General features: G+C 41.4%; 3 protein-coding genes across 4 annotated transcripts; 2 read left to right on the top strand and 1 right to left on the bottom strand.

The window, feature by feature from the left end:
* Positions 1 to 10,580: 10,580 nt before the first annotated feature.
* On the bottom strand, positions 10,581 to 12,332 carry LOC5573330 (odorant receptor 9a). Its single transcript, XM_001654500.3, has 5 exons — positions 11,816 to 12,332; positions 11,408 to 11,759; positions 11,246 to 11,347; positions 10,969 to 11,124; positions 10,581 to 10,903 (listed from the first exon to the last, which is right to left on the bottom strand). Exons 1-5 carry the CDS (start codon positions 12,325 to 12,327, stop codon positions 10,847 to 10,849), a joined length of 1,179 nt encoding a protein of 392 aa, XP_001654550.3. The 5' UTR covers positions 12,328 to 12,332; the 3' UTR covers positions 10,581 to 10,846.
* Positions 12,333 to 20,981: 8,649 nt separating this feature from the next.
* On the top strand, positions 20,982 to 22,865 carry LOC5566960 (odorant receptor 49b). The gene is made up of 5 exons (XM_001651323.2): positions 20,982 to 21,505; positions 21,563 to 21,914; positions 21,972 to 22,073; positions 22,337 to 22,492; positions 22,554 to 22,865. Exons 1-5 carry the CDS (start codon positions 20,988 to 20,990, stop codon positions 22,611 to 22,613), a joined length of 1,188 nt encoding a protein of 395 aa, XP_001651373.2. The 5' UTR covers positions 20,982 to 20,987; the 3' UTR covers positions 22,614 to 22,865.
* A 10,257-nt stretch (positions 22,866 to 33,122) lies between these two features.
* Positions 33,123 to 34,814, top strand: LOC5573329 (odorant receptor Or2). Of its 2 annotated transcripts, XM_021838728.1 has the most exons (4): positions 33,123 to 33,653; positions 33,711 to 33,990; positions 34,245 to 34,400; positions 34,463 to 34,814. In XM_021838728.1, the coding sequence occupies exons 2-4, from the start codon at positions 33,898 to 33,900 to the stop codon at positions 34,520 to 34,522; spliced, it is 309 nt and encodes a 102-aa protein (XP_021694420.1). In that variant the 5' UTR covers positions 33,123 to 33,653; positions 33,711 to 33,897; the 3' UTR covers positions 34,523 to 34,814. The 2 variants fall into 2 exon arrangements, with proteins under 2 accessions (XP_021694420.1, XP_021694419.1); XM_021838727.1 differs by lacking the exons at positions 34,245 to 34,400; positions 34,463 to 34,814 and having other exon boundaries at positions 33,711 to 33,898.
* The last annotated feature ends 33,949 nt before the right edge of the window (positions 34,815 to 68,763 follow it).

Here is a 68,763-nt window from a genome sequence, read left to right as displayed (position 1 = left end):
GAGTTTTGTGTGTGGGCCCAGCGAAGGGCAACTGAAATAAAACGGTCGTTTCTTGTTGCAATTTACGCCGCGATTTTTAGTGCAATTCCGAAAATAAATCTTTCGCCAACGGTCCCGGTAAAGTGTATACACATTTTGGTCCTTCGAACCGGATGACCGTTGGTCGATCGATAGTGGACTGTACACTTTTAATGGACTGTGGACTATCCGCCCGTCGGCGAGTGAAAGTGTGAACAGTTGTGGCCATTGTTGGCGGTAAGGCGCAAATCGCCTATGTGAAGTTGCTCAATAGAGCGAAAAAAGTGAATTTGGCGCTACTTTTGCACACGGCTGAGCCCACTGAAGATCATCTAGCCAGCCACCCCACTGGGCGGTAATCGATCGACTCTGAGCAACGGATTGGGAGTATTGGGAGATTGGCCATCAAGGAGACTTCTGCAGGAACCAGGATCGACAGTGTCAAGGGAAGTACAATTGCTTGTGATTTGTGGTGGCGCCATGCATGAGGCACACCAAATGATTCTATGTCGGAGATCATATGAATAAAATGGTGGTTGAAAATTAGATTTTTCGTATGCGAATTTGTATCCCTGATCAGTTGACGGTTGGTCCTTGGTTCTGCTGGCTTTTCCGAGGCTCGTTATTTCACCTGGTTGTTGTTATTTCACCTCGTTGTTGTCAAGTTGGTCGGTCTGTTCTTTGTCAATTGGCCGTCGAGTCGAGTCGCGAATCGCGGTTGTCGAGTGATAGTGATTGCAAGTGAACTTGAACATTGTGCAGTTTGCTTGACAGACTACAGTTCGGTGCAAATAATAGTGAACAGTTGAACTTTTTTTGAAATATTTTAATAAGTGGTTCGAGAGTAAATTTTCAAAATGAGTGAACTGAAGAAGTTAAAGTCGCAACAACGACAGATTCGTAGCACGTTTGAGGGAGTAAAGCAGTTTATCGCGAAATTCAAGCGCGACAAGCATGAAGCTCAAATCGACACCCGAGTGGAAATCCTGGTGGAAGCAATGAAGAAGTTTTACGGTCTGCGTCGGAAGATCGAAGCGCTCACGGAGGAAGCTGATGAGAAGGAATTGCTGGCTACCAAGGGTGATCCAGTAGAGATGAAGGCAAACCTGGAAGAACTCGTTGAAAAGCGGCAGTTAGAACATAGCATCATCATCCAGCAAGCAGAAGACAGTTATTGTGAGCTGAAGTCGCTACAGCTTCTTCGTGGCAAACCGCCCTCAGAAGGTTCATCTGGTCCATCTGTTAGTTCCCAAGGAGGTTCAGCAGCTCTGTCGACAGTCAAGCTACCGGAGATTCGGTTACCCAGCTTCAATGGAAACATCCGTGACTGGGTGACATTTCGGGATATGTTTAGGAGTCTGATCCATCGCAATACCCAGCTGACTGACATCGATAAGTTCACCTATCTCCGATCTTCACTCGCAGGAGAAGCTCTTCAAGAAGTTGAACGGATAGAGATAACAGCGGCGAATTATCTCATCGCCTGGCAGCAACTGCAGAAGCGGTATGAAAATAATAAACTCATCGTCAAATCTCATATCGATGCACTTTTCGCAGTTGAGCCGTTGAAACGGGAGAGTTACGAGGCTTTGTGTCATCTCATTAGCGAGTACGACCGTGATCTTCAAATGCTGGACAAAATCGGAGAAGACACCTCCGGATGGAGTACAATTCTCGTCTACATGGTGTGCTCTAGACTGGATTCAGCAACCCTCCGAATCTGGGAAACGCATCATGCCTCAACGGAGGTGCCAGTGTACGAAGAGCTTATGGAGTTCTTGCGCAAGCATTGTGCTATCCTGCAGTCGATAGCACCAGCGAAGTCCGCTCAAACCGAGTCGAAGAAGCCCAAGTTCACCGTGAGCCACGCTCAGACATCCATTCCAGCCAATCGGTGTCCTTTTTGCTCAGAAGAGATGCATTCAGCGTTCAAGTGTCAGAAGTTCATGAAGATGAAGATTCCTGAGCGGTACGAGAAAGTGAAACGGCACGGGCTGTGCCTAAATTGTTTGTCTTCGTCACACATGGTTAGAGCGTGTACGGCCGGCGTCTGCCGACACTGCCAAAGGAAGCATCATTCTCTCCTCCACTCTGGAGGTGGTACCGGTGAAAAATCTGCCATTCCCGCCGCTCAAAACGATTCTTCCGTCCCACAGATTCAGAACCGATCACAGACGAACACACAGCAACCACAGACACAAGCCCAGAACCAACCAACACTGACTCAGACACCTAGCACGGGATCATTTCCCGTCGCAAACATAAGTTCGCACCCCCCCACCACCAGCCACCACAAATCGCACACTTCCAAGCAATTCCTTACCCGCCACCATACACACTTCTTCCCGCCAAGTTTTGTTGTCGACAGCGCTAGTTCGCGTGTAAGACAGATACGGGAACACTCAACTAGCTAGATCCGAATACCGTTTCGTCACAACAAGTCTTTCTCAAAAACTGAGATTACCTGTCAGTAGCCGGAATAGGAGGCTCTGTTGTGAAATCCACGAAGAAGGTGGACGCCACTATAGCTGCGCGGTCGTTCCACATTTTATCATACTCTGCGAACATCCAGCTTCACGTCCTGCCGAAGCTGACCTCTGAGTTGCCGATTCATCCCGTCAACATCGAGAAGCTAGCTATTCCTAGTGAAATTATCCTGGCAGATCCTAATTTCTGCGAACCAGGCCCAATCGACATTATCCTCGGCGCAGAGTACTACTACGACTTTCTCCTGGAAGATAGGAAGAAACTGTTCCAAGATGGACCAACGCTGCAAAGCACAGTCTTCGGATGGGTTGTATCTGGTCGAGTTTCCGGGAACGTCATCAAGATTCCCTCAACGATTACCCACTCCTATTCCACGGTTGAGCTGCGAGATCTCGTCGCTAAGTTCTGGGAGTTGGAGTCCTGCAACAGTTCCAGTACGATGTCGGTGGAAGAAACAGTGTGCGAGGAGTTGTTCGACAAGACGACAATACGTGCTGGAGATGGAAGATTTGTCGTCACCCTTCCCAAAAGAAAGCATATTATCGATCAATTGGGCGACTCCAAGCTCACCGCGCTGAAGAGACTTCACGGGATGGAGAGACGTTTTATCGGCAACGACTTGTTGCGGGCTCTTTACATCGATTTCGTCCAAGAATATTTGTCCATGAACCACATGCGCGAGGTTGACGTTAGTGAAGATGACAAGCTGTCCTACTATCTCCCACATCACGCCGTTCTCAAACCCGAAAGCACGACAACAAAGCTACGTGTTGTGTTCGACGCCTCCTGTCGAACGTCAACGGGAACATCCTTGAGCGACGGATTAATGGTAGGACCTGTGGCGCAAGATGACTTGCTCGCCATCATTCTGCGTTTTCGCTGTTGGAAGTTCGTGTTTGTCGCGGATATCGCTAAAATGTACCGGATGGTCAAGGTAGCAGAAGCCGATCATCCCCTCCAGCGGATTCTATGGCGAGATTCGCCTGACCAGTCTGTCAAGACGTACGAATTGACAACGGTCACGTACGGCACGGCCTCAGCACCATATCTTGCAACCAAGTGCCTCCAACGGCTAGCAACGGAAGGAGAAGCGTCGCACCCGGCAGCTGCGAAAGTCGTCCGCAAGGATTTTTACGTTGACGATTTGTTGACTGGTACCGACAGTCTCGACGATGGGAAAGCACTCGCTATAGATCTAATTTCGCTGACGAACTCAGCAGGCTTCATGTTGTGCAAGTGGAACTCGAACAGTTCCAAGCTGTTGGCCACGATTCCAGCAGAACTTCGAGACGAACGCTCCACCCTTGAACTCGATTCGTCAACGTCGATTGTTAAAACTCTTGGGCTCACTTGGGTACCTTTGGGGACGGACCTGGTGTAGTGGTTAGAACATACGCCTCTCACGCCGAGGACCTGGGATCGAATCCCATCCCCGAAATAGTCACAAAAAATTTCAGTGACGACTTCCTTCGGAAGGGAAGTAAAGCCGTTGGTCCCGAGATGAACTAGCCCAGGGCTAAAAATCTCGTTAATAAAGATAGAAAAAAAAAAAAAAAAACTTGGGTACCTGCTAAGGACATTTTCAAGTTCGCCGTACCAGGCTGGAGTTCTGAGCCAACCATCACCAAGCGGGTTGTTCTTCTCTAGAGGGGCCCAGATAGCCGTAGCGGTAAACGCGCAGCTATTCAGCATGACCATGCTGAGGGTCGTGGGTTCGAATCCCGCTGATCGAGGATCTTTTCGTAAAGGAAATTTTCTCGATTCCCAGGGCATAGAGTATCTTCGTACCTGCCACACGATATACACATGCAAAAATGGTCAATCGGCAAAGAAAGCTCTTAGTTAATAACTGTGGAAGTGCTCATAAGAACACTAATCTGAGAAGCAGGCTTTGTCCCAGTTGGGACGTAATGTCAGAAAGAAGAAGAAGTTGTTCTCTCCGACGCCGCCCGCATCTTCGATCCTCTGGGGCTCATCAGTCCGGTTACTGTCCAAGCGAACATATTTCTTCAGCAGCTGTGGAAGCAGAAATCAGATTGGGATGAGGCTTTACCTGAATACTTCCAGGCCGTCTGGAACGAGTTTCGTCGGAATGCTGGTGTGCTCGAGACTCTCTCGGTTCCAAGATGGACAGGCTTCAGTAGCAGCTTAGTATCGGTTAAGCTGCATGGATTCTGTGATGCATTAGAGGCAGCATATGGTGCTTGCCTGTATCTGCGGTGCGAATCATCGGATGGGTCAGTTACCGTCCGCCTCATCACGTCGAAATCGCGCGTGGCGCCGCTGGAGGACCTCTCCCGCAAAAAGAAGAAGCAGTCGATCCCGCGACTGGAGCTCTCATCGGCTTTACTTCTGAGTCATCTCTTCGAGAAATTCCGGAATAGCGTCCACATTTCAGCCAATGCCTACTCCTGGACGGACTCCATGATAGTCAAGTGTTGGCTATCGTCACTTCCGTCACGTTGGCAAATGTTCGTCGCCAACAGAGTATCAGAAATCCAGCACATCACTAAGTCTGGAGTCTGGAATCACGTCGCTGGTGCTGACATTCCGGCGGACATCGTATCCCGCGGGATGACACCTGCACAGTTGGCATATCAGTCGGTTTGGTTTGAAGGTCCATTGTGGCTACGCCAAGATCGAACCACTTGGCCCAAGTCAACTGCTGTTCAACCAGAGTTGAACAAGGCATTGCTGGAGGAAAAGCCAGCAACATCACTTCCCGCTCAAATCAAGCCACCTAGTTCGATATTTTTGCTGCGTTTCCGATACTAGTCCGACTCGTTGCGTGGATTCGTCGGTTCGAAAACAACGCAATCCCGAGAAACCGTGTCTGCAAGCACAGTGGTAACCTGTCATCATCGGAACTCAAAGAAGCCGAACTACAGTTAGTCCGGTTTTCCCAGTCGGAAAGCTTTCCGGTGGAAATAGCTGTGTTGTCTAAAAATCAGCCTATCAGTCCATCGTCAAAACTCCTTACAGCGAATCCTTTCTTGGCCGAAAGCGTACTTCGTGTCGGCGGCCGGCTGCATAATGCTCCCATAGCAGAAAGCCGCAAGCATCCGCTGATTCTTCATCATCAACATCCCCTGACGCAGCTGATAATGGATCACTACCACCGAAAACTGTTCCACGCTGGACAGCAACACTTGATCAGTTCCGTCAGAGAGAAGTTCTGGCCAACACGTTCCCGAGACGCACAGTGGGACGAAACTGAAAATTGACGGTCAAAACCTCTTAGAGGTGTTTTAGCCCATAGGTGTCTTCGGGACATTGTTTTGAATTAGCATCCCGAGTAATAATAAAAAATATTTTTTAAATTAGACTAAATAAGACTCCCGAGCAAAAATATTTTTTTGAAAATAATTTTTGGGCAATCATTACTTCAGCAAAGTTTTAATTCTTTTTATTTTCCACAGCTTTGCTGAACATACTTGATATTTTTGACTTCGTTTTCACGGAATTTAATCAATTTTACCATAAATATCAGTTTTTTGACCATTTCTATGCTCAATGTGCAATTTACGAACATGATATGTTCTACAACATTTTATGTATTACAAAAATACACAAATTTGACGAATATACCAAAGCTGTGAAATCATCACATCCAAAGATATAATGAAATTATTTTAATATTTATATCATTTTCGACCATTTTTCTAAGCAAGTTTCTTCTGAATCGGCCCTTTTTGGCAGCCATAATTAGTATACTTTGATGCCTTATTATATCAGTTAAAGCCCCATAGCAACAGAATGATCGGGTCTCACAGGGCTCATTGATTTCAACCAGTTTTTTGACGAGCTTGGAATTTTGATCTTAAATAGTTTTTTGACCTTTTGTATACTCACAGTGCAATACTCTGTATTAGTTATATCATAAAATAACATATTAGAAAACAGCTTTATCACACTAAAACTGCTCAATTTTAGCATCAAATCGTAGTTATCGACGGTAATTTGGCTTCGGTCACAATGCGTGAAAAATTTAAGAACAAATAATAATATGGTCGGTGTTCAAACAGACTGAACCAAGTTTTTTAATGATTGTAGGAAAACGCCAGGCAGAGTTCTGTTTGATCCTTCGACCTTGACGCTTGCTCCTGGGCAGTGCGTCAAGAAAGCCCGAACAGTTTTTTTTTTTATTCTTTTTGGGTCGCGCGCTTATTTTTTTTTTTTTCCTGAGTGCTTTTTTATAGCCGAGCAAACGAGTGAAGCCGAAAGTGGATTGTGGCTGCTCAGTCAAGGATAACGGATCAATTGGTGAGCTCGTTTCATGCTACTATTTCTAATCTATAAAATATGTATGACTGCACATTCAATCGTTACAATGGTGGGATGTAAATATGATTTTTCAACAAATTATGGATGGTTCGTCACTGTGAGTATCGACACAAACTCTGATTCATGATTTATTTATGTTTAACATTTCTTTTTCAGAACACCTCTTATATACCTTTATTTTTGTAATTAAAAAAACTTTGAATGGTTCGACACTGTAAGTGTCGGCATAAGAATAAGAGTGTTCTATGATGTCCCAACCAATCGAGTTTTTTGTTTCTTTTCAAATGAGTAAAATATAATAACACATGCTTTCGTCCTGACAGCTGTAGGAATGTTACATTAAGGTATTTGTTCAACAAACTTTGCATGGTTCGTCACCTCAAGTGTCGGCATAATTTTCCTCTACATAGAAATTGTTCATATCAAATGAAAATATTATATTTACGTATAAGCATATATATATATATATATCTCACAAATCATTGTTTATCATGGTCTAATCGCTTATCAAAGTGAATCCTATGACCCAACGATCCTCCCCATTAACAAACATCCCTCCCAGTAACCTTTGTGGAGATGCAGAAGCAAACACGGTCTCCAAAAAGCAAAGGTTACACACTAACATTCCTTCCCCCAATCCCACCTGACTGCAAGGACGTGGCCGGCGCCGTTATTGACCCTGTATAAATAGAGGCACTGAATTATGCACACTGAAGAAGATTATGGCCAATCCCAGCCGAACTTCTAGTTGATTCTTTGTGCATTTTCACTGACTTCGGTCAATCACGGAATAGCAACCATTGATATGTGTAGTCAGTCTAAGCTAAGCTAAGCTAAGCTAAGCTAAGCTAAGATGATTGTGGGAAAACGCCAGGCATTCAAAATATCAAAACATTTCCATTATTTGTTGTGATGATGGAACTTATCTTTTTGATGATACGTCTGTATCAAAATACCATCGTGTTACCAACATATCTCTATGACACCCAAATATCATTTGGTCCAGTCTGTCTGAACACCGATCATATGTATTTTATGATAAAAAGCAAAAAATATTGAGAGTAAAGCATAATTTCGCCTGTTAAACACAATTCCTTTCATTTTCCAACCATTACCATTTTCAACCATTTCGTTGTGCCGGCCGAAGTGAACTTGTATCCTAAATTGTTGATACATGAGAAACCTACCTAGTAAATTCACAAAAATAGTATTTATTTTAATAAAACATTGTTTTTTGATAGCTTGTCAGCTTATATAGATGTCTTCGACATAGTTGTTAAGATTTGTGATATAAGAAATCCCAAGTTTATTGATTGCACTATGAGCGTACAAAAGGTCAAAAACTATAGATATATCTTATGTCAAAATAAAATTCCATGCTTCTCAAAAAATTGTTGAAATCAATAAGCCCTGTGAGACCCGATCATTCTGTTGCCATGGGGCTTTAACTGATATAATAAGGCATCAAAGTATACTAAATATGGCTGCCAAAAAATGCCGATTCAGAAGAAACTTGCTTAGAAAAATGGTCGAAAATAATATAAATTTTAACATAATTTCATTATATCTTGGAATGTGAAGATTTCACAGTTTTGGTATATTCAGCAAATTTGTGTATTTTTGTAATACATAAAATGTTGTAGAACATGTCATGTTCGTACATTGCACATTGAGCATAGAAATGGTCAAAAAACTGATATTTATGGTAAAATAGGTTAAATTTAAAACTTTAACCGTGAAAACGAAGTCAAAAATATCATGTATGTTCAGCAAAGCTGTGGAAAATAAAAAGAACTAAAACTGTGCTGAAGTAATGACCGCCCAAAAAAAAAATTCAAAAAAATATATTTGCTCGGGTCTAATATGAATATTATTTTTTATTATTACTCGGGATGCTAATTCAAAACAATGTCCCGAAGACACCTATGGGCTAAAACGCCTCTAAGAGGTTTTGACCGTCAATTTTCAGTTTCGTCCCACTGTGAGACGTCGCCCATAGGACCATCCATCGTTGTGTTCCCTGCTTCAGGAGTAAACCAAAGGTCCACGAACAGTTGATGGTCGATTTACCGTCTGTCCGGGTTACACCCGAAGCTGTTTTCCTGAAAGTAGGTATCGACTTATGCGGACCGTTCTACATCCGATATCCAGGTCGACGAAGTGCACCGATAAAAACCTTTGTATGCATTTTCGTCCGTTTGGCAACCAAGGCCGTTCACATGGAGATCGTCGGGGACCTGTCAACTCAAGCTTTCTTGGCGGCCTTCAAACGATTCGTTGCAATCCGTGGTAAGCCACAACTGGTCATGTGTGACAACGCGACCAATTTCGTAGGAGCGAACAAGGAGCTCGAAATACTTCGTCGGCAGCTGAATCATCAGCAAGACGCACTGGTCAATGCAGCACTAGAAGATGGAATCGACTTCAAATTCATCCCGCCTCGCTCTTCAAATTTCGGCGGATTGTGGGAGGCGGCAATGAAATCCTTCAAAGGCCACTTCCGTAAGACTATCGGTGACAGAACATTGACGTACGACGAGCTACACACCGTAGTTCACCAAGTTGCAGCGATCCTAAACTCTAGACCATTGACACCGCTCAGCAACGACCCCGCCGACTTCACGGCCCTCACACCAGGCCACTTTCTAGTTGGCAGACCTTTCACTGCCGTGCCAGAGCCGGACCTACAAGAGGTTCCGGAAAATCGTCTGTCGCAATGGCAACGCACTCAGCATTTCGTCCAGCAGCTATGGAGGAAGTGGAAGTCGCAGTACCTCTCAGATCTCCACAATCGTAAGAGAAGTGCAGATGCACAGCCATTTATTCTGTTCTCTAGATTTGTGCTCTTGAATATTCAAGGCGTGACTTGGTTTAGTAGGCATTTTTATAGTTATAGTGTTTTTCAAGCAGGAAGTAGAGATATTCAAGAGCATCAATAGAGATTTTAGAAGTGTCCCGGATAACCTGTTAAGTCTTCGCGGAGAACCAAGTGCTCCGCAGAGCACGAAATGAAAACCACTGGACCACTTTCAGGGAAGCTGATGCCATTAATTTATTTTCATTTATCAGCAATAGCTGGAAGTCAGAATCTGAGAAATAATAGACGGGTTTGGTGGTATAATGGCTACCGCTTCCGCTTCATTCACAGAAGGTCATGGGTTCAATCCCAGGCTCGTCCCTTTCCTCGTACTTTGTAGTCTTATCTTTCACGTTCTTCTATCTTCCACTCGTAATCTATCACACATAAATTGTTAGAACTTGAGAGAGACAAAAAACCGTTTCCCTACGCTTGCATTCTGCCATAATTATAACACGCCTTGCCTTACGCCTGATACATAAGCAGTATGCTAACCAAAAAGCATTATTACGGCGTAAATGCAGGAGTATATCCGATCTACTGTGGGCCAGTTTAAAATGCAACATCAATTCCTCTACTTTCCTCCACATTGGTCTGCACCGCAGAGCAGCACTTTTACTTTGAGGATGTCTGTTAGTCCCATGCAGTCATCTGGTTGGTTCCCTGTGTAAGTGCAGCTGATCTGGCGATACTAGAGTAGCAACCACAGGTGGCCAATCAACTCAAGCTCAAGCATCAATATCTGGAATTTAAAATATTAGAAACAAGATGTGTTTCGGTTCTCGATTGTTTCAGATACGTCTTTCGGGACTTTCGGGGTTGTTTCAGACATGGTAGTTTAAATCTAGGAGGGCGTCGGTACCGTACATCGATGATGACGAAGGTTTACCATCATCGGCTAATTAGTAACTTTCAATAATAATTTATGCTAGTGTACATATTCTAATATTGGATTATTTTCTTGTGTACCTGACAATTCATCACTCGATTTTGGATAGCTACTCGTCCTTGATCGCTTTATTTCTAAAGTATTTAACTACCCGTCTTGGTGCTTCTACACATGTATACAGCATACGCCAAGATGTTTTTCTCTTCATATGCGTGATTCTTTGATAGCTGTCAGTAAGCCTTTGACTTACTAGTTGAGATGCAATCGTGACCAGTGAATCGCCGCATAATCCGTATAACTAAAGCCAACTTCTATTCTCCGTAGAACTGCTGCATTATCGTGAAAAATGAAAAAGCTGTTTTCATTGCCTGCGAAAACATAACGATGAAATTTCAAATTGTTTTTTCAACAATCTTCCAAGAAGTGCGCTTACCTCCGCAAAAGTGGATCGATTAACATAGAAGAATTTAGCGGCAGTGATACCCACCGGTCGGTCCGCTCTCATTTTCATGAACAACAGCAAACGTCTTTCGGCAGGCATTCGCATGTACCAGTTCGAATTATAGATTGCTTCGGACACCAGAGCGCTCTGTGTGTTATTGGATAGAAAGAACGATAAGTTATAGTAACTGTTACCACATAAGAATTTGTTTTTTATGTATCATATACACTGTATCATGAATTGAATACTATATTGAATAGTTGTCTACCTCTTCCGTGAGCTCAGCTCCCAACATCGAGAACGAGAAAATTAGAAATACGATATACTGCAGAACGAATATCATCGACGCAATGACGACTAAGTCATCGATCTACAACAGAAAAGAAGAATTCAGAGTCATTCTGCGTGCTGCACAATTGCTTCGTCCTACCATACTGATGACGAACAGCAAGTAGCATGTTTGAGTTATGCATGTACAGTACAATACAGCAAGCAGCGGACTTAGCACGATCTCCAAACTGCGAGCACATCTGTAGCATACCTCATGCGTGGACACAATACTTGCCAGTCGTTCTGTGTACTGCTTCGGATCGGTGTATTGATCAAGTCGGGCTATTTCCAAGCGAACTACTTTGAGCAGACTGGACACATGATGCAGTAGATTCCAGAAAAGACACTCTTGCGATGAAAAAGTTCCCAGCAACAGGTATTCAACAAGAAGTGATATGATTGTTACAAGCAACCATATCCAGTAATTGGTCGAATGGTCGAACAGTACATAGCTACGAGATTCAAAAGATTAGTGAATGTATCGGACGAAAAATGCATGTAGACTCACTCCGCCTCCATAACCGCTGAAGGTAATTGGATTGTCTCATTGGAGTTACAGTACCGGTATGTCGTTAAAATAGCGGGAACCAATCCGTAGATACTGGCTTGTATGAATACGATGGATACGTAGATCTTCACGAGGTAGTCGGCCGATTTAAGTAGATGCCGTAGCATTTGCCGGACGTCTTCATAGGGAGAGTTTTCAAATGTAGATATTGCATCTTGAAGTTCAACGAAGCAATTTTGGACAGTCTTGCGATTGATCATGTGAACAACGCATCGAAGCACAATAACGCACATGGAGAAAACTTCTAGAATTGATTTCAGAAGATATTGGAGCATTCTTTCCCCTCGTGTGATATACAGGCATCCTGGCAGTATGTACCAAAACAGCAGACAGAAACTGATAAACACGGTTTGCCAGCAAGGCTTGTCCAGATTGACGTCGTGCCAAAGTCCAAGCCATCTGCATAGCTTCAACGAAGCGGACATGAGCCGAAACGGAGGTTTTTGCTGCATCGTCACTGGCCTGCGTATGATCGTTACGTTAATACGGGATTTAAATAGTCAATCATTTGGCTTTGCATTTTAAAAAAGGAATTCCTTGTAATTCGTGTGACATGAAAAGTGGAAATCGATTAAAAGGAAAAGGAACTGTTTCCTTTGAAGGGATATTATTTACTCAAAATGTAATTTGCAACATAAATGAAAACATATTCGCCAATTGCTTGAACACTTGTTTCTGGTCAATCGGATGGTTGTATCCGAGCTGAAGAATACTAAACTAAGGTATTTCACACCAGATAATTCTCAACACAAACCACCCCAATAAGAGATAAAATAGCTTACAAGGGAAGTTCACAATGGTGTTACATGGGGTTCTCAACTGGGCTATTTTTGCTAGATTCTATAAGTCGAAATATGAAAAACCCCAAAGCCTTTCGAGCGATGGATCAGTGATGTAGCCAGGAGGGGCTCTGAAAGGGCAACGTTGTACTTATATAACATCATGTAGTTTATTGAAAATTTGTCAAGAAGACTTTTTCAGTATTTATTGTGATGATAACGAACACTTTTAACATATATTTATGGTTATACTGTTTTTTCATTATGCCATATGCATAACCAGGATAGACTCTTATTGGCATACTTAACAAATAAAACCATATTAATTATGCATCAATACTTCGTTCACTTTTTGATTTTCTCATATTTTTCATAGAACTCGAGATGAGCCAAATGTTTTTCCGGTAGTGCAGTCAAGCAGGCAACAGATCGGCTTGCGGAAATGCATCTAACGATTTATTATTTTTTCGATTAAAGCTTTTATTTACGAGATATTTCCAGTCAGATGCCATTCCCCATACAAAATTAAACGAGAAAACTTCTGCTGATCAACTGTGGGCATAAACAAAGCAGGTAGTTCATTGACAATAGAGTACCTGCTTTACTCTTGTCCACAGTTGATCAGCAGAAGTTTTCCCGTTTCATTTTGTATGGAGAAAGGCATCTAACTTCAAATATCTCGTAAATGAAAGCTTCAATCGAAAAAAATATTTGGTAGGGTTTTGTTCTTCTTCGTCGTAAGCGCTACTATTCGTCGTATCAAACTTTAAATGTTCCACTACGGCGGATATTCAAACCTACCTGCAACATAGATTCATTATCCAAGTGTAATTTTGTGAAAGCTGTTATGGTTTGTACACTTGTACACCAAAAATGCAATAAAACTACTGTATTTTGGTAAATAACTTCAGTTCAATTATCCACTTTTCACTTTTTCACCGAAATCGCATGGACGAACACGATTTGAGAGAAATGCTTAGCGATCGACTGAGCCACACCACTTTCCAACAAAAGTTTCTTCCCGCTCCCGTGGGTGACTTACTTCGCCGGGCACTTATTTTAACTATGGAAAATCTTCGTACTTCTTCACTGAAGGATTTCATTCCAATCACACGCCGTAAAACTTCAATAAATCACCAAATTTTACGAAATTTCCCCAACCGCCGCGTATAATTGAGAATGTAAACAATGTTCAATCCGTCGTACTGAGAAAAAAAAAGCTTGTGTGCATCAATGTGTGCGCGACGCTCGACGTAAAAATACGATTCCTTTGATTGTGTTGTTTTCGTTGTACTGTGAGCAAATGCCATAATTGTACAGTCAAAAGGAATTGTGTTCATTTATTCGGGCTGAATTTTGATGACGAACAATTAATTTTAAAGGAAATTAGTATATGCCATCATACTGAAGGAATGGAGGGAGATGCCCGTAGATCTATATATTCTAGTAAAACATTTTATTACAGCGTTGATATTTTGTGTTTTAACCACTCAATACACACAGTGAGCCGTAAGTTGTGAGACGAATCTGGAAACTGATTGCGACGGAGTTGAAAACGATACGACGGATTGAGAATACGGTAAGATGCATTTTCTTTGCATTATTTCCAAAAACAGATCAAGGTTTATCAAAATGTTATTGTACAATACTATAGTCGTTTTGAGAAAGAATTGTTTGGCATCGGTTTGTATCAGCATCATTAAGGGTTCATTCAAATATTACGTAACGCAAATTTGTCAATTTTAGACACCCACCCACCCCCACGTAACAGCTTTTGTATGGAAAATTTTAAATTTTTATATGGACCGTAACACTATGTAAGACCCCCTCCCTCCCCCTGTTGCGTTATGTAATATTTGAACGGTCCCTAACATTATCCATTTAACCCTTGAAAGAAAACGCACCTTCCGGAGAAGCGCCCATTTTCCATTTTTGCCACGTTCAGCGACAGATTTAGACCCACTTATCCTGAAGTACGTAGTGAATTTTGAGTTTCACCCTAACTGAGTTCTCACTGATCAATGCTTAATACGATAGATACTAGCACATCACCCTAGGTGTGATAGTCACCATCACTACGCATAACCGGTACTAAATATTTTTTCTAAAATAGCTTCAAATATTGAGAAATAATTCGTTAGATGCATTTCGCCATACAAAAATTTTCCGCGTTGCCTTTTAGCGATTTTTTGTGCATAGACACTAGCGCATGTGCGTTACGGTGTGGCGAGTGACTTATCTGACCAGCGTTGCCAACCTTCCAGATGTGTCTGGAATATTCCAGATTTTTGAGGTCCCATTTTACAAAAATCTGGAAGATCCAGATAAGATTTGAAGTGATTTTTTAAGATTTTGTAAATAATTTGTAAGGTTCTCTATAAACGACATAAGCGATCCAGACTTTTCCAGACAAATTTTCAAAATCTTCCAGATTTTGGAAAAATTGACTTGGCATCCCTGTCTCTGACCTTGACGTCTCATCGTACCTGTCACGATATACGAATGCGGAAATGGCAACTTTGGTAAAGAAAGCTCTCAGTTAATAACTGTGGAAGTGCTCGTTGAATACTAAGCTGAGAAGCAGACTCTGTCCCAGTGATGACGTTATGCCAAGAAGAAGAGAAAGAATCGACAATAGGGCAAATTGAAATTTACGATGGCGAAGACGATATCAATAACCGTGGCACTTCTCCGAACGGAGAGCTCCTCACTGTTCCTGAATTCACAAACCCTTTTTATTCTGAATTATAACTTAAGAAGGTTGCAATTATAACAATGGGTTACATACATGTCCTGATTAACTACTCTCCACATGCGCTAGTTTCTATGCACGAAAAACCGCTAAAAGGTAACGCGGAAAATATTTGTTTGGCGTATCTAATGTATTCTAATGAATCTATCCATCTAATGAATTATTTCTTAAAATTGAGAACTATTTTGGAAAAAAAATATTTGGTACCGGTTATGCATAATGACGATGGCAATGCAGCAAACCACATGGCGTAGTTAACGTCATGCGGTAGTGTCTTGAACACAACCCCCACTGATTTTTCAAAGTATTTTACTTTGAAATCCAAAATTCTGAAAAAGCTTCCGAACAAAATGATGTATGTGCGTTATTATGTGACGAGTAGCGAATCAGTCCACGCATGTAACCCATTGAATACTCACAATCACAGCACCTATCAACTATCATCAAACATCCTATCATCTGCAAAAGGCTACCGCACTGTTGTAAGAGTCTAACCCAGAATGAATCCTAAAGCCCTGTCCTAATTCTAGTACCAAACGATTAAGTTTAGGCCAGAATCACATGTTTACTCAATTTTTGAATGATTTTCGTTGGTTTACGTCCAAAACATATTTTTTTCAGATTTCTGAGATTTTGTCACACCCTTTGGTTTAAACTCAAATTTTGGGTGTATTTTGTTTTCCGTGTTCTTTCCGAAATGACAAATAGGAACAACCCCAATGTTAAAAAGATGAGCCCCTGTGGCATTTTTGCCAACTCAGTGAATGTCAAACATGATCTAAAGCAGTGGTTCTCAACCTTTTCGGTGCTGCGACCCCCTTTGAAGCTTTATAAACGTCTCGCGGACCCTTAAAGGTGAATTTTCTTGAAATCAAATGCAATCAACCAAATGCAAGAATCCTGCTATGGTCCTTTGGAGGAGTTTACTTATATTTGAGCCAGGAATGTAGATTTCTGACTACTAGCATCTTTTCAAAAGTATGATAAGGAACCTCCATAAACAATGTTGACTAAATCCAACAAAAATAATGCAGGGAAACCTTCATCTTTCACTTTAACATTGTGGATTTTTATCCATCCGAAGGTCTAAAACTCTGCAGTAAATCGCATTTATGTCCGGTTTAAGAATATAGTAAAGAAAAACTTGGGACAACAACGATTCACTTTAAGATGGTTATTTTTTTCTTGGCTGAAACTTTGCAATTAAAACGTTTCGTTCGTTTTCTCAACAAGTATATTCCCAGGAGCCAATAGAGTCCTAAAGCCCTGTCCCAATTTTAGTACCAAACGCTTATGTTTAGGCTAGAAACACATATTTACTCAATATTTAAATGCATTTCGTTGGTTTACGGTCAAAAAACCCTTTTTCCTGATTATTGAGATTTTGACACACCCCTTGGTTTATACTTAAATTTTGGGTGTACAGTGACCCCACGCAGTTGAATCACCCACAATTAATGAATCAGCAGACTCCAAGAGACAAAATTATTATCAAACTTGTCACAAAACATCACAGAATTATTTTAACTGATAAGAAATTAAGTGTAAAAGTAATTCTGTGATGTATTGTGACAAGTTTGACAATAATTTTGTCTTTTGAAATCAGCTGATTCATAAATTGTGGGTTATTCAACTGCGTGGGGTCACTGTATTTTGTTTTCCCTGTCCCTTCTGAAATGTCAGATAGGAACAACCCCAGTGTTAAAAACTTGAGCCCCTGTGGCGTGTTTGTTAACTAAGCGAACGTCAAACATGATTAAAATTGTCAAGGTTCAAATTTGAACCCATTTATTTGATTCAAGTTTAAATATGATAAAGCTGTTATTTGCGCGGGAAAATTTGTCAAAATAGTAACAAGAGCACACCCTACCGTGATTTAATTAAAATAAAATAATATAAATAAAGTCGAGTCTAGTACACGACACTGAAGACGGCCTTACAGTTGAGGTCGAAATACGCATATCTGTCAAAGGATACAAACTCTAGTGGAATTAAATGGTATAGTACTAAATTCGGTTTTTTCATCTACTTAAATAAAATAAGTTTTTTTTTTAAATTTTAGGACCCAATTGAAGATTTCATCGGCTTAAGAGCTTAAGAGTCTTGCAAATGGGCTTCTATGCTCTGCTTTATTCTGCTGTGGAGAGAATTTGTCAAAAGTTTCGCCAGAAAATCTTTGGAAGCTTTGTCAGATATCCGTTAGGAATCTTCACAGAAATCTACCAAAGATATTTACGTCAAAAATTGATCAAAAATTTTACTTGAAAATTTAATGAAAGATTCACAAGACTTCCGCGAATGGTATTTGTAAAAGCTGTTAAAAACTTGCTTTGTTCACTACTTCCAATAACCAACAAAGTTCTGAGAAATTTTTGGAGGATCTTGCCAGGAAGCTGGCAAAATCGGCCAAGAATACACTATTTTCAAGATCACATTGAATTGAACTGGATCCTATCAGCGTTAAGTAATCATCTCTGGCTTGCTATGTAAGCCGACAGAATGACATTGAAGGTAACTTTCCAGTATTATCACAATTGAAAGAAACATAAAAGGTTACGACTTAAAAATATTTGAAAGACGCAAAATTTGTAACTGGGTAATAAGACAGCGTTCATTTATCACGTAATGCTAAAATTCGAAATTTAATACCCTCGTCCGTAACGCTTTTTGTATGAAAAATTTCAAGTTTTTGTATGAGCCATAACGTTTGAGCCTCTCCCCCTAGAGAGTTACGTAATTTGTAGATGGCGCCTAATATATTAGGAATAGATTCCTCATATCAAGAGAAACGACACTTATTCTTAATGGCTTCACGGACCCCCTGAGAGCTAGTCACGGCCCCCTAGGGGTCCGCGGACCACCGGTTGAGAATCCCTGATCTAAAGTGTCAAGGTTCAAATTTGAACCTATTTTTGAAATTTTATTTTAAATGTGATATAACCGTTATTTGAACAGGAAAAATTGCTAAAGTGGTTGCAAGAACATACTATTTCGTCTGATTAAATAAAAACAAGATTTCATTAAAAATTTTAGGACCTCATTAATCGAACTTGTGTCCATAGTAGTCCTACGTCAACCCCGCGGTAATGTAACAGACATTACCCACCCCAATTTTTTGCACTCACCACCAGTCTGACTCTTGTTTCTTCGCATTTCAGGCGGGTTCCTTCCAATAATATTTATGTCGTCCGCGAAGCGAAAAAATTGTCTGGAAATAGTGAAAATCGTACTTCGAATTGAACAGCAGGCACGAAAGTCCATCGCCTTGTTGTAGTCCCCGGCGAGACTCGAACGAACTGGAGTGTTCGCCGAGATCCTTTATGTAGTTTTGCACACCGGGAAAGCTGTTCTCGTCCATGAGCTTTCATAGCTCTACACGGTCAATACTATCGTGAGGATCGGATTGTCATGGCATTTCTGAAGGATTCACCACACGGAAAAGATGTGGTTCGATGTCGAGCAGCCGTCGATGAACCCTTCTTGATAAGTTCCCACGAATTCATTTGCTATAGGCACAGACAAACAGACGTAACACTTAGAACAAATTTCTTCAAAATCCATCGCCCAGTTTACACCATCATCATCTGGTGAGCATGTTGCACGAAAAGGTGTTTCGTGCAACAAGACCGGCAGATGGCGGTAGTGTGAAACGTCAAATGTGAAGAAAAACGATGTGCGCGCCTCTGGTTGTGAGATATGTAACATAGCGAATTTGAAATGATCGTTAAATGAGTGGTCGATGGAAATTTCTTCAGTGTTACGTCTGTTTGTCTGTGCTATAGGTGTTAGACGACGGAAGATAATCTGGGATAGCACTTTGCAGGCAGCGTTTAGGATAGAGATCGCACGATTATTTTCACATTTCGGTTTGTCGCCCTTTTTGTACACACTTATAAGTGTAAGCTATAGCTCAAATCACCGAAGTCGGTAATCTATTTATCGAAATCTCAACAGCTGAACGGTCGGTAATCAGTTCGGTAAACGTGCCGATTACCGAATTTCGGTAATTTGATGTTTTGAGCGCAGCTGTCAAAACTACCGAATGCTCGGTAATTTTTACCGAAAAATTGTAATCCATGACCCCCGGTTGTTTTTCCTCCTGCATCTCATCAGCACCACACAAAAAGACAAAATATCACAATATTCTTATAGGTTTTATTTGATCGTCATGATTGTACGATATTTATTCGCGTTTAAGCTGCTTTACGAAGCCGATAGATCGAGAACCAACACACTTAAATTATTTTACGGATTCCTGTGAAGTTTCAACGGCTGAACAATTCGGTAAAATAAATTAACGGAGTACGGTAAATTTTTATAGTATTCGGTAAAAAATCACCGGAATCCGTTAAATTCCGACGAAGTTACGGTGATTTATTTCACCGAACTGTTCAGCTGTTGAGATTACGGTGAAATTCACCGTAAGAGCTTAGTGTGAAGCAAGATTGTATATCGGGCCGTCGTTGTTGTTGGTGATAGCTGCTTGCGTTGCTACTAATGCGGGTGGACAAAACGGAAAGCTGCTTGTACGTGGTGGTTCCTAGCAGCGTACTGCAAATAATTTTGTTTATTATTTTATAAAACATTCAAAAACTATTATGCTTACCTTCATCCTAATAGTTTTTCCACAAAATGTTTGCAGCTTCCAAAGGTCCACCAGAAAACATTAACACACATGAAATGGTGTTGCCAATTTGCAGATTTACCGATTTCGGTAAATTAACGGATTGATTAACAGATGAGGTTAAATGTTTCACCGTTGTCGGTAATGCTGGCGAATCACAGACGGCTCAGTAAAAATTTTGACAGATTCGCGACAATTTTCCAAAATTCGGTAGTTTTGCTGTCAAAAGCTACTTGATTACCGAAACATCTGTAATGTAGTAAATTACAGATCAAACTCGGTGATTTTATTTACCGAACTCTCACACTCTGTTTGAATGTGTAGACAGGGCATATAGCGCCTTGATTCCACTCCTCCTGTAGCTGTTCCGTTTCCCAGACTCTGACTATCAGCTGATGCAGACAAGCGGCCAATCTCTCCGGGGTCATCTCGATGAGTTCGGCTAAGATCCTATCCCTGCCAGCGGCCTTATCGTTCGTCAACTGTTGAATGGCGTCCTTAACTTCGTGGGAGCTGGTTGGTTTCCGCTATTCGATGTGCTGACGTAGCCATCACCTTCGCTGTCCTGGCCTTGTGTACCTGTGTTCTCCGTGCCACTCAGATGTTCATCGTAATGCTGTTTCCACCTTTCGATCACTTCGCGTCCGTTCGTCAAGATGCTCCCATCTTTATCCCTGTACATTTCAGCTCGCGGCACGAGCTTCATGAGTAAATTTAATATCTTTGAATTGAAATTGATCTGTCAAAAGTCTGTCTGAGTTTTCTGGAATCCGCAGATATCGTAGAATTCTCCGCGGAAAAAGCGCCATTTCAAGGAAACATTTTCCAATCCACATGATTGATTTCCACTTTTCATGTCACATCGATTACACGGAATCCCTAATTTACAGTCCTAAGTCAAATCATTAAATAGCCCATGCTCGTGTCATTGTGACTATTCTTCGCAATTCAGTGACGATGAATACTAATTCACAACCTCCGTTCCGGCTGATGTCCGCCTCGTTGAAGCTGTGCAAGTGGCTTGGACTTTGGCACGACGCCAACCTGGACAAGCCCTGTTGGCAAACTGTGTTCCTAATTCTCTGTCTGTTGTTCTGGTACATACTACCGGGGTACATGTACATCGTACGAGGGGAAAAAATGCTGCAGGATCTTCTCAAGCCGATACTCGAAGTGTTCTCCATGTCTGTAATTGTGCTTCGGTGCCTCATCCATATGATTAATCGCCAGAGTGTTCAAGAGTGTTTCGCTGATCTTCAAAACGCAATATCCAAATTCAAAAACAGCCCCTATGAAGACGTCCAGAAAATTTTGCGGCATCTACTCAAATCAGCCGACTACATCGTCAAGTTCTACGTATCCATCGTATTTGTTCAAGCTGGTTTGTACGGATTTCTTTCTGCTGCTTTAACCACTTTTAAGTATTGTACGTCCAATGAGATAATCCAATTACCATCCGCGGTAATGGATGCAGAGTGAGTCACCTCGATGTATTCATCTTATACTTTATCCAATCTCTTCATTTCTTTCAGTTATGTACTGTTCGGCCATACCGTGAACTATTGGATATGGCTGCCGGTAACAATCGTGTCACTAATTATTGAATACCTGATGCTGGGATCAATTTCAGCTCAAGAATGTCTCTTTTGGAATCTTCTGCATCACATATCCAGTCTTTTCAAAATAGTCCACCTGGAAATAGCCCGACTGGATCAATACAAAGATCCAAAGCAGTTCAAAGAACGGCTGGCATTCATTGTTTCCATACATGAGGTTTGCTTCCGATCTGCTCGTTGCATGGAAAAAGTTTTAAGTCCGCTGCTTGCTCTATGGTATTGCGCTTGCATAGCACAAACGTGTTATCTGCTGTTCTTCATCAGTATGGTAGGATATTCAAAGTGAAGTATCTGATATGATTTTGAACTTAGTTATTTTCTGCAGGTCAATGATGTGGTAGTAGTTGCGTCGATGATATTTGTACTGCAGTATGTTGTATTTTTAATCTTTTCATTTTCGATGCTGGGAGCTGAACTCATGGAAGAGGTAGACAACTTGGGCAGCGTCCATTTATTACGTAACGCTAAAATTTGAAATTTTTGACCCCCCCCCCCTCCGTAACGCTTTTTGTATGAAAATATTAATTTTTTTGTATGAGCCGTAACGCTTGAGCCTACTCCCCCCTCCCCCTAGAGCGTTACTTAATTTGTGGATGCCGCCTTGCTAACTCAGTAACCATTCAAATTGGCCGCACTAAATCCGATTTTGGTACGGTTCGGTTGAACAGTTCTTTCAAATTTACGTTGCAGAGCGCTCGGGTGTCCGTTGCTATCTATAAAACGCAATGGTACAACCGAATGGCTGCCGAAAGGCGTTTGCTACTGTTCATGAAAATGAGAGCGGACCGTCCGGTGGGTATCACTGCCGTCAAATTCTTCTATGTTAACAGATCCACTTTTGCGGAAGTATGTACTCTTTGTGAGATATGAATGAAAGTATATAATATTATTTATATTTATTTAACAGGCTATGAAATCCGCATTTTCATTTTTCACGATAATGCAGCAATTCTATGGAGATAAGTGAATTGTTTCAGTTCTACGATGACGATGAAGCAGTTATGTGAAAGTAAAGGAACAATAAACCCAGTTGATGAAATAGTGATGAATTACCTCTTTCAAGCGATGCAAACCACCGAAAGAAGTTTAGCTTTGTCCAGGCTAGAGATCCTGAGTAATTACTAGGTCTGTAGTTCAACCCCAGGTGAATTCTGCACAAAACAAGCAATGATTCTATGTAAACTTTAAACAAAGTGCGCAGAAATATAGCTTCACCGATACCTAAAGCTAAAATTTTGCACAGTTATATTTTGTTTTTGCATAGCGCCTCCAACTTAGACAGAGTCTACCTCTAAGCTCAGTGTTAGAGCATTCCTAATTAACATTTAAACATATAACATTGAACAACAATTTCACTCCCCAATGCTCGGCTCGTGGCCGCATCTCTCCATCCTCGGTTCTGCCCAACGCTCACCAAATCGATGTGCACTTGATAGGCTCACTTGCTCGCTGCACTCAACGCCTTCTTGTACCAACCGGATCTGAGGCAAACACCATCTTTGCAGGGTTGCTGGCCTCCATCTGAATACTGGGTTCGCCGTAAAGTTGGGCGAGCTCGTGATTCATGCTTCACCGCCATACACAGCAAAAAAATCTCAAATTTACATGGCACGTATTTTTTTATGATAATCATGTAAAAGGAGTTGCAACTGAACACTCAACGATAATTAATGTATACTGTCTCATTGCATTCGAAAATGCTTGCAATCTTGAGTGAAACTGAACCATTTCATGATCTTACATTCGCCAATATTGCATGCTTTCTTGCATCTTGAAAGTGAAATCGCAAACAAGAATGCTCGGTTTACATGATTCTACGCTGTCAAAAATAATGCACATGGATGGATCGACGGCTTGTCATGTCATGTACATTATTTATTATTGAATTTTCAGCGTGAAAATCATGTAAACCGAGCCGTTTTGCATGCAACATTCTCCTAGAGTAGACGTTTCGCGTTCAATATTAAGGATTTTGGTAACAATGTAGATGTGTTTATAGGTTTTATCATTAAATAGTACTTAAGAAATGGCTTTGCGTGATTGAGGCTAAAATTACGTTACGTGTAAACCTAAGATTTTTTTTGGTGTGTATGATGTGTTGAAAATAGGGGCCTCTACTTATTACCAATTCAGGTCTCATTCAGATATATATTGCTATGAGACATTTTCATCATGATTCCGGAGCCTGTAAGAATCTGCAACCCGGTGTGGACCGCACCCCTCTAGCTATGCTACTGCCTTCAAAAATGCAAATTGAGTCCTAAAATGTTTAATGAATTCTTGTATTTATTTAATAATACGAAAAATCACGTTCTTGCAATTACTTTAGCAATTTTTCTAGCTCAAATAACAGCTATAACATTTTTAAACTTCAATTTTAAAAATGGTTCCAGATATGAACCTTGACACTTGTGATCATGTTTGACATTCACTTTTTCGATAAAAATGCCGCAGGGCTTATAGTTTTAACACTGGGTGTTGCTGGCAGCACTGAGCGGGCTGCGACGCTCATGGGTGAAGGCGCAGAAGGGGCTCATGCAGCGCACGCTGACTGATGTCAAAGTTGTCGACCCTGCAATGCTTTCAAATGGACTAATGCACGAGTTCACTATTTGACGTTTGAGCGGTGCCGTGTTATTTACGTGGCCATGGCAACGAGTGAATTCGGCACCGCTCAAACGTCAAATTAGTGAACTCGTGCATTGGTCCATAGAGGAAAAAGTGACAAGATTCATTTCCGTCCATTCAGTTTTTCGAAGCAAAACCACGTTAGGCGGTGAAAAATAGAAAAGGCCCTAAAATTAGTTGTTACCTGCAGATTTGAAAAACTAAAAGTTTAAATTTGTTATATTCCTATCGATTTCATCAAATAGTCGATAATCGATTGCTAATTTATCACTGAACGGGAAAACCGAAACCGTAAGTTTCACTAAATGGGAAATGTAAGCCCGCAGAGTAAAACCTAACCTGAGAAATGTCTGCCTTTTTAGAAATAGGTGTAGGAGACGGAAGATTCTCGCAGAATCAATAAGAGCATTTCCAAACCGATTAATGTAAGATAAAACAGACAATTCAACTGTAAACAATACTAAAAAACAACTTCAATTACAGCTAAAAGCGTTACGTGATCACAACAATCTGTGTTTGTTCATGGCTAAAAGAAATCGGTTCTCCTCCCACGCCTCGGTTGTCGGAACAAACTTTTAGATTAATCGATCAAACATGAACGGCAGTTGTGGAGAAACACCGGCCCCAGAATCGAACTGTGTGAACTGCGATCGATTGGACAGTGCTGACAATCTCGTGCAATGTGACCAATTCGATGCCTGGTGGCATATGTCATGCGCCGGAGTTTCACAATCCGTAGAAAATCGACCATGGATTTGTCAGAAGTGTCTTCAGGAGCTTAGAAGCTTGCGGTCGCCATCACTCTCGGTCGCGTCCAGGTCCTCCCGTTTGGACTTGCAACTGCGCAAGTTGGAAGAACAATACGCTCTAAAGCGGAAATTCCTGGATGAGAAATACAAGCTACTCGAACACGAGCTGGATGATTCAATTAACAGTGCTGGATCCGGAATCAGCAGCATAATGGGTGAGCGAGAAAACTTTGACAAGGTGAGGCTGTGGATTAATACGTGTGCGGATTATCAAGCAGGAGGAGCTGTTGGTCGAGCCAACCAACCATTGATGAGGAAGTATACGTCACGCAACCTTGGTCAAGCGATCGCGAATAATCCGACAAGCAACATGGCATCGAACCAGCTCAAACCGAGTCAACTGGAAGGCCCCAATTCTTTGGATGACGACGCGACTACTAAGGGGCACAAACCGACTCCTAAACCGAGAAGGCTAGTTTTCGGCGGTAATGAGAGCGACAACCAGAACGTATGTACCCATCTTCCGGTATCCCCCTCACTGGCACCAGGTAAATCACTCAATGATCCAATTCACGATGAGCACACTCAACAGAGTGTCGATATGAACCTCCTTTGCAAACGATTGGGAGATGTTGGATTGTCATGTCCTAACCCAGTGGAAGCAATCCCATCATCGTTAGATTTCCTTCATAAGAAGTTCGTTCACTCGAACAAACCTCCTACCAGGCAAGCTTGGCAGCCTCAATTCGAGCCTCAAGGTAATAATATGACGCAACCAATTCGTAGCATTCCTACTACTCTGAATGCTCAAGATACGAATCTGTCTGAGTTCGTACTGACCCCCTCGCAGTTAGCCGCGAGGCAAGTAATGCCTCGTGGTCTGCCCTTGTTCTCTGGCAATCCGACAGAATGGCCTGTCTTCATAAGCAGCTTCAAAAATTCTACGCTAGCTTGTGGATATACGAATACCGAAAACTTGGCTCGACTGCAGCGGTCTATAAAAGGTCAAGCATACACTGCGGTACAGAGTCGATTGCTTCTTCCCGAGTCAGTACCGTATGTGATCGATACTTTGTATTTGCTTTACGGAAGGCCTGAAATATTAATCAACGCTCTTCTTGAAAAAGTTAGATTAGTGCCAGCTCCCCGAATCGAAAAGCTCGAAACCTTGATTGATTTCGGAATGGCCATACAGAGCCTGTGTGACCATTTGGAGGCGGCTGGTCAGCACGCGCACCTGTCCAACCCTTCACTTCTTTCGGAGCTTGTGGGCAAATTGCCCGGTCATGTCAAAATACAGTGGGGCACTTATCTCCGACAGTATCCAGAAGTTAATTTGAAAATTTTTGCGAACTTCATGTCTGATGTCGTCCTGTCGGTGAGTAAAGTGACCGTGTACGCAAGTTCAAGTGCCAAAGGTGATGTAACTGAAAAGTCCAATCCGAAGCAGCGCGGAATCCTAAACACACATGTTGGTGATGTAGAAAGCGAACAGGAACAACACAAATTGTGTAATGCGTGCCGGCAGCCTGATCATCGGATTGTTGAATGCAGTGACTTCAAACAGTGTTCCGTTGACGAGAGATGGAAGTTGATTCAGGAGAGAGGACTTTGACGAACGTGTCTTAACGATCATGGTAGGAGAAGCTGCAGAAGCACTAATCGCTGTGGACTTAACGGATGCCAATACCGTCATCATCCTCTTCTGCATTCGGTGCAACCCAACACAGTCACGCAAGCGGACAACCATTCTCATCGCCAATCCAAAAGCTCGGTGCTTTTCCGCATTGTCCCTGTCACGCTACACGGCCCTGAGACATCGGTTGATACCTACGCGTTCATGGACGATGGCTCGTCTATGACGCTGATCGAGGACAGTTTGGCAAAACAACTTGTTGTTGACGGAGATTTGCGACCACTTTGTCTGTTGTGGACAGGTAATGTTTCACGGCTGGAGGACGTCTCTCGGCAGGTCAAGTTCAGTATTTCTGCAAAGGATAATAAAAAGAAGTATGAGTTGATCGACGTACGCACGGTTGAGGAATTTGCTTTGCCTCAGCAATCGTTGTCTCTGGAGAAACTGGCTGCAAGATACGAGCATTTGAGAGGAATTCCGGCGTCAAGCTATTACGAAGCAACCCCACGATTGCTGATTGGAGTGAACAACCTGAGTGTTATGCTTCCACTACGAGTGAGAGAAGGGCTGCGCCAAGAACCCGTTGCCGCAAAAACAAAGTTAGGTTGGCGTATTTATGGAGGAGAAGGATCGGACTGCCAGCCACTTTCGTTCAACTGTCATTACTGCGGATGTAACGGAGAACTGGATTCAAATGTGCACAATACTGTGAAAAGTTATTTTGCTTTAGAAGACAGCGGAGCGAAAAGTGAAGTGATCAACTACTCGAAGGATGAAGAACGGGCTCTGTGTATCCTGGAGCAAACTACTGTGCGCATAGGAAATCGCTTCGAGACAGGACTCTTATGGAGAACAGAGCATGTAGAGTTCCCGGAGAGTTACAGTATGGCGCTCAAGCGTCTGGAATGCCTAGAAAACCGCATGAGCCGAAATCCATCATTACGTGATAATCTGCAGAAACAGCTGACAGAATATGAATCAAAAGGATATGCACATCGTGCTACGCCTGAAGAACTCGTCCAAGCAGATCCACGGCGGGTATGATACTTGCCACTTGGTGCAGTATCCAATCCAAGGAAAGCGAAAGTTAGACTGATCTGGGACGGTCGCGCGCAGGTGGATGGAACATCTTTCAATTCGTATCTGCTTAAGGGACCGGATCAGCTTACGATGTTACCTGCGGTGCTAATGCGTTTCCGGCAATTCAAAGTGGGAGTTTCGTCTGACATAAGAGAAATGTTCCACCAAATCTCGATTCGCCCTGCGGACAGGCATTCTCAAAGATTCCTGTGGCGTACGGATCCATCAAGAATGCCTGATGTATATATAATGAATGCAGCAACCTTTGGATCAGCGTGTTCGCCTTCATCAGCGCAATTCATTAAAAACAAAAACGCATATGAGTTTAAAGATCAATTTCCACGAGCCGTAGAAGGAATAGTAAAGAATCATTATGTCGATGATTCTTTGGAAAGCTACGAAAACATCGAAGAGGCGACAAGAATTTCAATGGAAATGCGTTCGATTCACGAAAAAGGAGGATTCGAGTTAAGGAACTGGTTGTCCAATAGCGAAGAAGTACTGCGGAACCTTGGAGAAACCGGACCATTGGAGGATAAGAGCTTCGTAGTCAACGACGAATGTGGATGCGAGCGTGTATTGGGGCTGCTGTGGAAGACCAAACAGGATGCACTCGGTTTCTCTACAGACCTGAAAGACGACGTAAAGCAGCTAATATGCAGTGATGAACGGCCGACAAAACGCCAAATGCTGAAGTGCTTAATGGCTTTTTTTGATCCTCTCGGTTTGTTGAGCGTTATTCTCGTGCACGGAAAGGTTTTGTTGCAAGAAGTGTGGCGCTCAGGAGTTCTTTGGGACGAAAAGGTGGGTGATGCGATTTATGAAGGCTGGAAAAGATGGACATCTTTATTGAAGCAAATCGATTCGATTCAAATACCACGCTGTTACTTCGAAGGTGCGACCAGCTTTCATTATCAAAATCTCGAATTACACATATTCGTTGACGCAAGCGAATCAGCCTACTGCGCGGTGGCGTATTTCCGTGTTATCAATGACGAAGGAATCGCAAATTGTTGCCTTGTGACTGCGAAGACAAAAGTGGCCCCACTAAAGCCTCTATCGATTCCTCGCCTTGAATTATTGGCTGCGGTGCTCGGTGCACGTTTGATGAGACTGGTTGAAGAAAGCCACACATTGGTAGTGAAACGACGGTTTATATGGAGCGATTCAGCAACTGTATTGGCATGGCTAAGATCAGATGCCCGACGATACAAGCAATACGTCTCATTTCGCATCGTAGAATTGCTAACTTTAACTAATGTCGAAGATTGGAGATGGATTCCTTCTAAGCTCAACCCAGCAGATGAGGCTACAAAGTGGGGAAGAGGCCCACTATTGACCACCGATAGTACGTGGTTCAAAGGACCTACGTTTTTGAGACTACCAGAAGCAGACTGGCCAAAGGCAAAGCACGTTGCACAGAGTTCCGATGAAGAATTACGTTCATGTTATGCACATCACGGGTTAAATGTGCCGGAACAAGTGTTCAATCTGGATAGGTTCTCAAAATTCGCAAAATTAGTCAGAGTAGCTGCGTACGTGCTCCGTTTCGTGCAAAACCTGAGAATGAAGAAAGAGGGCGTTCCTACAGTTCAAGGTCACCTAGAAACAGAGGAGTTGCGCAAAGGAGAGTGCACGTTGATTCGTCTAGTACAGCAGCAAAGTTTCATGGATGAGTTCTTGCGAATTACACGAAATCAGAATAAGCCTGATGAACAACAAGAACAATTACCCTGTTCTAGTGTATTATACCAACTATCTCCCTTCATGGATGAGAACGGAGTACTGCGAATTGATGGACGAGTTGGAGCTGCACAGAACGTTCAACAGGATGTGAAGTTTCCTATAATTTTGCCGCGAGACCATCGTTTCACTTATCTGGTATTAGACGACTACCATTGCAAGTTCCGCCATGCGAACGCAGAGACGGTCGTGAATGAAGTACGCCAGCGCTTCTATGTTCCTCGCCTGCGAGTGGCTGTCAAGAAAATCGAGAGAACTTGCCAATGGTGTAAAATTTATAGATCCAAGCCGAAAGTGCCACGAATTTCTCCATTACCATTGGCACGATTGGCCTCGTTCACCAGACCCTTTACCTACGTCGGACTAGACTTTTTTGGACCCCTGACCGTCAAGGTTGGACGTAGTGACGCAAAACGGTGGATTGCTCTGTTTGTCTGTATGCCAACACGAGCTGTCCATGTCGAGGTAGCCTACAGCCTCAGTACCGAATCCTGTGTGAAGTGTGTACGGAGATTTATTTGTCGACGTGGATCGCCCTCAGAAATATATTCCGATAACGGTACGAATTTCGTAGGGGCAAATAAACACCTGAAACAACAGATCGAGCAAATAGAAGATGACCTATGTTCTACTTTCACCAACACCAGCACCAAATGGTTGTTCAACCCACCAGGAACTCCACATATGGGTGGATCCTGGGAGAGGTTGGTTAGGTCGATAAAAACTGCCCTGAACGTAGCATACAATAACAACCGAAAGCTCAATGATGAAGGACTGGAAACATTAGTGGTAGAAGCCGAAGGAATCGTGAATAGCCGCCCTTTGACATACCTCCCACTGGACTCTCAAGAAAGCGAAGCATTAACTCCAAACCACTTCCTTCTTGGAAGCTCGGATGGAGTCCGACAACCAATGATGACGCCAACGGATCCTGTGACCGCTCTGAAGAGTTCTTTTGATCAAATACAGCTGCAGCTAGACATGTTTTAGAAACGATGGACTCGGGAATATCTGCCCACATTGACAAGGCGACCAAAATGGCATACAGACGTTAAGGCACTAACTGTTGGAGATTTGGTGGTCGTGGTAGACGAGTCCAGAAGGAATAGCTGGACTCGCGGCCGCATCGTACAGGTCATTCCCGGTAGCGATGGACGAATCCGTCAAGCTCTTGTAGAAACTGTAAGGGGGGTCTTGCGTCGATCAGCTGCCAGATTGGTAGTCTTAGAGGTGAACAATGGAGGTAAAACTGGATCAAGTGACGGTGACCAGTGTTAATGGGGGGATACTGTTGCTGGCAGCACTGAGCGGGCTGCGACGCTCATGGGTGAAGGCGCAGAAGGGGCTCATGCAGCGCACGCTGACTGATGTCAAAGTTGTCGACCCTGCAATGCTTTCAAATAGTGGAAAAAGTGACAAGATTCATTTCCGTCCATTCAGTTTTTCGAAGCAAAACCACGTTAGGCGGTGAAAAATAGAAAAAACCCTAAAATTAGTTGTTACCTGCAGATTTGAAAAACTAAAAGTTTAAATTTGTTATATTCCTATCGATTTCATCAAATAGTCGATAATCGATTGCTAATTTATCACTAAACGGGAAAACCGAAACCGTAAGTTTCACTAAATGGGAAATGTAAGCCCGCAGAGTAAAACCTAACCTGAGAAATGTCTGCCTTTTTAGAAATAGGTGTAGGAGACGGAAGATTCTCGCAGAATCAATAAGAGCATTTCCAAACCGATTAATGTAAGATAAAACAGACAATTCAACTGTAAACAATACTAAAAAACAACTTCAATTACAGCTAAAAGCGTTACGTGATCACAACAATCTGTGTTTGTTCATGGCTAAAAGAAATCGGTTCTCCTCCCACGCCTCGGTTGTCGGAACACTGGGGTTGTTCCTTTTTGACATTTCGGAAGGGACACGGAAAACAAAATATACCCAAAATTTGAGTTTAAACCAAGGGGTGTGACAAAATCTCAAAATACATAAAAAAATGTTTTTTTGGACTTAAACCAATGAAAATCATTTACAAATTGAGTAAACATGTGTTTCTGCCCTAAACTTAAGCGTTTGATGATGATGATGATTTGGTTCTACCATCTATTGTAGCAAGGCATCTGCCTATAGCACTGGAATAATCTGAAAAGCAATTTGATCAAGATTGTACTGATGTTTGAGAGCAGTCAGTCTCCTGTATGAAGGGCCAAAAATGGATGTGTGGACCCGCAAGCAGAGACGCTTGCACGAAACCCACGTCAGGGGAAGAGAATCTCCTTCCAGAAGAAAGTTTTCACCAACAACTGTAAAATCAAGCCCTCGATTGACTCCCAATAAGTAGATGGGGTCGAAGAGCCCGTTCTCAATCAACGAAATGTTAACAACAGGGAGGAGGCAGTCCCAAGCTCCCTGTCCAAATCGCTTCATTCGAGTGCCCTGTTGGTCCCAGCCCAACCCAAAATACATACAATAATAAAAATATAATCAGATATAATCCATCATGAAAAGATCTCACCGGTATATTATAGTTGGGTACTTTTTGGAGCACATCGTTTTGGACCACATTATTGGTTGCTTAACACAAATCACGCGTCGACCGAAAAAAGCACTCCGCTGAAATCGGTTCCTGCCCTAAACTTAAGCGTTTGATACTAAAATTGGGACAGGGCTTTAGGACCCTATTGTTGGACTTTTTGCATTTTCCAATAGGGTCCTAAAATGTTTAATGAAATCTTGTTTTTATTTTGTAACACGATAGAGCATGTTGCTGTAACTACTTTAGCATTTTTTCCCGCTCAAATAACGGCTGTATCATATTTAAACTTTAATTTCAAAATTGGGTCCATAAATGAACCTTGACACTTTTGATCATGCTTGACGTTCGCTTAGTCGACAAAAACATCACAGGGCTTTTAGTTTTAACACTGGGGTTGTTCCTATCTGACATTTCGGAAGGGACATGGAAAACAAAATACACCCAAAATATGAGTTTAAGGCAAGGGGTGTGACAAAATCTAAAGAAACATACAAAAATGTTTTACGGACCTAACCAAACGAAAAACAATAAAAAATTGAGTAAACATGTATTTTTGGCCTGAATTTAACCGTTTCAAACTAAAATTGGGACAAGGCTTAAGGACCCTATTACGAATTTTCATTTTTTTTTTTTTCATTACGAAGAGATCTTGGATTGACAGTGAATCGAACCCAGACGCCTTCAGCATGGCTTTGATTTGTAGCCGCGGGCTGTAACTACTCGGCTAAAGAAGGTCCAATTTCTTTATTCATTTTCACCGAATTAGGACGCAAGTGTTGCTCAACAAGAACCCCTGTATATGATGATTTAAAAAAAACTCATAAATTTAAATTTAAAATGCTTTTCTGTGCGTCCTAAAGGAAAGATTCGTTAAAATGACAACCCTTTCGCTTGAAACTATTACTGATACAAGCACCCTAAATTGTATAGTGGGAGATTACTTTTGACAGCACTCAACAGTCACAAAATTTACACAATTTATTTTCCACATGATTGATTGATTGATAATTTCCATGTCACACACGTTACTTGGAATTCTTAATTTATCAGACAGCCCCAAATGTTTAAATAGTGCCTACATGTTTCAAAGACACAATCCAGCGCAATCCAGTAACGATGACTACGCAAAGAACGCCACCGTTTCAGCTAATGTCCGCCTCGTTAAAACTGTGCAAGTGGTTTGGACTTTGGAACGAGTCCAATCTGAGCAGACCCTGTTGGCAAACCGTATTCGTCATTTTTTGTCTGCTCTTTTGGTACATACTACCAGGATATCTGTACATTGCACGTGGCGAGAAAACGCTTCAGACTCTTCTGAAGCCTATTATAGAGATTTTTGCGATGTCCGTAATTACGATTAGGTGCATCTATCACATATTCAACCGTAAGAATCTCCAAGAGTGTTTCGTTGATCTTCAAGAAGCAATATCCGCTTTCAAAAACTGTCCGTATGAAGACGTTCGACGAACTTTGAAACATTTGCATAAATCAGCCCACTATGTCGTCAAGATCTACGTATCCATCGTGTTCATCCAAGCCAGTGCCTACGGAGTAGTTCCCGCTGCTCTTATCACTTACCAGTATTGTACGTCCGATGAGATGATCCAATTACCATCAGCGGTGATGGACGCAGAGTGAGTTTCCATGCACAGTTTATACGTTACATGATCTAATCTCCTGATTCACGCTAGCTATGTACTGTTCGACCAAGTGCGCACGTTGCCTGGAAAATGTACTAAACCCTCTGCTGGCATTATGGTATTGTACCTGCATAGTTCAAACGTGTTATTTGCTGTTTGTCGTCAGCATGGTATGACGCATCCACAGTGCTGCGTCCAACGTGGTTCTTAATTATTCTAATTCCTGCAGATCGATGACATGGTCGTAATCGCATCGATGATATTCGTTCTGCAGTATACCATATTTCTCATATTTTCGTTCTCGATGTTGGGAGCTGAAGTCATGGAAGAGGTATGTTACTTTTAAACGCAGCAGACTATCATCTGCAAAGTTCTTCGTCTATCGTAGATAGATATTCATAGCATACAACTTTGCTCAACACGTAGAAATTGCACGTACTATCGTGATCAACTATGAAAATATCGATGGTAACTTGTGACTTTTTGAACTCCCGAAGTTGTAGGACAAGGTTCTACGCTTTTAATTTGCCCAATAGTTCATTGTGCCTCCATATTGCAATCAAAACTTCGCAATTCATATTGCAGAGCGCTCGGGTGTCCGATGCCGTCTACAATTCGAATTGGTACATGCGAATGCCTGCCGAAAGACGTCTGCTGTGGTTCATGAAGCTGAGATCGGATCGACCGGTGGGCATAACTGCTGTAAAATTCTTCTTCGTCAATAGGTCTACTTTTGCGGAGGTAAGTACAGGAAGGTCAATAACGAAAGACTTGGTTTTGATTGTTCATCGTATCTTTTGCAGGCCATGAAAACGGCTTTTTCATTTTTCACTATTATGCGGCGGTTCTACGGAGAAGAGTAGTTGCTGTAAGTTTCATCATGAGAGTTCGAATGATGTATTAGACAAAACTCTTGCTCTTAGTATTGTTTCACACTACTTTTGTTCAAATTCATACATATGAAACGCTAGGGTAAAGCTTATTAGTTTGATTTGATTGCACAAGGTGGAAATTGTGTAAGAACGATCGGACCGTAACACTTAGACGGAAGTATTATAATTTGAAATCAAATTTGACAAATTGATTTAGATTGACGTGCAAAGTCATCAATGACAAAAGAACAGGGGATAGACAAAATGGTTGAGATAGGCAAATTTTTGCCAAAAATCAAATGCTTATAACTTTAGGAAAAATTGATGAAATTGGATGCATGCGGAAGCAGTTAACGGCAAATTTGGTCTAGTTTCAGGAACTTGCTTGGCCATGCATATTGGCCACCGGACTCCGAAGATATTCCGGATTTTCCGAGGTCATGTCCAAATGTCATTTTTTGACGTAGAACTACGTCTTTCTTCTCTATACAGGAGTAAAATTGGAATTTCAAAACCAAGAGCGTTACGTTGGCATGAATTATTTTAAACGTTTATAACTTTTCGCAGGCTTAACGAAATTTCTTGATTAGCACCTCAATCGAAAGACAAGACATCAAAGGTTCATGTCGTTTACTTACTGAATTCCACATGCATGTCCAAATAGTTTAATAACTGTTTTAAAAGAGAACGTTGATTTCAAGCAAATCTATAAATAGGGATGCTAGATAAAATTTGACGTCATTTGCTTTTCACTCTTCGATTGGCTCGCACCTCAACAGGCAACAACTCGGCTTGCTCTGACCGGGCGTGCTTCTCAGGCACAGACATCGATAGCGAAGGACGCCCCCGTTTGTCTTGCTTCGCTCAAATCAAACTGTCGAGTGAACGAGAGAAGATGCCGTCCGAAGCTAAAGCCATCACCGCTGCCGCCGCCAAGAAGAAGAAGAGGAAGCAGTCCACAGGAGAATTTGCGGTCGAACAGTGAACACGGCCGGGCGAGTCATTCTCGCTTTGTGGCTCACCGCTTGTTTGCGTTCACCCAGCCATCGTCATCGCCGCCGCAAATTTAATCGGATGAGCTGTTGACCCGCACTTCAAGATTTCGACTCGTGATAAAATCAGCATTGGTGGTCAAGAAGCAATCCCGTTAGGAACAAATACCAGATGCCCCCTAAGTTGCTGGTCCGAGGAGCTGCTAATCGAGCGTCGGACTAGTGAAATCGCTCAAAATTTCAAGAGTGAGCAACGTTTTCAGCCACGAAACATTTAGCTGGTTCGTCGTATAAGCAAATAACTTGCTCAAATTTAGCTAACAAAGCCATCGGCCCTTTTCAGGGCCATCAAATTAGTAGAAAAGTGTCAAAAGAGAAATATTTCCGACTTTGTTTATGATTTCTTATATTCCTAAATAAATTTCACAGCTTCATACAAAATTTCGTTTGTCATGAATAATTTATGACTCAACATTTTGAGGTTGTACTCGCGGACGCTGCTGTAGTGCCGTCGGGGTGAGTGCTCAACATTTCACAACGATTGTAAAATAGAGTGGCATTTCCATTTTGGCGCCTTTGATGTTCCATATTTTATGGGAACACTTTGATTAGGAAAATTATCACATGTAACAAAATTGTGACATATTTAGAATGCTTTTGTAAAAACATTCTCATTGAACAATTGTAATAATTTAGGCACCCATTGATAAGAAATTTACCTTCATAATAAAGAAAACTATTGATTATCAATAGCTCTTATTAAATATTTAGGGAATGTCAACCATTCCAACAATTCATGTTCGACCAAATTCCCACGTATTAGCATTCTCCGCAATTTTCAAGTAATTCTAAGCCCAACACATAATTGGCACATACCCATTTCCCAGATTGGTCGATCAGAGAGCGAAGAGCGCAAAAGGGAGGAGCATCATCAACTATTCCAAGGTTATAAAACATGCTTCCTTCGTCGGATTCAGTTTCATTCCATTTCCGCTTTCGAGCTGGTAAGAGTTCCTCCGAACTTGCTTAGCTCGCTGCTAGAAACCTGCTGAGCTGGTAATCCAGAATCTGGTTTGAGAAATCGCTCAAGATTTCAAGATTGAGCTACGATTCCAGATTTCAACTAAATCCCTTTGACCCGCTACCCTGTGGCTGTTGTGCACCCATGATATATTCAGCTGGTTTGTCGAATAAACAGAGAACTTATTCACATCTTCTTCTTCTTCTTCTTGGCATTAACGTCCTCACTGGGACAGAGCCTGCTTCTCAGCTTAGTGTTCTTATGAGCACTTCCACAGTTATTAACTGAGAGCTTTCTTTGCCAATGTTTCCATTTTTGCATTCGTATATCGTGTGGTAGGTACGATGATACCACAGACTAACAGACGTAACACTTAGAACAAATCGCGATCAAAATCATAGTCGCGAGAACATGTACGCCCAATGCTAAAATCACTGTGTTTGGCCGATGGACCAACAGGTGGCGGTAGTGTGTAAACGTCAAACACGAACAAAAACGATGTGAGCGCTGCGGGTGGTGGATTGGCCACCTACCATATATTTGAATCAACCGTTAAAAAGGTGATCGATGGACATCGATGAGAGTGTGACGTCTGCTTGTCTGTGATGATACTCTATGCCCAGGGAAGTCAAGGATATTTCTATTACGAAAAGATCCTGGACCGACCGGGAATCGAAACCAGACACCTTCAGCATGGATTCGCTTTGTAGCAGCGGACTCTAACCACTCGGCTAAGAAAGGCCCAAACTTATTCACATATATGTAGAGAAATGCTCATGTTGAAGAAAAATAAATTAATAAATGAATTTTGAACACAATGTTAGTTCTTAAATAATATCACGCGTAGAATTGGCACAACCAAGTTTCAATGCTGTCTTCTCCCTATGATTTTCCGCCTCGTGACTCCACCTCGTATACATGGTTGACTTCCAAAAGAGATAAATAACACATAACGATGAACAGGTGAAGCTATTTCAACATATTGTCAAGTTTAAAACCGATGGCAATTCTGAACGTAGGCCATTCAGTAATCGAACACCACGAACGGACGAAACGTTCAGACAGCGACGAATCACACCATCAACGATAAAAGCGCGAAAGCAATAACGAATCGCGTGCGAGTAGCGAAAGGAACGAGAGAGCAACGAAGTGAGAGCCTACCATTCAACAACTGCAAATCATTCAGTGGACAGATTCCTTGTCAGCTCCAAAGATACGACCTGTTGGGAAGTAACACCTGCCTCTCCTTACCATTCATTTTCATTTACTTGATGATTCCAATGAAGTGGTTTGGTTTGGCCTGGGTAACATCCCAGGTAACAACTTGATGCTGCTCAAACGCTTTTCCAACTAATTTAAATCAGCCTTTGTTTGAACAAAAGCTGTTCATAATCTCCACACACTTTTTTCAGCTTTTATACATCTAATTCTGGCGATTTTATTCAGCCTTAGGCTTAATTGAAGCTTTATGGAAGGTTGAACAAAGGCTTAGCATGCGCTTATCCAAGCTCCCTTGAATGACTATAATTCTATTTTTGGAGCAGCTGTCAACCTTCGAAAGCTTAACGATCGCTTATTCATCGTTTATTCAACAATAAACCAAAATATGTAAAAACTCATGTCATGGTTTTGCAACTTATTAATGACACTACCAATTTTAAACACATAGTGGATATATGTGGTGTAATTTATAGACAAAGAATATAAATTATGAACAGTTGAGAATTGAACTGGGATCCACCGATTTATAACCACTTACCTTGACATCTGCTCCACATGAGACTGCATGAACATCACTCAAAGCAAGAGAATAACTTTTCGACTTGTCTGAATAAGCGTTACATTAAAGGTTGCTTTGAGGCTGGAGAAGTGATACTATGCGAAAACTCTTAAATTAGCTGTCAAAGGTGTGTTGTGATTTTTGCTTTCAAACAGAATCTCCGATAACTTTCGATTATCGTTTTTTAATGGTTGTCAACGCAAGTTGATAATAATTACGGTTAATGTGGAAAACAAGTTATTTGTACCATTTCGTTCAGTAAACTAAAAGTGTGACGAGCTAGTTATTTCATCTATTGTAAAAAAAAACTTCTGACTTCGGCATCGATGAGCTTGTATGATAAATTATCATACAAGCTCATCGATGCCGAAGTCAGAAGTTTTTTTTTACTAATGATAGTCCTGTTGGCGTTTAAAATATCTAAGTGACTGTGTGCTGTTCGAAATGCAAATTATTCATAAACCAATTGATGATATGGATTCTATCACAATAATTTTACGCTTCGCGATTTGCAGATTTGTTATTCGAAGAATTTGATGAAACCGTTTTTCAACAAAAATGAATTTCGTGTGTATTATGTATCCGGTAGAAATCAAGACCAACATTTATTTATAATTATTGTTTTCTCGGGCCCCGTGCGTCGCAGCTAATATGTGAATAGTGCGCTGTGTTCATAAAAATCGTAAGAATGCAGCGCCACTCTAAAAAACTGATTTCAAAATCGCGCGAGTTGAGGCGCGTCGCGAGTCTCACTGGCGCGATCCGGTTTGGTGGCGGTGCGACAATATATTATGGCTGAACAAAAGTGGAAAACTATAGATGAAAAATAGTTTATTCAACTTGATATTCAGCTTTGAGTGTATTGCTGAATAAGAACGCTTAAGAAGCTCTTCTTCATATTAGTGATCAGCTGTCAAACTGTTCAGCTTTGTACACCATTAATCAGCCAATGTTCAGCAAATACTCTTGCTGTTCAGCTTTCATTGTTACTTGGGATCGTCTGCTATTCAAATTGTGTAAAACATACTACTTTCGACTGATTCGGTTTATTTTAAATTAAAATTTAAACCTTCGAGTTAGTAATTTAAACCTTCGAGCTAGTAAGACTTTTCTCTAGCACCTCTATTTATAGATTTGATTGAAATTAACGTTCTCTTTTGAAACAGTTATTAAACTATTTGGACAGGTTTGTAGGATTCAGTTAGTAAACGACATAACCCTTTTATGCCTTGTCTTTTGATTGAGGTGCTAATCAAGGAATTTCGTTAAGCCAGCCAACGTTTCGCTCTTGGTTTTGAAATTCCAATTTCACTTCTGTATAGAGAATTATTATTTTAGTATCAAACTGAGCGGCATAATCAAATGCAAATGCATTCAGTTTCCGGTAGTTAGCACAGGCACTTTTACTATTAATAAATCGCAAGGTGGAACTTTTCCCGAAGTCGTGTACGACTATGACGAAAGTCAGGATCAGCTATTGGTATATGTTGGTTTGTCGCGGGTTACTTCACTGCAAGGACTATTTTTGACAAACTCTACCAATTCCTTCAAGTTCCATCACGCCAAAGGCAGCAATTCTTCCAAGAGCTGCAGCAATTATCCCAAGAGCTGCAGCGCTTGGGCAATCCTCGATTACGGATCCGCGGACGCTTGGAGACGAGCTGCGTGAAATAATGGATCATAGCTGCCCTGCCTGCACATTGATGAGTATCAATGTACAGAGCCTAAATGCTCATGCAATGGATATTGCTACAGAACTAATTCTGACCAGTGTAGGATTCCTTGCACTGAGTGACGATCACTCCTCCGTCGACATTGCTGTCTACAGCTGCATAACCAGTTCAAACACCCAGGCGTGAGAGCTGGAGGTGTGGCGATTTACCAGAAGGATACGGCCTTCAACGTAGCTGTTCCTCACACAATTCAAAACATAAGTGAAAAATATGATGCAATGCTTGGCGTAGCAGATCAGGTCGGAGACATTTGTGCGGCATCGATTATGGTTATAGACATTGAAGTACTGCTAATAACAGTGTACATTTCTCCAAACACTACTGTGCTTCACTGTCATTCAATCATCATAATCAAATCAAATCCTTTTTAAATTATTTTACTTTGAAATTCGAAACTCTGTAAAAGCTTCCAAACCAAATGAGAGATCTCCTTTAAAACCATAACGTAATTGAATACTCACAATCACAGCACCTTTCATCTATCATCAAACACCCTATCATCTGCAAAGAGCTACCGCACTGTCGCTGGAGTCTGACCCAAAATAGATTGAAGTTGTGTCCATAGTAGGGTCCATTCAAATATTACGTAACGCAAAATTTGTCAATTTTAGACTCCCTCCCTCCCCCACGTAACAGCCTTTGTATGGAAAATTTTAAATTTTTGTATGGACCGTAACACTATGTAAGACCCCCTCCCTCCCCCTGTTGCGTTACGTAATATTTGAACGATCCCGTAGTTCGTCGTCAACCCCGCGGTAATGTAACAGACATTACCCATCCCAATTTTTCGAAAATAGTTCCCAATTTTGAGAAATAAATCGTTAGATGCATTTCGCCATACAAATATTTTTCGCGTTACCTTTTAGCGATTTTTCGTGCATAGACACTAGCGCATACTTTGCGTCACTATGTGGCGTTTTGCATGCAATGCAAGTTTTAGGATTTTGAGCTTTCTCAAAAAAGTTCATCTTTCCAAGTGTGACAAAATTTTATTACGCTTCAATTTTCTAATTTGCTATTATAGAAAATTAAGAGGAATCGTTTACATATTTTCTAAACAAATTTTTCGCTCAAATTCGAGGCAATGTTCATGAAAATCTGCATTTAGAATGTCCTGAAATCAAAGACGAAATAAAATTCCTCATGTCCCTTGCAGTTGTCCAAAATGTTATGACACCTTAGGTAATAGGCCTTTTCACGAGACGTTTAAAATCAGCTGAATCAGAAGCTATTTGACAGTTCGACTATGGGAATGAAAGCCTCGTGTATGAGCCATTGCATGCCATAAAACGATTGATTTTTACTATGCGCTCTGTTTTCAAATGGCCCGTGAGATACACCAATACAGTCAAAGTCAAAAGAACAAACGAATGTACATGTCATGCGCAGAGGCGGAACTGTCACATGAAAAGGCCTATGGGCCAATGCACGAGTTCATTACTTGACTTTTGAGCAGTGTTTTGTGATTTTGTGTGTGTGATCATGACAACAAGTGCTAACGGCACCGCTGAAACCTCAAATTAGTGTGCTCGTCTAGGTACTCATGCATTGTACCATAGATCAAAATTTAGAATGCTGTGAAAAGTGTACTGGGAATTGTTAAACTTCGGTACCGAGTACAATCCCAAGGGACAAAATACAGTACTAGAAGTGGTATCCTGCACGGCGAAAATATTAACCTAAATTTTGAGTTTTTTGCCTTTGCCTTCCTTGGTTGGTGAAGAGTCTTCGATAGGCCACCTAACCAGAGTTGCGCTACCTACATCGTGTTAGAGGGGCTGCCTCCTCGGTGCTGACACGATACAGCATTGTTCGTTTGTTCTTTACATGATGACCATCACACATCTATCTTTATCAGGGCTTTGGACCTGCACGCAGAAGAATTTCTGTATGTTAAGATTACAATCCTGTCAATTACTTTTACTTACGCACAAATAGTTGTTTCGAAATAAAATTAACTTACGCCAACACTAAATTAACGTCAAATCAAATACACACACTTCTTTGATTGAGCTATCCATTTGTACTTATAACAATTATAATTTTGATAATTATCACTATTCGGAAACATTCACCTCCCTAGACTTGAAGGTCATGCTCACAAATCTACTTACTTCTAACATGCAAGGAATAGTGTAGGTGCTAAGATGAACACCTCTCACGCAGGAGACCACCTATCAAGTTTGTCGGCTCGCCCTTTGTTTTCATTTTTGCAATGTTTTTTTTTAGATCGATAAAGCAGCACCGAATCTTTTCAGATATGTTGATAAAGCAGAACAAAATGCTGAGTAAACATTACAAAATATTGTAAACTCAATAAAATTCACTTTGAGTCAACTAATATATAGTTAAATTTTGACGTTTGACGTTTGTAAATTCAATCAAAAATATAGTTGTCAAGAACTATATGGTATAGGGGGCGATCCATTAATTACACTAGTTTACAAATAAAAATGAAAGTCATGAACTTTAATAGCTGAGCTTCATTTTCAATGTAAAATCGTACGCTGAATCCAAAAAAAATGTCAAAAAAAATTCACAGTAGAACCGTTTTTTAGATACGCTCAATATTTGATTTTTTTGGTTTTTCAAAAAAGTACATTTGCTAAAATTGATGTATCTCCGGATTTAGAGCACCAAATCTAAACTTTTTTTAGCAAAATAAAGCTAATTAAATGTGCTTTCTACCGTCTGAACATCACTTTGTTGTGCAAATTACGGTTTTCTAGATATTTATGGCATAATCAAATTTTTTCGATATTTTTGAGTAAAATTTAACCAAATTTTCAACTTTTAGCTAAGTTTTAAGCACGATGCTGATGTTTTAAAATTCGTTTATCATGTTGAACTCAAGGTATGTAAAAAACCAAAAGAAAAAAGTACCTAATGACTGAAATCGGTTGAAAATTGAAGATGTTATGGCATTTTTTGTAGAACACTTGAATTTTGAAGTTTTGACCTTTTAAAACAACAAGACGAAATCCATATAAATTTCACTAAATCCTTTCACTTTGAATGACTCTTAGTACAGATTCCATGCTTTGTTAAGGCGACACGGGAGACCGTGTTATTTTCCCTATCTTTCGTCTCACTCTAGCAATAATCATCAAAACTTTGTGGAAGCAAATCTCGAGTTTTAGTGAACCGATGAAGCTGAAAATGTATTGGATTGTGCACTACATATATAGAATCATAGTGATACATTTTCGCATCGATATATGGAGTGGTTCTTGGGATTTGCTTTTTGAAATGGATAGGGTGATTATGATGATTTCCCGTGCGGCCTTAACCGTTTTATCAATTATTAATTTTGGATCACGACTAATTAATGAAAAGGGCGTATGTAAAAGCAGAATTTATGTGTTTGCGTATATATTAAAAAATGCCAGTTTTACTAACATGGAGTCTTGATATATTTCAAGCTAATAATGATGATGATGAACTTTTTATGATTCAATATTAAATCCAGCAAACAAACTACAATGAATACGTGTATAAAATAAGGCCATGGGCTCATTTGAGAACGTGAAAGATGTATCCGCCTTGGCTACATACTGTATGCAACTTAAAAGAAAAATTTCCGAAGCCATCCGTGTTCAATTATGGCATACGAAAGTTCAGGCTACTGCGATGTCAAGCTTTCTTCAGTGTTGCTGGTTCAACGGCTGAATGATCATGGCGATTAATGTGATACAAGAAATATAAATTCCTGACTGATTCCTGAAATGTTTGGTCCTTTAACTGTTTTGATGTGGTTATAACTATTTTTGATGTGGTTTCAAGTTTAATGATAAGTTTATGCTGCTTGTCTGTTTGGCGTTTGAACGTTAAAACTTTGTTATGACAAAATGATTTTGGCAGCACTTTCGTCGCAGGGAAAACATTGTTGACAGGTAGTACTGTTTGTTGAACATAGTGAAACAATGTGTGCGGCAAAGCGTGAATTTAAGTGCAAAAATGATCCGCAAAAATTTTGTTTCGTCTGCGGAAACTACATTTTTACGACACCGGTAAATTTTACTAGTACATTGCAAACTGCATATCGGCTTTGTTGCATCTTCGAAAAGACCAACACGAGATGGTTTATTTGAGGTGGAAAACACGAAGAATTTAGTGGACTGTAACACTAATAGCAAGGAATTTCGATTCCGGAAATAAAGCACTTGGAAAATGTTAATTTAACTTCAACAATTAACTATATTCATGAAAAGGTAACAAGGTAAGGGTTCGTGTTAATACCGCGCGGTCTACTTGAAGAATGAATTTTTCACACACCTTCACTTCGATATCCGCATTCCTAGTCTTGCACTCGCAACGTGAAGAGCTCTTGTTCGTTGCTCCGTGACAATTGGTTTTTGCTCCACAAAGTTGGTTTTTCCACCGTCGCGTGTGTCCCTAGAAGTGCACCACGGGAAGTAGTAACCGTCAGCATAGTCTGACGAGTTATCTATACAACAGTTTGGGACGAAAATCTTCTCGAATCAACCCGCCGGAGAAGATTTATCAACATCAAGTCGGACGGCTGTGTATTCACCACACGCCGATCGGCATCATCAACAACGCCGTCATCGTCATCATCTGCGGTGGCCTATTGTTGCTGTCGCACATCGCCTTCCTCATCACCGGTGTGTGATACCGTTCACCAGTACCTAAAGCAGGCAATTATTGTTCCTACAGTGAAGTGGTTGAAAAGCACGTGCTGTATCATCAACGAGCAAACATCAGTGCATCGTTTTGCCGTAGGTAACATTCCACTTTGATTACATCCACTCTCTCTCTCTCCGCCGCATTTCAAAGTCTCACTGTGACTCTCACATCAACCAGTGGTTCCCAAACATCAGTGGTTGACAATTTATTTTTTTTCCTGTAAATATTTTTTTTTTCTGCAAATATTTTTTTTTTTTTTCGTAATTATTATTTGTTTTGGTAAATATTTTTTTTTATTCCCGTTTTTTTATATCGTTAGTAATTTGAATACTAATATTAAGATAAGTTTGTAATTATCTGTAGTGTAGTTTTATTCTCAACATTATCCCATTTGCAATAGAATCTACACAATGGAACCGAATGATACCGGTGGGGGTTCGCCGGAATACTTAATTTCCTCTGATGATGAATCAGGCTCAGGACGCAACACTGATCTCCCAATACCAAGCCAACAAACCGAGAACATGGAAACTAACGAAAATGAAAATAACGTTAATTCCTCCTTTCCCATGAACTCAGGCAGACCCTCTCCAGAAGTTCTTTTGAAAAGCCCTTCGGCTCAAAATTCTGTGAATACCAATTGGGTTCTGCCTACTAGCTCACCTTCACCCCCCTCTACCTCTGCTTCTTCTTCGAACTCGGCGATCCCCCGCCCAAAGGTTTACCCACCCGGATCTAAGGGTCCCTTTCTGGTTTTCTTTCGGCCCAAAGCGAACGGAAAACCATTGAATAAACTTCAAATCGAAAAAGATCTGGCAAAATCGTTTCGAGGTATCCTTGAGATTGATTCACCCAGCCGTGATAAGTTGCGTGTCACAGTTAGTGATCGCGACCAGGCGAACAGAATTGCTGCCTTTGAGCTCTTTTCAATGGAGTACAAAGTCTACATTCCCAGTCGCGAGGTCGAATGTTATGGAGTGGTCACGGAGCACAATTTGACTCGCGCAGACATCATGTCGGGAGCTGGTGGGTTTAAAAATCGTGCCGTTCCGCTGGCTCCTGTTCTTGATGCCAATCAAATGAACAAAGTGTTGCCTGATGGCTCAAAACAGCCGTCAAATTCGTTCCGTGTAACCTTCTCCGGTTCGGCCTTACCAAGCGTCCTCGTGATTGGGCGTCTTCGGTTACCTGTTCGTCTTTATGTACCGACGGTTATGCACTGTGAAAAGTGCCGGCAGTTGGGCCACACTGCACCTTACTGCAGCAACAAACCACGTTGTAGTAAGTGTGGCGAACAACATGCCGAAGGTTCCTGCAATATGGAGCCAAAATGTACCTCTTGTGGCCAAGCTCCTCACAAACTCAGTGCATGCCCGAAGTACATAGAGCGGGAGAAACATACAATAAACTCCCTGAAACAGCGGTCCAGGCGTTCCTATGCAGACATGCTGAAAAAGATCGCTCCGACTGTTGCTCCATCGGCCCATACCTTTCAAGGCAACAATATCTTCGCATCCCTGCCGGATAACGATCAATGCTCTGACTCTGAGGATGGAGAAGAGTATACAATAATTGAGACAGGGACGAAAAGGAAGCGTGCTGTTACAAAACGGCGCTTGAAGCAGCAGGCTTCTCAGAACGTCCCTGTTGATCAAAACGTTTCTTCAAAGCCTTTGACAAAATCAAGAAATGGCGGAAACACCAAAAAGGTGTCACCTCCAGGCTTCAAGTTTTCAGCTGGAGAATTTCCGTCACTTCCGGGAACATCTAAAACCCCAGTTGTCCCAGTTTTTTGCCCAGAAGAACAACCAATTCGTCAGCAGGAGCAAAATAATGCTTCCGGAAAACTGACTCTTTCTGGGATAGTGGATTTCATTTTCGAAATGTTTCAATTCTCACCCGAAACGAGGAACCTGCTCAACATGGCGCTTTCCTTGGTGAAACCTTTTCTGAAGCAAATAGCTTCAAAGTGGCCGATTCTTGACTCGTTCATATCTTTCGATGGCTAATATGGTCAATGAGGTCGGAGATATGATCGAAGTACTACAGTGGAATTGTAGAAGTCTTATGAAAAATATGGAGGCATTCAAATTTTTAGTACACAGCTCTCGCTGCGACATATTTGCTCTCTGTGAAACATGGCTCACTTCTGATAAAAATATCTCTTTCCACGATTTTAATATTATTCGTCTGGATCGAGGGGATGGATATGGAGGGGTGCTCTTAGGGATTAGCAAGCTTCACTCCTTTTATAGAATCGATTTCCCCTTGATGACAGGCATTGAAGTAGTTGCATGTCATATTACAGCCCGAGGTAAAAGCCTCAGCATAGCCAGTGTGTACATACCGCCAAACGCTAGAATGTCTCGCAGAGACTTAGCGGCAATATGCGAAGCTATGCCTGCGCCATGGTTGATCCTAGGAGATTTTAATTCTCACGGTACAGCCTGGGGGTCACCGAGGGACGACAATCGCGCAACCTTAATATATGATCTTTGCGACTACTTCAATCTGACAATTTTGAACACTGGGGAAGCAACACGAATAAAACCTCCAGATCCCCCTAGTATGTTAGACCTCTCAATCTGTTCGAATTCATTATCATTGGATTGCATGTGGAAAGTAATTCAGGATCCCCATGGTAGTGATCACCTGCCTATCAAAATTTCAGTTACCAATAATTCGTGTCGAACACACCAGATCGACGTAGCGTATGACCTCACGAAGCATATCGACTGGGGAAAATACGCTGAAGCGATCTCCGTAGGTGAGCAATCGGTAGATATACTTCCACCGCTGGAAGAATATCAATTCTTATCCGCGTTGATTATAAACAGTGCTCTTCAAGCTCAGCGTAAACCGGTTCCAGGATCTTCAGTACGACGTCGGCCGCCCACCCCGTGGTGGGATGGCGAATGCACCGGAGTCTATCGCGAAAGATCAGATGCGTTTAAAGAATATCGGAAACGTGGTACGCGCGATAACTACGATCGGTATTGTTCTCTTGACCGCAAGTTCAAGAGCCTCGTGAAAGCGAAGAAACGCGGTTACTGGAGAAACTTCGTCAACGGATTAACACGGGAAACGTCGATGCGAACCTTGTGGACGGTCGGTAGAAGAATGCGGAACGTACAATCGGTAAACGAGGATCGTGAAAGCTCTTCTCGATGGATATTTGATTTCGCGAAAAAAGTTTGTCCGGACTCTGTCCAAGTTCAAATGACTATTCGTGATTATCCAGAAGAAAGGAATGCAATGGACTCAACTTTTTCGATGGTAGAGTTCTCACTTGCTCTCTTTTCATGTAATAATTCTGCCCCGGGTATGGATAGAATTAAGTTCAACTTGCTGAAAAACCTCCCAGACGTCGCAAAGAGGCGCTTGTTGAACTTATTCAATATATTCTTGGAGAGCAACATTGTTCCGGATGATTGGAGACAAGTGAGAGTTATTGCCATCCAAAAACCAGGAAAGCCTGCGTCGGATTACAACTCGTACCGTCCTATTGCGATGTTGTCGTGTCTCCGAAAGTTGTTAGAGAAGATGATTCTCTTTCGACTGGACAAATGGGTTGAATCGAATGGCCTTCTCTCAGATACTCAATTTGGATTCCGCAGAGGCAAAGGAACGAGCGATTGTCTTGCGTTGCTTTCTACTGAAATTCAACTGGCCTACGCACAAAAAGAACAAATGGGCTCAGTCTTTTTGGATATTAAGGGGGCTTTTGATGCAGTTTGCGTTGATGTCCTTTCGGACAAACTCCACGAGTGTGGACTTGCCCCGATTTTGAATAACTACTTGTACAATTTGTTGTCTGAGAAGCACATGTTTTTCTCACATGGAAACTCAACAACTTCTCGAATAAGTTACATGGGTCTCCCCCAGGGCTCATGTTTAAGCCCTCTTCTTTACAACTTTTACGTAAGAGATATTGATGATTGTCTCATGGGAAATTGCTCGCTAAGACAGCTTGCGGATGACGCCGTTGTTTCTGTTACAGGACCAGAGGCAGACAATCTGCAAGGACCATTGCAAGATACTCTGGACAATTTGTCCGCTTGGGCTGTGAAGCTGGGTATCGAATTCTCTCCGGAGAAAACCGAGTTAGTTGTCTTTTCTAGAAAGCGTGATCCGGCGCTGCTAGAACTTCAGTTTATGGGTAAGGCACTGACTCAAGGTTTATCGCATATGTATTTAGGGGTCTGGTTTGATTCTAAATGCACCTGGGGAAAACAAATTAGGTATCTGTATCAGAAGTGCCAGCAACGAATCAACTTCATGCGTACACTCACAGGAACATGGTGGGGGGCCCACCCGGACGATCTGATAAAGCTATATCGCACAACGATTCTGTCGGTTCTTGAATACGGTAGTTTTTGCTTCCAATCCGCCGCGAAAACACACATTCTGAAGCTCCAGCGTATTCAGTATCGCTGTCTTCGGATCGCGTTAGGCTGTATGAACTCGACTCATACCATGAGTTTAGAGATATTAGCAGGAATACTGCCTTTATCGGATCGGTTCGTGGAATTGTCGTTAAGGTTCCTCATCCGCTGTGAAGTGTTGAACCCGAAGGTAATTGAAAATTTTGAGAAGCTAATCGAACGAAATCCTCAAACAAGATTTATGACATTGTACTACGCGTACATGACTCTAGAGGTTAACCCTTCTTTGAATCTTCCCAATTACGGTTGCTTCCCTGACTTCTCAAGTTCCGCTGTAGTTTTTGATCTGACCATGAGACAAGACATCCGTGGAATTCCAGATCTGCTTCGTTCGGAGCAAATCCCAAAAATTTTTGCTAGCAAGTTCGGTCACATCAGCTGCGAGAGAAGGTTTTACACCGACGGGTCAAAAACGAATGATTCCACTGGATTTGGTATGTACAACGAGTTTCATAGCGCCGCATATAAACTTCAGAATCCTTGCTCCGTATATGTCGCGGAATTAACGGCTATACATTACGCATTAGAGCGAATTGCCTCTCTTCCCTCTGATCAATATTTCATTTTTACGGATAGCCTTAGCTCCATAGAGGCTATACGTTCAATGAGGCCGGTGAAGCACTCCCCGTATTTTCTCAGTGAAATACGATCTAAATTGAGTGCTCTATCGAATGATTCATATACTATCACCTTGGTTTGGGTCCCTTCACATTGCTCGATCCCGGGCAATGAGAAAGCGGACTCGCTCGCCAAGGTGGGCGCTATGGAAGGTGATATTTTTGACCGACAAATTGCCTTCAATGAATTTTTCTCAATTGCTCGTCAACATGCATTGGTCAGCTGGCAACAAAAATGGGATGCCGGAGAATTGGGCAGGTGGTTACATTCCATTCTCCCGCAGGTATCGAAGAAGCCGTGGTTCAAGGGGTTGGACTTAAGTCGAGACTTTATTAAGGTAATGTGTCGACTTATGTCCAACCACTACTCTTTAGGCTCTCACTTCTATCGAATAGGGCTCACAGATAGCAATCACTGCAGCTGCGGTGCAGGTTACCAAGATATCAACCACGTAGTTTGGGAGTGCCTCGAATACGGTATTGCCAGATCTAATTTTTGTACATCCCTCAGGGCCCAAGGGAAACCAGAAAAGGAAGACATTAGAAATGTGTTGGGTAAACTTGACCTTGTGTACATGAAGCTTTTGTACGAATTTTTGAAACAAGCTAACATCTGTGTTTGATCCCCCCATCTCTTCGGTCTACTTGTCCACCTTGTGTCCCCTCGAAATTCGTCTTGTTGTATCGTTACAGGTTGTCATTGTCCACTCCACGTTCGACCATCAGCATAGCAAACACGTCACATCTTCAAGCTGCTGAATGTCAACGGAACGATCCCATTGTCCTATCCCTTCCTTGAAATTATTGTTACCCCTAACCTCGACCAAACCGCGAGTTTTACGGTTCCCCAAAGCTAACATAGTATATTAAGAAAACATCATGAAATTGTTAAAACAATCAAAAGAAGTCGGCTCCGTAATGCCTAATGGCGCATGAGCCTAGTAAATAAATGATTAAGTAAAAAAAAAAAAAAACTTCGATATCCGTTTGCCCGCGTTTTTTTCTCGTCGTCCCTTTCGTCCTTCCGTTCTTTGCAGCGTCACGTTTCGATTTCATCAAGTTGGCAGCGGCGCTGCGTCAGCCCACTGAAGGCAAACTCTCCACACATCGAGGCAAGCGTTGATTTTTCGGTGTCAAATTATCTTTTAAAAAAACTGTCCGAATGAAGATCGGACATACTCCCCCGGCTGAAGACCGAAGGTTTCAAGGTTGAAGACAGGACACTGGTTTTCAGAAGAATTCCCTTCAAGAATCTCAAGCAAGAAGGAAATCAGGAACATCTGATGAAGCGCTGGTGATCTCGGCATCCCTCTGAAGGTCCTCATTATCCTTGATGGGCAGCGGAGAACGTTTTGAAAGGGACCGCCTCAAGATTCCAGTTCCAGTTTTCACATCAGCGACTCGTACAAGCGAATCGCTTCCAGGGTAGGTCTTAACAATTTTTCCGTATTTCCAGGCTTGTGGGGGCACGTTGTCCTCGATAATCAAAACTAGCATACCGGGAACAATATTCGTTGCTGTCTTTGTCCACTTTCCTCGAGTTTGTAAAGTAGACAGGTACTCCTTCGACCAGGTTTTCCAGAATCGATCTCTGAGCAAGTTTAGGTACTGCCATCTTGACAAGCGGTTCTCTTTGATATCCAGATGGGACGGTTTAGGAACTGGTTCGATAGCACGCCCCAACTGAAGATGGGCTGGTCTTGTGTTCAGAGAAAATACGGAGTGGTTTCGAAGAACAAGGAACAAGTTTTTATTGAAAAACGTCTTGATTGGTTGGTGGTTAGTACATGAGTGAATTACAAATTAGCTTCTAGGTCCCCAGTAACAAACTGGTTGCTACGCAAGACTTCTAATCAGTCATCGATTACTTAGTTTCTCAACACCCCCTCTTAATCGGACAGTCTTGCGTTTATCTTCCACATATCGGTCGATCACACTTGAAGATTTCAAAAGTTTGCCTTCGAAGTCATGATTCTCATCTACTGCGCTCATGCTTGTAAGATTTAACCGATGGCCGGATCCAATGTTGATTATCTTATTGGAATTGACATACCTCTGCTTCTTGCGGCTCTTGTTTCTCGCTTCTAAGTTTTGATAAGGACGTGGTATCGAAGATATCTTTTCCAGGAAATATTCTGCCTCAGCTTCATCGCAGGATTCGATCGCAGAATTATCCATCGTTTCTTCCTCCTCTGGTTCGAATGCATCGTCAGCGCTCAAACGTTTCTTCTCACAATATGCAATGCTGGTGATCAGTTCCAATTCGTAGAAGCTTCCTATCAACGGACAAACAGCGACGATTGTATCTTGGTGTTGTATTTCAGCCGCCGATTTCTTGAAAATTACATTGACATCTGACGCAGTCATTTTCTTCACCGACAGTAGATTTTCCCTTAGCTCCGGCACGTAGAACACATCGTTTATTACCATCTTAACACCATTCCGATTCACTCCAACAATCGCTCCTTTGTGCCAGGCAACAATCGACTGATTATTCTTAGCAACGCAAATCTTCACAGGTCGCTGTAGTTTCTCCAACGTCGTGAAACAATCCTTTGAATTAGCAAGGTGATCTGTAGCTCCTGAATCCAGCTTGAAACTAATTTTCTGTCTGCTGCTTTCATTCGCTTTAGATTCTGCCATAAACACAATCGCTTCTCCATCGCAAATCATGTCAGAATCGTCCAACGATTTCCTCAGCTTGCAGTCCTTGGCCATATGTCCTGGTTTCAAGCATTTGTTACATTTTCCATTAAATTTCCAGATCTTCTGCTTGGATCCAACGAATGCTGCAGGCGTTTCTTCGCCATCTGTCATCCGATCATTCTTCTTCAGCTCTTCTGCTAGTAAACGTTCTCGCACTACATCCAGCGTCAGCTTGTCCTCCTCAAGATTCTCTAATGCGGTCACCAGGGGATCAAAGGACTCCGGAAGTGTGACGAACAGTTGCGAAACTAGATCACCCTCTTCCAATTTAGCGCCAGCCGATCTTAACTGCCGAATTAGTTCGTCGAAAGTCTTCAGGTGGTCCTTCACCGACGATTAGGTCATCATGAACGAAAGCGATAATCCAATTCGATGCCTTGCTATCCTTTTCGATGAACTTGACTGCTTCTGGAGCGGCTTCAGGAACATCTTGACTCAGGACTTCCAGTAAACCAACCGACTTCAGGAACTTTTCAACGCGAAACTTCCAGTTTTCGTAGCCAGTTCCAGAAAATTGTGGGATACCATAGACTGATTCTCGCCGTGCAGGGTCCATAACCTCTTGTGTTCAGAGAAAATACGGAGTGGTTTCGAAGAACAAGGAACAAGTTTTTATTGAAAAACGTCTTGATTGGTTGGTGGTTAGTACATGAGTGAATTACAAATTAGCTTCTAGGTCCCCAGTAACAAACTGGTTGCTACGCAAGACTTCTAATCAGTCATCGATTACTTAGTTTCTCAACAGCTGGTGTAATCGGCATCGGATCATTTGGATCAGTAGACAAAGCATAGAGAGGACGTGAGTTAAGGATTGACTCAATGTGGCTAAGTACTGTGGCGAATTCTTCGAATGTAAGGGTCGCGTTTTGTAGCGTGCGCTTGAGGTGAGTCTTGACACTTTTCACTGCAGCTTCCATCAAACCGGCAAAGTTTGGCGCACGTGGTGGTATAAATCGCCATTCAATTTCTCGTAGAAGCAAGAGGTCATTGATCTTACTCATAGTGACCTCATTCTGGAACTGCTTGTACAACTCATGCAGTTCAGAAGCAGCTCCACTAAAGTTGGTTGCATTGTCCGACAGAATCGTTCGTGTCAATCCTCGACGATTCACGAATCGATCAAGAGCTGCCAGAAATGCCTCTGTAGTGAGGTTGGACACAAGCTCCAAATGGATGTTTTTTGTTACAAGGCATACAAATACTGCAATGTAACCCTTAACAATTTTTGGTCGATACTTTCCTTCTTTCACCATCATTGGCCCTGCATAGTCTACTCCACTATATTCGTATGGCATCGCTGGGGTTACTCGAAAATCGGGAAGACTTCCCATCAGCTGCTGGATTTTTCTAGGTTTTGTTCTGTAGCATGGAATACAAGAGCGTGTCACCTTTCGAACGGCTGAACGGCCGTTCAGTAACCAGAAATTTTGCCGAACGATGGCTAACAAACCGGATGGTCCAACATGCCGATTTTCTTCGTGTAGTGTACGGATGATTTGTTCGGTTATTTGATGATGGTTTGGAAGTATCATCTGGTGTCGAGCATCGAATGGAAGACTAGAGTTCTGCAAACGTCCCCCTACTCGTAGAATTCCGTTCTCAACGATCGGACAAAGCGAGGCAAGTCGCTTAGGTGGTTCGCTCGAAAGCACACTCTCCATGTCGGTTGCGAAATCCACACGTCGAATGACTCGTACGATTGTTTCCAAAGAAACTTGCATCTCCGAAACGGTCAACTGCTTCAAACGCCGTTCCGATTGTTCTTTGTTTCTGCAGTTATGTGCGAAACGAAGAATATACGCCACTACTCTTTGTAGTTTTCGGAAAGAACTGAATGCATTAAAAACTGGTAAACATTCGATCGTCGCCAAGTTGACAATCGCTTGGGCTCTCAGCTCAGGCAGTTCTGCATCACTTATTACTTCATATTTAGCGGGCTGGTGGTCGTACTGTAGCAATGCTTGGTATCCATTCCACCACTTCTGGTTACTGCTTAATGCCAACGGTTGTTGACCTCTGGAAACGATGTCGGCTGGATTATCTTCCGATCGAATATATTCCCAGGCAAAATCTTCTGTCGATTGATTGATTTCGACGATTCGGTTACGCACAAATAGCTGTAGTAGGCCGGGTGGCTTCTTCTTCCATGCCAAGAATATTTGACTATCCGAATACAGTACGATGTGGCGTAACGGTACTCTTAACAGTGGGATCACTTTGACTACCAACCGGGCAAGAAGTAATGCTGCGCTCAACTCTAATCTAGGAATTGTCATTTCAGAAAGTGGTGCTACTCGTGATTTGCTGCATACCAATCGACAATCGACGCCGTGGTCCGCATTCACAGAACGAAGATAAAGACAGGCTCCATATGCTGTTTTCGAAGCGTCCGCAAAGCCATGGAGTTCGAACCATTGTACATTTTCTGGAATCAAACACCTTGGGATCTTGATTGTATTCAGGAACACCAAAGACTCACGCAAATGAAGCCACTGCTGCAAGATATCCTCCGGTAGAGGAGTCGTCCACTCCAACTTCCTCGCCCAAATGGTCTGCATAAGCATCTTGAACAACACGATTACTGGTGCGACGAAACCAACTGGATCGAATAACTTGGACATCTGCGACAGAACAAACCGTTTTGTGATCGGCTCGTTATTGTCATCATCGAGAATCTCAGAAACAAATCGAAATTGGTCGTTGTACGGGTCCCACAGCATTCCTAACGTCTTCACTGTGTCGTTGGAGTCATCTATTTTTACTAACCTTTCTTTGTCTTCCTCAGGTATATTTGCCATAACTGCTGATGAATTCGAACACCACTTCCTGATGTCGAATCCCCCTCTGGCCAGCAAGCTCTGCAAGTCCTCTCTCAGACGGATGGCGTCGGCTTCAGTTTCTGCACCTGTCAAGGCATCGTCGATGTAAAAGTCAAAACGTACAACTTCTGCTGCTACTGGGAATTCCGCTTGTTCATCTTCGGCGAGCTGTACCAGCGATCTGGTCGCCAAGAATGGAGCTGATGCAGTACCATAAGTGACGGTAGTCAGCTCCAGGACACGTAATGGATCGGTTTGATTGCTACGCCAGAAAATGCGCTGGAATCGAGTATCACGAGGATCAACTCTAACTTGTCGATACATTTTTGAAAGGTCACCGCTGATGGCAATGCGATGCATCCTAAATCCGAGCAAGATGCCAAAACAATCCCGCTGGATGGTGGGACCAACCTGAAGCACATCGTTCAAGGAGGCGGCCCTCGATGATTTAGCGGTAGCGTCAAACACTACACGGAGTTTGGTTGATGAACTCGAAGGCTTGAAAACCGCGTGGTGTGGCAGATAGTAGCATTGTTGGCCAACTGGATCAAAATTCTCGTCCACCTCTTGGCAATGCCCAAGAGCCTCGTATTCGGAAATGAAATCTGCATACTCCTGTTTCAACTGCATATCACCCTCCAAACGTTTTTCGAGCATATAGAACCGCTTCAGTGCCAAAGCTCGATTGTTACCAAGTTCAGCGAAAGATTCTCGAAACGGGAGTCGCACAACGAATCGGCCTGTTTCGTCACGACGGTGAGTAGCTGCGAAATGGGCCTCAATTTCCTGTTCTTCCGTTGAATGCGGTGAAGCTTCTGGGACCTCCTCGATCGCCCAGAATTTTTGCATCAGTTCGTCCAAATCCTTTGTGGTAACGGCGTGGGAGAAAACGATAGGATTGCTGTTGACATCTGCTGGTCCTGACACTACCCAGCCGAAAACGGTTTCCAGCAGTAGAGGATGTTCGTCGTCGATTCTCAGTTGACCAGATTTTAACAAGGAGAAGAAAAACTGGTTGCCGATCAGAAGATCAACATAGCTTGGTACGAAAAACTCTGGGTCAGCCAACTCGATATCAGCTGGGAAACTCCACTGCTTGCTGTCGATCAATCTCGTTGGGATGGTGCCACTCACAGTGGGCATAACAAGGCAAGGAATATTCACGTGGTACTCACCGTAGTTGGAAGTTACAGTCACAACTATCCCTTGGGTGGTGTTTTGGCGGCCAGTGACACCGAAGACCTCGGTGTTGGTTGGCCACGTTTTCTTACCCAGCTTTTTGACCATAGCCTGGGAGATCAAGCACACTTGAGACGCGCAGTCTAGAAGTGCACGGCAGAAATGAGAACGACCCCTGTCATCCAGTAAATTGACTTTGGCCGTTAGCAGCAAAACCTCTTTCACTGCGGGAAAGGCCTTGCATCGAGAAACGTGATTTACCAATGCGTTGGAACTTGTCGTTGACTCGGTTGGTTCCGGAGCTGGAACGCTGCTACTGTTTACGTTGGCTTGTGGCAAAACTACTTGTGGCGTTGGTTGCTCTGGAGCCACTGACGGTTCTTGCAGATGAAGCATCGTGTGATGTCTAGAGGAACACTTCGAGCAGGTTCTCTCGGATTGACAGTTACTATACCGGTGTCCCTTCCTAAGGCAATTGAAGCACACATTTGCCTCACGTACTTTAGCGATGCGTTGAGGTACAGTCATGTTGCGAAACTCCATGCACTTATAGTTTGGGTGTTGGCCATTGCACAATTCACAAATAATTTCGTTTTGTGATGTGATTGCGTTGGAAGCTCTTAGTATCGATTTAGGAAGGGCACTTACCTTGGAGTTTACCAATGGCCTTTCTACTGTTGACGTATTGGCTGTCTCGCACCTTTCGAGGACAAGGCATCGTTGTTTCAAGCATTCGATTGTGTCGTCATATTTTGGCAGTTCACCATGGGTAAGCGTGGACTCCCAATGTTCACGAGTTTCCTTGTCAAGAGCTGCTGTTAAAATATTTACGACAAACAGCTCAGACACTCCCAGCAGCTTTTGCTTCATAAACTTCAAATTCTCTACATGCCGGCTGCACTCGTCAATTAGCTCACGAAGCTCTTTCGATGACTTTTTCGACATTTTCTTGAGGTTGAGCAGCCCTCGGATGTGATTGTCGATGATCAGTCGTTGGTTTTCAAATCTGTCCTCCAGAATTTGCCAGGCTTGATTGTAATTATTATCCTGAAGCGTCTGCGAATCGATCACTCCAGCAGCACTACCAACTAAGGATTTTTCTAAGTGGTAGAGTTTGATGGCATCACAATCTGTTGAACGGCGCATGAGATCTTGGAACATCGTTTTAAATCTGGGCCAATTCTCGTACTTCCCATCAAATGTAGGAAGTGGAGCCCGGAGTGCCTGCTGCTGCACGATTACCTGCTGCTGTTCGGCTACTTGTTGGCCGGCTGGCACAATGGCGTGAATGGGAACAGGCGCCAATGCATCTTTTAAACGCTCGATCATGAAACTGGTGTCGTTGAAGAGTTCCTCAAACTCCTCATATTTCTCTTCGTGCACTCCTCTTCCGGACGGTGCACACACACTAAGAATTTCGTCTTGAACTTGATTGTATTCACTGTAGTGCATGTCAAGATTCTTCGACAATACGCGAATATGCGGCAAAGACACTTGCTGTTGATCATCTTCCATTTTCTTCAAACTGTTGCGGATACGGGTAACTTTTCCACGCACCAGGCCGCGCTTGTGAATCAACATTTCTTCTTTGGCCATTATTGTACGAGAATATTCACTTTCTTTTTTTCTGATTCTTCCTCTTCTACTTCTGCTTTCACTGTTAGATCACTATACGGCTTTCGAATTGGTTGTTCTTCCTCTTCTTCTTCTTCTTCACTATTGAATAGCTTTCGCCACATCACCCATCGGAGTAGGGACAAGCGACGGGATCGCTATCCTGTGATGAGCTGGACACAGACCACCTTGGCCCCAGCAGAATCGATTGATTTACCACCGTACCACACGGAGTTTGGCGATGTTGACAGAGCTGCTTTTCACTAGTCACTGGAATTCTTCGCTGGCTCACCAGCTGAATACTTTTTGTTCTTCTTGTCGTTTCTTGGCTCACCAGAAACGCACTCAACACTTTGAATCTTCTCGACACGCTTGGTCGGTAGGGAATACTATCACTACACTTTACTTCTCAATAAGGCGATGGTACAGCTTTTTCCATCCCTTTCGGACCGCGGGATGTCCAGGCAGTATCACTAGGCGCTTTTTTCACTCCCGGAATCGATTTTCAAAGATGGCGATCGTCCGGATCGATTGGACCAAAATGTTGCATCTTCGAAAAGACCAACACGAGATGGTTTATTTGAGGTGGAAAACACGAAGAATTTAGTGGACTGTAACACTAATAGCAAGGAATTTCGATTCCGGAAATAAAGCACTTGGAAAATGTTAATTTAACTTCAACAATTAACTATATTTATGAAAAGGTAACAAGGTAAGGGTTCGTGTTAATACCGCGCGGTCTACTTGAAGAATGAATTTTTCACACACCTTCACTTCGATATCCGTTTGCCCGCGTTTTTTTCTCGTCGTCCCTTTCGTCCTTCCGTTCTTTGCAGCGTCACGTTTCGATTTCATCAAGTTGGCAGCGGCGCTGCGTCAGCCCACTGAAGGCAAACTCTCCACACATCGAGGCAAGCGTTGATTTTTCGGTGTCAAATTATCATTTAAAAAAACTGTCCGAATGAAGATCGGACAGGCTTTATTTCAAAACTGATCCCAAAAACCTCGACAAAACGTGGACTCCAAACATTGTGTGTAGTTCGTGCAAAACATGCTTGGCTAGATGGATGTCTGGAGAAAGGAAATTATTTAATTTTCTAATTCAAATGACTAACAAGTGCTATTTACTAACTAACTAACTAACAAATCTTGTACCAGCCGCCATTTGTCCTTTGTTGTACCGACAATATGGCGCCAACCATTTTGTCATGCAGCGGATTGTTATTTCTGCTTAACCAAAGTCGTGCAACACGGACGTCACAAAGCAGTTGAATATCCACACGTTCAATCAATGACAAAACCGATTCCACATGAAGATTCATCTCCTTATCCTGTTTGTCCAAAGCGAAAACGAGAGCCTTCAGTGGATGACAGTGACGAACCACCCTTTGATGAAAGCGACGTGGAATACGAAAGAAAGCCGATGCTGTTTACACAAGCGGAACTCAATGACTTGATAAGGGACTTGGACTTATCAAAAGAAAAATCAGAATTGTTGGCATCACGCTTGATGGAACGAAACTTTCTTTCTGCTGATACAAAAGTTACTTCCTACAGAAAGCGTCATGAAAAATTTGGAAAATATTTTTCCAAAAAAGACAGTGCTTGCTTTTGCCATGACATAAGAGGCTTGTTTGAAGAATTCGGTGAACCATATGATCCTTCTGAATGGCGTTTGTTTATCGACAGTAGTAAATTAAGTTTAAAAGCTGTTCTGCTGCATCAAGGGAACAATAAGCCTTCGATTCCGCTAGTTCATGCCGTGAACATGAAGGAATCATACGAATCGATGGCTTTTATACTTGACCTGATATGCTACAACCAACATAATTGGAAAATATGCTCAGATCTCAAAGTTGTTGCAATGTTGACTGGCTTGCAACAGGGATATACTAAGTTCATGTGTTTCTTTGCAAATGGGATAGCCGAGCACGTAAACAACATTACGTTCGGGAAAATTGGCCCGAACGAAAGTCTTTTACAATTGGTCAAGAGAATGTAAGGTGCCATCCTCTCGTAGCGAAGGAACAGATAATACTCCCACCACTGCACATAAAGCTTGGGTTGTTCAAGAATTTTGTAAAGGCGCTTAACAAGGAAGGACCAGCTTTCGGATACCTGAAATCCATTTTTCTAAACTTGTCGGATGCCAAGATTAAGGAAGGTGTGTTCGGTGGTCCTCAAATTAAAAAAATGTTAAACGATGATGATTTCTACACCGTATTGAACAATCATGAAGCCGAAGCATGGAAATCGTTCCAGCGTGTAGTTGCGGAGTATTTGGGGAACACCAGGAGCCCAGACTATGAAGAAATTGTAGCCGATTTACTCAAAAACTACAAGAGAATGGGTAAATTTTAAAGTTTTGTTTTATTTACTTTCAGCTGTAAAATTTTACATTTTATTTTAACAGGTGTGAATATGTCTCTGAAGATACATTTCCTACACTCGCATTTGAACTTTTTCCCTGAAAACCTCGGCGACGAAAGCGTTGAGCACGGGGAACGTTTTCATCAGCAAATGAAAATAATGGAACGTCGTTATAAAGGATTTTGGGATGAAGCGATGATGGGCGATTATTGTTGGTTTCTCTTTCGAGAAACAAATTGCAAACATAACAGACGGAGTGATTCAAACAACCATTTTTAAACATATATTTTTTACATGTGAATTTATAGCTTAATTTAAGGAAGCTTTGAAATATATGAAATGAACTGATTGTTGTTGAGATAATAAGTAGAGATAAAACTTATGTTCTGAGTGAAGTAGAAGCTCTTTTAATACACACGCCCTTTTTACAGATTAGTCGTGATCTAAAATTATGGATTGATAACACAACATTAAATCTTAACTAAGACTTATTAACTGTTGAAAGTTTAAGCAAATCTAAATGAAAATGCATTAAATTTTCTTCATGTTGTTGAGATCGCTTGAAAATCGTAAAAACTTCAAAATTCAAGTGTTCTACAAAAAATGCCATAACATCTTCAATTTTCAACCGATTTCAGTCATTAGGTACTTTTTTCTTTTGGTTTTTTACATACCTTGAGTTCAACATGATAAACGAATTTTAAAACATCAGCATCGTGCTTAAAACTTAGCTAAAAGTTGAAAATTTGGTTAAATTTTACTCAAAAATATCGAAAAAAAAATTGATTATGCCATAAATATCTAGAAAACCGTAATTTGCACAACAAAGTGATGTTCAGACGGTAGAAAGCACATTTAATTAGCTTTATTTTGCTAAAAAAAAAGTTTAGATTTGGTGCTCTAAATCCGGAGATACATCAGTTTTAGCAAATGTACTTTTTTGAAAAACCAAAAAAATCAAATATTGAGCGTATCTCAAAAACGGTTCTACTGTGAATTTTTTTGACATTTTTTTTGGATTCAGCGTACGATTTTACATTGAAAATGGAGCTCAGCTTACTAAGTTCAGAAATGTTGTAAACTAGTGTTACATAAGACAATTTACGGGGTTTTTCAACCCCCCCTCCCCCCATAGTAAGATATTTTGTATGAAAATTAAAAATAAATTGTATGGTGCGTAAGAAATCTCAACACCCCCCCTCCCCCCATAAACCCTTACATAATTAATGGACAGCCCCTAGTTATGTTTAACAATATACTGTCAATTCAACTATATTTTTAGTTATCTCCAAATCAACCTTAAAATATAGTTAAATTGACCGGAAAAATGATTACGAACACTATATTTTGTTCTCCGTGTGTAGCTCTGGTTCTCAATAGTTTCAAGTTCTTTCGGACATGCTACTATAGTGAGCCGTTATGCGTCATTTTGAGTAATTTTTTAATGAAGATAAACGTAAACCACCTAGTGCAGCTTGGAAATTTTGCCAAAATAGAGTAATTGAGTTTTTCATTTGTGATTTGCCTGAAAATCTCATCAAAATCAAACGCACGTCTTCGAAACAATTTTGGAACCTTGATGTCGGCACCCAATACTGCAAAGGTTAAAAAGCTCCTGCCGAAGTGAATTAGAGTGCCAAGACTAGCTGGCTTTGAGTAAAACTATATTTGCGTGTGCTAACTGTAGCAACTGACGCCATAAGCTAAAAGCTCTATCTACTACACCGCACTAGAGAGAAGGAAGTGAATGAAGTTCCTGCTTTGCAACACGCTTGTATATTTATACAATACTTAGAATGTGAGTTATTTCGTCGTACTTTTAATCATAATGTGAACCAATCCATTGCTTTTTGAATCCTTCCCGAACAACCTTCAGAGTTGTCTGCAGTTTTGTTCAAAATAACTCAGAACGAAGTGCATCAAAAATTTCTTGCTTGTTCCAAAAGTAATAGGGAGCCGGATCCTACTCTTGGAACTTTTGATTCACTTCGGCAGTGGGGTTTTTTGAAAGCTACTGAGCTACATCCTGCTACAATATGCGTTGTATTGAAGTGCCTCTTGTTGCACAGTTTCAGACAATTCGATCAAGAGAAAAACCCCATGCCAAAGTGAGTCTTGGAAATTCCCAAGTAGCCCTGCACCCTAATAGCACAGCATCTGTGTAGAAAACTTTTAAAGTAACAGAGCGTTGCGAGGTTAGGCGGTGTAAAAGCTTCACACTCTCACATGCCATCTCTGCATTCGTTTCAAAGCAATAAGGGTCGAGCAATAGTAGTCGAGAAACAGAAGTCCAGCAGTTTGCCACACGATGAAAAATAGTTACTCAGAACTACGTCAAAGTAAAATTGTACTTTCAGAATTTACTGTTGAAGAAACCATATAGTTAAATTTCTAAATCTCTGTAAACGCTTGCACTGAAATGAATTTTATTGTGGAAACTGCATTCATGGAAAAAATGAGGACTGCCCCAACGATTTTTGCAGTCGTTCGAGAATCGTTGGTGCAGTTCTTAATTTTACCGCAGACAGACGTTCAAGCAGGAAGAAATATAATATCAAGCGTGTAATAAATCCGCATCTTGTCACCTTTATTCACAGAAGAGAGGGTCGATGAAGAGAAATCGATCATGCAACTTACGCCCTTATTCTAGCACACGCTTGATATATTATTCAATGATTTTATCATAGATTCGGTGATTTATGCAGTCAACTGTCCCTTATTAGATATTTGATATCTCAATATCGAGTTACAGAACCATAGTAAAAGTTGTGTTTCATGGCTACCTCGATAATTCCTCGGATGGCATTTGCACTGGTTTTATGTTATATAGGGGAAGGGGTGGTAAAATGAACACCTTAAGGAAATCATCTTGTTTCTGATAGAAAAACGAGGAATTTGTTTAGTTCTATCGCACAACATCAAAAATAGGGATGTAATCTATAGCAGCGACATGGATTCAGACTAAAATAGCTAAATTTTCACATATTTTCATCGCTATCAAAAAGCGATGCAAATGTTCATTTTACCTGCACTATGTGGGTAAAATGAACAGCGGTTGGTGGTAAAACGAACACCATGCCAAAAACGTGAGCAAAACAAATATTTCTAAAAAAATGTATTGCCTCTCCGAAAATACATCCAATAATGATTGTAACCCATTCAAAAAGAATTCTAAAGGTATCAGATTTGACATCATATCATAACGATATTATCCTCACTGAAAAACCTCAAGTCGTCCGAGCTAAAAGTTATGTCAGTTCTAATTTTCAAACATGGTTTTCTAAAATCTTAGATTTCGTTGATATTTTCACTTCAATTGACCTACGTATCAACTTAAACACTGAGATTTATGCTCTAAATCGTCCGTGCATGATAAAAATTCATCAAAATTTGTTTTTTCTCGGTAAAAGGCACGGTGTTCATTTTACCACCCCTGTTCATTTTACCACCACTTCCCCTAACTCGAGGAGTGAAGAACTAGCCGGGTGAGTTAAAATTCGCACAAATAAAGTCCAAAACAAAACTATAACTCGATAATTCTCTAACTCTATGGTCCCTTCAATATATGGGCGGTTTTCATATACACTAGCGGCAAAATATATTTTTGCCATCTCATGTCATACAAATTTGATGTTTTGTCATCAAACAACAAGGTTTTGATACCAACTTTTAAATAGGGTTCATAACGAAAAAGTATGTTTATCGCTTATGATGCATATAGCTGGAAATATCTGACTTTGATTACAAAAATTTGTAAAAATGCTTTTCGCTAAGAGATTTGAGACCGTATTCAAGTTCTACTTTAACTAGGTTGCCAAAGATTAATGAAGAATTGTTTCAAACGTCATCAAATAGTGGTCGTAGAACAGATTGTTTATAAAAGTTACAAAAATACTAAAATATCATCAATTTTTAATATTCAAATGTTCTCGATTTCAACAAAATTGCTCTAACATGAAGTGTCATACTTATACTCTTTACTATGGAATTCGTTTTAATTAACTGAGTTAAAAAATAATCTTATTTCGTTTATTATGTTTTGAGCCTCGCACTATCAAAGCTATCATTAGTTAGAGGTGGATTGATACTATTTTTGCATCTCACATTCATGTCCATCATTATCTTCTTCTTCTCCTTCTTCTTCTTCTTCTTCTTCCTTTTAGCGTAACGTCCCAACTGGGATGGAGCCTACTTCTTAGCACAGTATTCTTATGAGCACTTCCACACACTGAGAACAGCGTTGCAGTTGAAAATACTATATTAGAGGGTTTAATTAAATACACAACGCCACTTGATTTGTGCAATCTAAATTTGCATTTATTACAAATATTTTGTGTATTCAATTTTACCCAGGCCCATGACAACCATATATCGATACACAGTGTTCTTCGTAGCCAGGATGTCCCGGGCGATAAATAAATATCGCCCACTGTCAGTTGTGACAACTGTGAAAATAAAGACCATTGCTTTGTTTAATTGTTTGTTATGGTTTGATTATCAATTTTTGATATTGGTAAATCAGCTAATAAAGTGCCAAAAAGTTGATGCACATTCAACATTTCGATGGTTTTGGAAGGAGAGCAAACATTAAAAGGCATCCTGCAAGCCTCTAAGCAAGCAATCAGTGATTTGATTGCGACACTTGCTCGAGTATGGATCATAAACATTAAACAAAACTTTGCATTCTGATTGCACTCTCGATTCAAATTACCCGAAAATGAGTAAACACATGGAGATGTTGACTACGCTAAAAGTCGTCCCGTGCCATTGGCCTGATTTTACCATGGTACCATTTCGACAGTAAAAATTACTATATCCTGCAGTAAGCCAGAATCGAACCGAGGATCTTGCGATTGTCAAGCGCGAACGCTTACCGCTCGGCCATCGATGCGCAAATAAAAAGCGCTCTTGATAGTTCAATCGTGATTGGAATAGTAAATTTAAAAACTTGTTCATGGTTCTCATTACTTCAACGCTTGTTTCAGTGCAGTTATTAACTGAGAGCTTTTTTGCCATTTGACCATTTTTGCATGTATATATCGTGTGGCAGGTACGGTGATACTCTATGCCCTGGGAAGTCGAGAAAATTTCCATTACGAAAAGTTCTTCGACCAGTGGGATTTGAATTCACGACCCTCAACTTGGTATTTCTAGGGGCCCAGATAGCCGTAGCGGTAAACGCGCAGCTATTCAGCATGACCATGCTGAGGGTCGTGGGTTCGAATCCTGCTGGTCGAGGATCTTTTCGTAAAGGAAATTTTCTCGATTCCCAGGGCATAGAGTATCTTCGTACCTGCCACACGATATACACATGCAAAAATGGTCAATCGGCAAAGAAAGCTCTCAGTTAATAACTGTGGAAGTGCTCATAAGAACACTAAGCTGAGAAGCAGGCTTTGTCCCAGTTGGGACGTAACGCCAGAAAGAAGAAGAAGAACTTGGTATTTCTGAATAGCTGCGTGTTTACTACTACAGCTATCTGGGCCCCTTAATGAATTGTAATTGGGAAGCTATAGACGATTCTCTTCATTTATTCTTATCATGAATTAATATGAGTTTGTTTGACCGAAAACAACCCCCTCGAAGAACCAATTATATTCGTTCCTTTTTCAATCCTTTCAAAAGATTGTAGTGATGAACAAACGTTGGTGATTGGGTTTACCGGGTGGTTGTAATTGAGAGCATCCGTGTAAACACAGTGATAATCAAGATCCCACGCCGTCAAGAACTGCCGAACTGGGTCACGTTGATTAAATACCGTTCACTATGATTGGTAGAATTCACAACAATTTGTGAGCAACATCACGTTCCTATGCATTCATGTGTACTGCAGTGATAGGGGAGGGTGGTCCAAATCGAACCGTTTGATGTCCACACACTATACTGTCATCTGGTTTCCATTGCATGGAATTTCTAAGGCATCGTAGACAAATTACGTAACGAATGAAAGTACAGCGGGAAATTGCTGGTTGAATCTTCCATCTGTCGAATCAGACCCGTTAGTTGGAACGACTGACAGCTGGTGAAAATACTCCAGACTCACGCATCTGGAGAGAAAATCGTCACGATTCGCCCATATCCATGCAAATGTGTTATATATAATGGAGACTTCAATGCTACGGTGCACAAAAATACATGTATGACTAAGGGCCGATTTCTTCACCTTCGCTTAAGCCGTAAACCATGTTTACCCATACGATTAAACCAGGTTTAAGGCCTTAGCGGTGATGAAGAAACCGCTTATAAGCCTGACTGCTACGAAGCTTCGCAATTTAAATCAATAACACTCAACAATCGTAATGGTATTTATGTTGGAAGATTTCATTTTCTAAATGTACTCTGTCAATGCGAATGATTGCAAAATCGTCATTAAATACGTGTTATGCATCCAGTGACCCTTGGGAACTTTACTGTTTCTGTTCGGGATTAACCACTGTGACCAGCTTTCTTTGATCTTTTGTGGTATACCCGTGAATTTCGTTCTACTCCATTACAATTGAGAAATAATGAAGTACACCCGATTCTGTTTTTGCACGGAGTATGCGTACCGTTTCAGTTCAAAATTTCAGAAAACCGTGCAAAAAAGTAACATCATTTCTCGACGTTTCATGCAAAAATAAGGTTTTGATTGTTAGAAAAGGCTTGTTCTTCGAAAGCATCATCAATCAGAAGCCTGATGGAAAAAATCAAGTTATTTTTGTAACAAAAATTTTACATATATAATAAAATCATTTTTCCCCTATATATTTTAGACAAAACTATTTTAAATTTGAAGGGAACTGATATGAGTAGATTTTTTTGGTTAAAAGTATGTCCTGACGGAAGTCCTAATATAGTATTATAATGAAAAATAACTTACGCCTTCATAGAGTTACTTATTAAGTCCCTAAGTCACATTTAAAGCATAATAGAAACACAACTGTTTTATTCTTAGAAGACCTTTCAAAGTACTTTGACAATCATCAAAATTGGCAAAACTGCTGTAATAAAATGGATTTAATTTTTCACATATTAGTTTCATAATATGCTATTTTAAGATTACCAATTGAAATATTCGGAGAAAACCATTTACAATTTGCTGTAGATCGATAAATGTGCGTAGAAGATTTCAAAAGTATGAGACTTTTTAGTTAAACTACCATAAACAGTAAAATATGTACTTAAGTCTATGGTTTAAACGCACGATTTAGCTCTCGTTTATACAAATATAGTTTCTTTAGTAAACCAAACTAGTTTTGAACACGCTTTTTACTTTTTTCTTTTGCTGAGAGTGAAAAAATGGTGTATCAGCAAATTTGGCCATAAATGGGTAAATCACTAAAGTTACCTCATGTCAGAGAATGGTGGAATATAATAGATTTTTTCAAAGCTATACCTTTACTAGAATCGTAAAGAATACAAACATACAATTTGTTCCTAAAAATTAGGGTTTTTGTTTTGCGAAAAATAATGTTGAACTTCGACAAACAGCTTTTTTTAGGAGTTTTTGGAAAAACTATTTAGCTTTTCAACCAAAAGAATTTTCTAAGATCTTATATTTTCATAGCATTGTAGAATAATAGTTGAGCGATGCACAGAAAACCGATTTCGATTTTATCAATAAATAAAAAAGATATAGCATAAACAAAGTGTCCACTTTATAAAATGAACAGTCCTTAAACTTCATTTAGGGGAAGACGGGGTAAGAGCGCCCGCCGGGGTAAGACGGACCACCTTCAGTTTGGCATGAAAACGGCGATTTTCTTGAAAGTGCACCAAGCACTTTGCATAAACACAAGATTTTTGACATTTCAAAGCATTCAGGGTGATACCAACATTATTTTTTCATAACAAATGTCAAAAACAAAGTTTTTGCTTGTAGATACTGAATTTGATCTAATTTCAACAGATGCTCACTTAAGGGTTTTGGAAGGGATTTTTTGTCAAAACATAACAAATTACCCGTCCATACTTTAACATAAATGTGAAATATGCTTCAGTGAAGTGAAATATGAATTGTAAATTTTTAGCTTTGAAATAAAGCTCTACTTGTGAAAATTGTGCAAGCGGGGTAAAACCGACCACTGTTGATGGGGTAAGACCGCCACCCCTAATTTATACCAAATATAATGTCTAAACCATTTTAAAAGTTGTAACTACGTTGTACATTACAATTCAAGTTAAATAAAAGCAATTTTGTTAAAAATACAAACTAAATTCGCATATTTTTGAAAAATATGGGTGTCTTAAGGTAATGATAAGTATATATCTAAGTTTTTTGAATTAAATAACTCTAAAAATGATTCAATATCCGCTTTAATCAAAGTAGA

Source organism: Aedes aegypti, chromosome 1, assembly GCF_002204515.2.
Source record: "Aedes aegypti strain LVP_AGWG chromosome 1, AaegL5.0 Primary Assembly, whole genome shotgun sequence".
Classification (NCBI taxonomy): Eukaryota; Metazoa; Arthropoda; class Insecta; order Diptera; family Culicidae; genus Aedes; species Aedes aegypti.
This window is presented reverse-complemented; position numbering and strand designations above follow the sequence as displayed.

Bases quoted from the DNA above. Each gene is read 5' to 3' on its own strand.
- LOC5566960 (XM_001651323.2), top strand. From the start codon at position 20,988: ATGAATACTAATTCACAACCTCCGTTCCGGCTGATGTCCGCCTCGTTG. The intron at 21,506-21,562 runs GTGAGTCACCTC...CATTTCTTTCAG, and splicing joins TCCGCGGTAATGGATGCAGA to TTATGTACTGTTCGGCCATA. The intron at 22,493-22,553 runs GTATGTACTCTT...TTTATTTAACAG, and splicing joins ACAGATCCACTTTTGCGGAA to GCTATGAAATCCGCATTTTC.
- LOC5573330 (XM_001654500.3), bottom strand. From the start codon at position 12,327: ATGCAGCAAAAACCTCCGTTTCGGCTCATGTCCGCTTCGTTGAAGCTA. The intron at 11,125-11,245 runs GTAGACAACTAT...AATAACACACAG, and splicing joins GAGCTGAGCTCACGGAAGAG to AGCGCTCTGGTGTCCGAAGC. The intron at 10,904-10,968 runs GTAAGCGCACTT...ATGTTTTCGCAG, and splicing joins ATCGATCCACTTTTGCGGAG to GCAATGAAAACAGCTTTTTC.
- LOC5573329 (XM_021838727.1), top strand. From the start codon at position 33,136: ATGACTACGCAAAGAACGCCACCGTTTCAGCTAATGTCCGCCTCGTTA. The intron at 33,654-33,710 runs GTGAGTTTCCAT...GATTCACGCTAG, and splicing joins TCAGCGGTGATGGACGCAGA to CTATGTACTGTTCGACCAAG.